The sequence below is a fragment of the Lolium perenne genome, chromosome 7 (genome assembly GCF_019359855.2).
Source record: "Lolium perenne isolate Kyuss_39 chromosome 7, Kyuss_2.0, whole genome shotgun sequence".
Lineage (NCBI taxonomy): Eukaryota > Viridiplantae > Streptophyta > Magnoliopsida > Poales > Poaceae > Lolium > Lolium perenne.
Window position 1 is genome coordinate 84,438,766 of NC_067250.2, and position 72,089 is coordinate 84,510,854.

The 72,089-nt window shown below is 39.8% G+C and overlaps 1 protein-coding gene and 1 long non-coding RNA gene across 2 annotated transcripts; both read right to left on the reverse strand.

Moving 5' to 3' along the window:
- Nucleotides 1–20,158: 20,158 nt before the first annotated feature.
- On the reverse strand, nucleotides 20,159–25,342 carry LOC127316807 (glycosyltransferase BC10). Its single transcript, XM_051347270.2, has 11 exons — nucleotides 24,944–25,342; nucleotides 23,899–24,376; nucleotides 23,129–23,227; nucleotides 22,628–22,728; nucleotides 22,467–22,538; nucleotides 22,185–22,275; nucleotides 21,905–21,985; nucleotides 21,302–21,358; nucleotides 21,091–21,213; nucleotides 20,949–20,987; nucleotides 20,159–20,706 (listed from the first exon to the last, which is right to left on the reverse strand). The coding sequence occupies exons 2-11, from the start codon at nucleotides 24,244–24,246 to the stop codon at nucleotides 20,578–20,580; spliced, it is 1,140 nt and encodes a 379-aa protein (XP_051203230.1). The 5' UTR covers nucleotides 24,247–24,376; nucleotides 24,944–25,342; the 3' UTR covers nucleotides 20,159–20,577.
- Nucleotides 25,343–29,991: 4,649 nt separating this feature from the next.
- Nucleotides 29,992–30,867, reverse strand: LOC127312889 (uncharacterized). Its single transcript, XR_011748358.1, has 3 exons — nucleotides 30,807–30,867; nucleotides 30,385–30,444; nucleotides 29,992–30,311 (listed from the first exon to the last, which is right to left on the reverse strand). It is a non-coding gene; the product is annotated as an uncharacterized lncRNA (long non-coding RNA).
- Between the last annotated feature and the right edge of the window lie 41,222 nt (nucleotides 30,868–72,089).

A 72,089-nucleotide genomic window follows, 5' to 3' on the forward strand; every position in this document is an offset into this window, starting at 1 on the left:
GCCATCTTCAATGGGGCGCCGCAAATAAATGTGGACCCACATGCAGTCGAAAAATGTGTCTGCATCCAGGCCCAGCGGTCCGATGCAGAGTGATCGGGATATCCACGGAGACGCAAACACGGCACAAAATGCTTATGTGTCTGACTATTCCGCGGTTTTCGCTTTCGCGTCTGCGTCGCAGCCTTTAACATCAATGACGTCACCTTGTCTTCTGCACGCGCATCAGGCCTGGCAGGCTGCGGTACCTGTCGCCGAACCTCCGCGACGATCCTGCCTTCGCCGTGGACTCGATCTATGGCACACCTGGCGCGAGATCAAGGAGGAAGGCAGGTTTCCTCGGCAACCGAGAATACCGTTTCGACCAACATCCAGCGCCTGCGCGCCCGCATCCTCGCCAAACATGGTAGCCGTCGGCTCCTCCTTCGCCTCCTCGGGACAACGATGATGACGTGTTGGCCTACCACCACGAGGAGGCCAAGGACAACTCAGACGACTTCGTCGCCTGCGTCTTCCACTACTGGCAGGCAGCCATGGCGGAGGGCCGAAAGTTCAACCTGCCGGTGACGATGACAAATGAGGAGATCGATAGGCTCGGCGTCCTCGTGTCGGAGGTGGACCGACCGATGCAGCTGCCGCTGCCCAAGTACGCCACCGACATCATGATGATATGCCTCATGGAGGAAGAGGCCCTAGAACGGGCGTTCAGAACTCGGCTACGCACCCGCGCCGCCTCCGCCTCCGTCGTTCAACCCGTGGGAAGCTCCACCTTCACCTCCACCACCGGCGGCACCGGCATATGTCACCGGAATTTGTCGTGCTTGATGACGACAAGGAGGGGGAGTAGAGCTAGGGTAGCAGGCGGTACATGCGCCCTTTAGCATTAGTTTTTTATTTTCATTTATCCACTATATAAATTATGTTTTATGTTGAAAGAATACAAACCCTAAAAAATGTGCGTAATGCCGCTGGAGGCACCCCGACACAAACGCACGCACGGTCGAATTCGACCATTTTGGCCGACGCAAATGGACGCGCGCGGCCACTTTGAGCGTCCAATTTGCGTCCCCCTATTGGAGAAGCCGAATACCGCCAAACCAGAGTAGGTACCAACCGTGTGTGTGCGTCAGCAAGTAGGGGCGCGTTTGGTTGCCTAGGCTGTATTCTTGCACCACTTCGCAAGGGAGAAGAATCCCCCTGTGCGTTTCAGACGGGCCACGAGCCAGCTTTGGCCCGTTGTTTGGTTGCCTGGGCCGACCATTTTTGCACCGGGTAGGGAAGCGAGGCTCCATTGTTTGGTTGTCTGCTTCCATCCCAACTTGCACACACGAAAACACGAATCAGCTGTTTGGTTGCACAAATCACACATCATTTTCAAGAACAAGATCCTCATGATCATGACAATGAGGAAGACGATGATGTAAATTTGGCCTGACTCTGACGTATCTCCGGTGGTGCTCCTTGTAGAGCATGCAGTTCCTCCAGCGGTAGATGTGCTAAAGGCACTGGCTGATCGATGACCTGATCTGCCATGAACTCATCTTCCAGGAAGCTGACATACTCTTGTTGTGCCTACTCCAATGTTTCATATCCTATGTAGTTGTTGTTGGAGTAGCCACTGACTTGATCTTGACAGATCCTTCATGAGCTGTAGATTCCTCGAACCCGTCCGCGGAGCACCACATACCATTCGCACGGCATAAGAAGAACAGGTAATCGATCACAACCATGAAATTTTTTATAACAGAGCAATAGAACTACACAAGTGTTGACAGAAAATGATAAACTAACAGGGGCATGCATAATCATTCCAAAAGTGGATCACAAGTTCATCCTATACTACTATGGTATCATCCTACCACCACAACAAAAGTGGGTGCCATCCTAACACCGCAAGTTCACCATCACCTGAGGGGTTAGTATATACCAAAAGGGAGCCGTCAAATGTCTTTCAACCCTAGCTACTACCAAAATGTACATCATCAGCATCATCATCAAGGTCATCACCTCCGTGCATGCATCCCCTAAACCACCCCCTCAAGGGCACCACCACAACTTGCAGTGGTACTTGGCAAGTGATGAGCGCAGATTGCACACCGTTGGGGAACCCCAAGAGGAAGTTATGATGAGCATAGTAGCAAGTTTTCTCTCTGTAAGAAACCAAGGTTTAATCGACCACTAGGAGAAAGGCGTGATTTCTGAAGGTGTTGCTAGCTGACTTGTGGCAGGGTGCACTACCAGCGTCAGCAACAACGTGGAACATATATGCACACAACACAACCAAAATAATTTGCCCCAACTTACAGTGAGGTTGTCAATCTCACTGGTTTTGCTGAACACAAAGGATTAAACGTATAGTGTGAAAAGATGATGTTTGTTTGCAGTGAAATTAAAGAGAACAGTTGTAATATCCCAGGTTTAGGGGCAATAAAATGAGAGAACACCAAAGTGTGCATTGCATTCATGCATAGAAAATCCGGGGAATTTTCGCGCTTTCAAATAAAACTTACCACAATAACTGAAGTTTCACTTGACTTGCTGGAACTGAAGTAGATCATCAAGTCAAGCGCTATAAACTTCTCTGTGATCTTTGCTAAAACCTTATTATGGGTAGAGATGCTTTGATCTATGGATTAGATCAAATGGGATTAGATTTACAACAACGGACAGGGTGTTTCTACACCCGGGTGCATATGCACCCTTTATTTGAAATGCATATTAAACATATTTTAAAATGTTAGAAAAATACAAATAAAAATTCCCCGTGTATACCTTGACATATTACATGCTTACAAAGTTGTTTCAGCAAAAACCGATATGTTTCGTGCCTTGTGCAAAAAAAGACAAATCTTTGGTGCTAAAATAGTCTATTTTTTGAGGCATTATTTGTCTTTTTTACACAGGGTAGAAAAATTGTTGGTTTTATGTGAAACTTTACGTGCACACATAGAACATGTCCCTCTATATGCTAAATTTTTTTACTAAATTTTTTATGTTTTAAAAATATGTTTTATACATACCGGGTGCATATGCACCCGAGATCAGATTTGGTTTTCCGTACAACAACACATTCTTTAAGAATCAAACTCTAACTTATTAACACTTGAAAGTAGCAACTACCTTTGTGTGTAATTTAATCCACTTATAAATAAGTTAAACCACAGGGTTTAAAATGCATAAAAGCCACACATTCTCATTTAAATCATAACTTATTAAGTATATGGAATATCATAAAACTAAATCCATTTACATTACGAATTATAGTTCAAACTATTTGAATAAAACTAACTATGAGTATTTTGAAACTCATATGATCATGCCTTGGTGAAATCAAACACCAACTATCCAAATTTGAGGAATAACCTTCAACCTTGATCTTTTGATCAATATTATAATATAAATCCAATCCAATATGATATAGTGACTCATCCAAAATAATAAAACCATCCACAAGATATTTAGTAGCAAATGCCACTTGGCTATTCAGAAATAAATCATAGGAGAGGATAATGATCTATGCCACATGGGATGAAAATATCTACATGACTTACTTTCCAAGCTTTGCCACCTCATGCTCAAAGGATTGCTATGGATAAGGGCATGACAACCAAGCACCTTAGTCATCTAACCAACACAAGAGTCACCACCTATGTGTCATGATGCTAGAGCTTGCCCAAGCCTATAAATAGAGCCACACCCTTCATCCATTTGCTCATCAAGTACCATGATACATGGGAACAAACACATAGAGCCACTCCATGTGAATTAGCTAGGGTCAAGATGAAGAAGCTAGGAGGTGGAGGCATACCACAAGATGCAGGTTTATCAGATTTCCTGAAGAACAAGCTACAGAATATTGCAAGGTAGAATCCCTAGGCAAACCATATATTTAGAGGATCATATCATCATATCTTGAGTAGGACCTTAGGCTATTACAAGACATTTAGAAGTGAGAGAGATTATAGATGCTAACCATAGCCATGTCTATCCTAAAGAATTTTAGAGTAGTATTACATCTTACTTGTTTAAACCAACCTTTAATCTTGTAGATAAGAGCCATGTTCCATTAGTGAAACATAACCAAAGCTTATGCTCATATTCTAATCCTAGTTATGTATCACATTGGTGATCACTACTTAAACCCTAAACTACATTTGAATTCCAACCCATGGATTAACTTGGATTATAATTAGAACCCTGCCATACCTCATGCCTATTTATACTTCAATTTAGTGAAGCTTATGCAAAACCCTAAACCTTTCAAGTAAAATTCACACCACATAGAATATTATGTCCTAACTTGTGTATCATGGATCACAAGTATAAACCAATCCATATACACTTATAAACTAAATGCCATTTGGTGAGTAGAGTGAAACAAACATTCAATTCTATTCGGCTTTCCAAGTACTTGCTTTGGGAACCAAATGAAATAGTATTTTATAAAATAGAATCACCACAAGAGCAATTGAATTAACTATGAGAATTGTAGGATTCATCCTAAATAATTTAAGTCAAAGCTTGATTGATGATTATAGAGGTTATATCACCACTCTTCTTAAACTCTTCTTAACCGCCGGTGAGGTCAAGGGTCCTGGTCAACTTTGACAGGTCCTCGCTTGCGTGGAAGCCGACGTGGAAACAAGCCCCACCAGTCAGTGTCTAGGGCTAGATCTGTCCCGGTACATTTAGTATTTGTTGTTTAATTTAAAAATCAGTAAATTGCTGAAACTTTGTAAAACCATATAAAATCCATTTCAACTCAGAAAATTATGAATAAGATATCAAAATGCTCACAAAAATAAACTCTATTCAAATAAAATATAAAACAAAAATGTGTGACAAAATAAAAATCCATTTATTTTTAACCTTATTAATTATGCCATTTCATTTATTTACAATACAATTTCAAGTCAATAATTAGTGAAGTTTCAAAATTAAATTTTAACTATTCAGTAACTAAGTAAAATGTTAAGATTAATTTTATTTATCATATTTGCATTAACTTAATTATTAGTGGTAATCCATAAACCCTAATTAACAAATTACCATTTACCATTTTCTTTAAATAGTAATAACTCAAGAAAATATTAAAAGTCAATATTATTTTGGTAGCCCAACAATTGTTTACTTAAACATATTTGAGTAACAAGTTAATTATTTTAAAACCTAATAACAATTATTAAACCCTGATTCTTAATTAAACCAAAATAGGAGCTACTCTAATTATTAAATCTTGTGAAAATTAATAAAATGTCAAACCATTACTAATGTTGTTTCAAAGTAATTAGTAACCATACCTATATTGATAATCAGCATTTTAGAAGTTGTACCACAATTTAGAAACCCTAGTTTTAATTTAAGTAAGACATTGATCTCATTGTTTCATGTGTTCATCCCTAGTAGTTGCAAACCTAAAACCCTAAGAATTTAACCCATGTGATCATTACACTTTAGTAGTAACTCTAAAACCCTAGTTATGTGTCACATATGATCATGTGAGATTTACTTGACATATAGAACCCTAATAAGCAACAATTGAATGCATGCTCATGATCCACTAGCATAAACCAAGTCACTTGAGATTATCATTTCATGTTTCCATATACTTAGCTTAAACCTATATGATTCACTAGTGCCATCTTGATGCAAACTCTAGCCTGTTAATTGGATTAGTACCATTGATCACCACTCCATTATACCACACCATTAGGATCAACCTTAATCATCATAATTTAGTAGAACTATAATTATGAACCCTAGTATCAACCTTGTGTAATAATTCACAACACATGTTCCTATCCCACTCAACCCTACTTAGTAAATGATAAACCACTTAGTTAGAAACCATTAGAGATTATTTAGTAAAGCAAATGTGAAGCCATAGTAAATCTAATAGCAAACCTATGGAACCATCTCAATAACCATCATTTGATATGATACCATAATCAACCATAGTAATAAACCTACCAATACTTGCTATATAGAAGCCCATTCAACTTAAGAACCCAACTAGTCCCTATTAGTGGAACTAAATGAATCCAATAATAAACCCTAGAAGCCATAGCACCTATATATAGTAGTTCATATTTTTATTTTAACCTATTCTTCAAAAGTTATTCTTTTGAAGTACAAATACCAATCGAACCTTAGAAGCCCTAATCCTTCTTTGAAATACTCAATATTTCTTAAACAACATGTTCTTCAAAAGTTATTCTTTTGAAGTATAGCATAAGTAATCATCAACCATGTCCTGTAGAACTTAAAATTGACAACTGTTCTTTATATATTGTTCCACCACTATTCTTTATGTGTATGATTGTTATGATGTCTTATATCACTTGGTTAAGATGCTAATATAACCAAACCCTAATAAGAACCTTGTTTGAGAACCATTCTAAAAGTGCAACAAACCCTAAAGAAATCTTTACAACTCATCCATCCTAAATCATCGAGGTTAGGTTACTCTCGGGACGATTGCATCTCATAATATGCATTATAGCATCTTTGCCAGTTCTTTAAACATTGTCCTTACCGGACGATGATGGTATTTCAGCATTTGGAGTTCTCACGTATCGAAGCTTTTGCCTGCATAATCTTGCAGCCAAGAAAGGCAAGTTCATCGCTTGCTCATGTCATTTGATTATTTGTATCAAACTATATGCAAAGTACTATACTTATCACTCATGCATTGAAAAGCAAATTATTATTTTACAATTATGAATATGACTATGTGGTGGGCAATGGAACCATGGTATGTGTTGATATGGTGGAGGTTCCATTGCATGGGTACTACTCATCTAGGACTAAGTACCAATGCCGTCCAGTGATTCTAGCGCCGTACATATCGCGTTATCCATAAGATCTATAATGGCTCTGGGGAAGTCAGCTGTATCTTTTCCCTTCTGCACGCCAACGGATTGGTAGAGCCGGTGGGGTGTTGGAGGCACTGCCGCAATAGGTTGGGATATCCTTTTAAATCCCCATCCATTAGTGATGATAAGCTCTACGATCTATGATGGATTGTCCGGAGTACACCGTGAGTAAAGCCGTATTATCGGGAGAAGTCTACTGGGGGTGTACGGTTGGACAAAAGGGTGGGTTTGCAGGGTCGCGGAGAAGGCAGTGATTGGCTTGGATCTTATACTGGGCCTCACACCAAAGGAAGTGTGGACGGGGACATACTCTCGGCCGGCAACATGGTTAAGATCTCTTGTGGGGTAAAGTAACGCACCTCTGCAGAGGGTACCAAGAATTGTGACTGTCACTCCCTGTTCCGGGAAGGGAACTGCGAACGCGGCAGGAAAGGAACTCCACAAAGTTCTAGTCAACCTGTGAAGACTGACGGGCATAGTTTTCAGAATAAAATAAACCTTTTGAAGAAATGTTTATGAAAACTTGCATTGGCCTATGACTTTCTGGTCTATGGCTGTAGCTAGTGCATGATACACCTATTTCCTAATATGAACTTGCTGAGTACGCTCGTACTCATTCTATCCCATTTGAACCCCTTCTTAGATCAAGGCACCGAAGGAGAAACAACCGTGGAACTCGAAGACAGAGGAGTCAACTGCAACAAGATGAAGAATCCAGTCAAAGAAGTTAATGGAGTCAACTTCTGCATCAGCTATTATGGAAACCTAGACTAGTAATAGAAGGGAACCTTTCCCTAATCCTAGCACCTAAATAGCTAGAATTCTATAGCAAGCCAAGTAGCTCTTAAACTTGAGTTAGCAATAAGATAGACTACGAGTCGTTCTTCTGGAGCTTTATTTGAAGTTTTACCTCACTGTAAAGTAGGAGGTTGTGTTGATCTTATGTAAACAGTTCGTGTGTACTTCTATAGACATACCTTGGACTCGCATATGTTTCTGTTGTACCACTCTGAGAGATGTAATATGAGTGGAACGGTGTTTCACTTGTGTTATGTCAACGACTTGTGTACTACACCATGCAGTGGTACGCTGGGTCACCACAGCTGGTATCAGAGCAAATGCTTTGACCCTAGGATTAAAACCCTTTAAAGGAGACCTATAGGTTTGGTAGTGTCTATAGGAAGTTATCTTAGCCAAACCAATTATTCTTTTGACTTGAGATGGGTATTCACTTGAGAATAATCCTGACACACTTGAGTCAATCTTTCTTATCTATCTTTCTTGAGTAAAGTTAGTTAGTTATATTGTTTCATTCCAAATAACTAGAACACCATTGAAGCTTAAAATAAATGGTGGTAGTAGACCACAGTTGGTGTACAATACATGGTAGTCCAAAGAGAGGATACAACCATAAGGAAGATATCCTATTGGAAGAAGTATACCAATGTAAGTTATAGTTAAGTAAGAGTCATTTAAAATGTCAAATGACTGATGTTAAGTAATGTAGATAAGTAATATGAGGTAGTATATACTTATGATGAGTCAATCATAGGAGGTAAGGAAGAGTGATAGGAGTCATATAAGTCTACTTTTCATGGTAAAGTTGATATTCATATATGATTCACTTGAGAATCATGATGTGATGGAGTAGAACATCATAAGTACGATAACAAAAGTATGATGAGGAGTAGGATTTAGGGAATAGTTCGAAAGCTTAGGCCTTAAAATCCTAATAACTGTACCAAGTATGTTAGAACCATAGTCCTTAATTTAAAAGAAGGCTTATTTAGAGCATATCACATAGAGAAATCCTAGAGTTATAGGTGGTATATTCTAAACAATCATGTGTTTAGAGTAGACATGTTAGAACTAATTGTATTACAGGAAGTAGTCATCAATAGCACATACATATGGTATACTGTTTTGTTAGCACTTCCAAAGAAAACTAGGTTAACTCCAACCATCCCAGGCCATTTTGTTTCAAGTTTGTCTCATTGCAAATGTGCAATTAAGATAAATGTTGAGACCACTAGTAGAAATTAACGTATTGTGCTAAGTATCACAACCTAAACCTATCTTATGTGGTGTTATATACTACACATCTGATCCTGATGTTTAGGGATGTCTTGCCCAATTATTATATTCAGGCATATAAGGATGTGTATTATAAGCACAAAGCTGGATCTTCTTGGATTTTCTTGAATCTTCATTGATTGACTAGATCCATACATGAAGTTTGACTTTGATATGCAAATGCATGTTGCAATATCAAGCTCTTACTTGATGTTATAGGTCTAGAGGGTAAAGGTATTCGTGTAAGGAAGTGACGAATCCTGAAGATTTTGAAGATAAGATGAAGGTTCACTTGAAGAAGGAAGTAAAATTGTGGGAAGCAACCACAATACTCTAAAGGAAGGACTAATCAAAACTCACTTCTATCCTTAATCAAGGAGTACTTCAATATGGAAGTATCATGAAAGTGAGAAAGATAGTGAATATGGAGTAGTAGAAGTGGAGTCATATTCATTATGGAAGAAGTGAATGCAAGTGAAGTCACTTACAATACTATTTTCATAGTATCAACAAGTGGTTATCTCGCAAAACAAACCCTAGAAGAAGGAAAATAGACAAGTGAAGTCGCAGCTGGCATCATAAGACCGCAGCTGATATAGGATAACCATGAAGAGAAAGAATGTAAAGTGAGGTATATCTTAACCAAAACTATGTAAGTAGCCACAGCTGGTAGGTAGATATTGCCTAAAACCATAACATAGTCACAACTGGTATCCAATAAGCCAATCTAGTGCTAGATAGTCTACAGCTGGTAACAGATAGTCCACAGCTTAATCGTTCTGTCACTCTAAAGGAAAGGGGGATTCCACAGCTGGTATCCCATAGCTGGTAAATATTTAGTCGGAGGATTCATAATGGATACCCACACTATGTGGGTACACCGCAAAGAATTCTTCGTGAGACTTTAGAAAGGTACAAAATATAAACCAGACTTAAACCAACTACCTAACCTTGGAGTTTAATGATTAGAAGAAAGGAAGTTTGAAGATCATTAGTAAACTCCAAGGGGGAGAGGAAGGCTAAAGGAGAAGTATTAAAATATGATATTCGGAGTATGATGGACCAAGAAGAAGGTCTGAACTGAGAGGAAGTTCGATCTTATTTTTATAAGGTTGTTGGGAAGTACCCATATAATAGTACTCTCAGGAGGATGTCAGACCAGAAGCCGAGGTTCATATCTCGAGGAAGTAAAAGTTAGACCTTAACTTGAGTGGGTAGTTGTAATTACTCGAAACCAAGAGAACTTAAGTAAGCTTAAGATAATGAAGTTGGATGAAGAAGATGTCGGAGGACAATCCAAGCTTAAGAAGATGCTATACGAAGAAGTTTGGCCATACTAAAACATAAGCCTAGTAGAAAGATTCCTTTCATGGAACCTAAAGAAACCAAAAAGGAGATAACTAGCAGAAACTAGAAGCCATGATTGGATGGACTAAATAAGTCTAATCCATTCGTAGGAAGAAACCACTAGGACCATGCCTATTGTAAATGCCTTACTAAGTACCATTACTTTCGTTATGGTAGTAAGGGACAACAATACCTTACCTTAGATAAATCTTTTAGAATTAAGGTTTGGACACCGCAGCTGGTACACCATAGTGCCATATTACATCGCAGCTGGATTACCGCAGCTGGTAGAACTAAGTTTTAAGTACCCAAATAGGTAGATGTCACCACAACCATTAGTAAAGTCCATTAGCATAAGAAGATGTCCTAAACCAAGGATCTTTGAAGAGTAAGACTAGAAGATTAGAGTGTTGGAAGAAATCATAGAATAGAAGAAAGTATCCGTGCCAGACATCAGAAGACTCCAGGAAGGATCTGGACAAGGGATATATTCAACTATATCTAGTGTGATCACCATGGAGTTGAAGGATGGTGATCTGCTCAAGACATTTCAACATTCCGAATCATGAGACCGTTCGAACTTCGGGACGAAGTTCAGTTTAAGGGGGAGAGGCTGTAATATCCGAGGTTTAGGGGCAATAAAATGAGAGAACACCAAAGTGTGCATTGCATTCATGCATAGAAAATCCGGGGAATTTTCGCGCTTTCAAATAAAACTTACCACAGTAACTGAAGTTTCACTTGACTTGCTGGAACTGAAGTAGATCATCAAGTCAAGCGCTATAAACTTCTCTGTGATCTTTGCTAAAACCTTATTATGGGTAGAGATGCTTTGATCTATGGATTAGATCAAATGGGATTAGATTTACAACAACACATTCTTTAAGAATCAAACTCTAACTTATTAACACTTGAAAGTAGCAACTACCTTTGTGTGTAATTTAATCCACTTATAAATAAGTTAAACCACAGGGTTTAAAATGCATAAAAGCCACACATTCTCATTTAAATCATAACTTATTAAGTATATGGAATATCATAAAACTAAATCCATTTACATTACGAATTATAGTTCAAACTATTTGAATAAAACTAACTATGAGTATTTTGAAACTCATATGATCATGCCTTGGTGAAATCAAACACCAACTATCCAAATTTGAGGAATAACCTTCAACCTTGATCTTTTGATCAATATTATAATATAAATCCAATCCAATATGATATAGTGACTCATCCACAATAATAAAACCATCCACAAGATATTTAGTAGCAAATGCCACTTGGCTATTCAGAAATAAATCATAGGAGAGGATAATGATCTATGCCACATGGGATGAAAATATCTACATGACTTACTTTCCAAGCTTTGCCACCTCATGCTCAAAGGATTGCTATGGATAAGGGCATGACAACCAAGCACCTTAGTCATCTAACCAACACAAGAGTCACCACCTATGTGTCATGATGCTAGAGCTTGCCCAAGCCTATAAATAGAGCCACACCCTTCATCCATTTGCTCATCAAGTACCATGATACATGGGAACAAACACATAGAGCCACTCCATGTGAATTAGCTAGGGTCAAGATGAAGAAGCTAGGAGGTGGAGGCATACCACAAGATGCAGGTTTATCAGATTTCCTGAAGAACAAGCTACAGAATATTGCAAGGTAGAATCCCTAGGCAAACCATATATTTAGAGGATCATATCATCATATCTTGAGTAGGACCTTAGGCTATTACAAGAAATTTAGAAGTGAGAGAGATTATAGATGCTAACCATAGCCATGTCTATCCTAGAGAATTTTAGAGTAGTATTACATCTTACTTGTTTAAACCAACCTTTAATCTTGTAGATAAGAGCCATGTTCCATTAGTGAAACATAACCAAAGCTTATGCTCATATTCTAATCCTAGTTGTGTATCACATTGGTGATCACTACTTAAACCCTAAACTACATTTGAATTCCAACCCATGGATTAACTTGGATTATAATTAGAACCCTGCCATACCTCATGCCTATTTATACTTCAATTTAGTGAAGCTTATGCAAAACCCTAAACCTTTCAAGTAAAATTCACACCACATAGAATATTATGTCCTAACTTGTGTATCATGGATCACAAGTATAAACCAATCCATATACACTTATAAACTAAATGCCATTTGGTGAGTAGAGTGAAACAAACATTCAATTCTATTTGGCTTTCCAAGTACTTGCTTTGGGAACCAAATGAAATAGTATTTTATAAAATAGAATCACCACAAGAGCAATTGAATTAACTATGAGAATTATAGGATTCATCCTAAATAATTTAAGTCAAAGCTTGATTGATGATTATAGAGGTTATATCACCACTCTTCTTAAACTCTAAGAACCATCATTCACATAAAATCATGATCCAATCCACCCCTATTACCATCTACTTTAAACTCTAGCCATAATAAAAATTATATGAGAACAATCCATATTGTTAAGTACACTAGTTAAACCTAATAACATTTTCACTATGCACATGTTCTAAGTTTCAAACCATTTAAATAGATCTGATTCCTAAATTAAAAAGGGAATTGAAATAACTAACTAAACCATTTCTATTTTTACTTAAGCCTCACAAGATATCAATTAAATACTAAACTAAATATTTGTTTAAACAACAAGATTATACAGTGAGCATTGTTATCAAGTTATATTGATATTCAAATGTTTTAGAACCTGCAAAACAAAACAAAATTCAAATTTGAATTCAAATATCAAAACAGAAAATAAAAACAGAAAATAGAAAGTTTGAAAAGAGAAAGAGAGGGAAAGTTTACCTTACCTGGCCGTGCAGCCCAACAGCTGAGCCCAAGACCAACCCACACCACGGCCCAGGAGCAGTCCAGCCCAAACCAAATACCGTTTCGGTCGCTTTAATATTCGTGCGAAGAGATAATACTCGTCGTCGTCGTCTCCGAGCACGACAGCGCGGCGAAGCCAGTAGGCCACGACCTCGTCGACGATAAGGACGCCGCCGGACGTTGCCAGACACTCAGAACCACGCCCAATCTCTCTCGTATCCGAGCTTATCCGCGGACGAGGAGATCCTTGCCAGCTAGAAGCTTCCAGAGACCGCCACCTCTCCGACCATGGCCGTCACCGTGTCGAGGCCACAGGGCTTCCCTTGGCCTATAAATAGGAGGAAGACATCGCCGTGCACTCCTTGTTCACCTCCACCACTCCATTGCTGCTCAGACACTCTCTATCTCTCACAACCATCCGTTCTTTGTCGCCGGAGTTGAAGACGAAGCCGACGGAGGAGGCCACCCCAGCCTCCGGCGTGTGGTCCAGAAGAAGCGCCTGGACTCCAGGAGCACACTGGAGGAGCAGAGCATCAAGGGGAGCAAGGAATCGGCTCAATTTCGGCGTTCCCTTCTGCAGCACATCGCCGGGAAATCTCCAATCGCCGTCGTCTCCGTCAACCATCGTCGGAGCCGACCACACCTTGAGCTTCAGGGTGAGGATACGCATCTATAGCACCTAATCTCGCTTCATAGCATCGCCTGTAGCCTCCGATTCAATTCTTGCCGGAGTAGCACCGCCGCAGTACCCATCGCCGGCGACGCTCCGGTGATCCCCTCGCTAAACCATCACCACCATTCGATTCGTCTAGTTGTGCTCGTTCAGAATCACCTAGCCGCGCATCCCGGGAGGCCGTAAATCGGCGGCGCCACCATCTGCTGACCGCCGGCGTTTAACCGCTGGTGAGGTCAAGGGTCCTGGTCAACTTTGACCGGTCCTCGCTTGCGTGGCAGCCGACGTGGAAACAAGCCCCACCAGTCAGTGTCTAGGGCTAGATCTGTCCCGGTACATTTAGTATTTGTTGTTTAATTTAAAAATCAGTAAATTGCTGAAACTTTGTAAAACCATATAAAATCCATTTCAACTCAGAAAATTATGAATAAGATATCAAAATGCTCACAAAAATAAACTCTATTCAAATAAAATATAAAACAAAAATGTGTGACAAAATAAAAATCCATTTATTTTTAACCTTATTAATTATGCCATTCATTTATTTACAATACAATTTCAAGTCAATAATTAGTGAAGTTTCAAAATTAAATTTTAACTATTCAGTAACTAAGTAAAATGTTAAGATTAATTTTATTTATCATATTTGCATTAACTTAATTATTAGTGGTAATCCATAAACCCTAATTAACAAATTACCATTTACCATTTTCTTTAAATAGTAATAACTCAAGAAAATATTAAAAGTCAATATTATTTTGGTAGCCCAACAATTGTTTACTTAAACATATTTGAGTAACAAGTTAATTATTTTAAAACCTAATAACAATTATTAAACCCTGATTCTTAATTAAACCAAAATAGGAGCTACTCTAATTATTAAATCTTGTGAAATTAATAAAATGTCAAACCATTACTAATGTTGTTTCAAAGTAATTAGTAACCATACCTATATTGATAATCAGCATTTTAGAAGTTGTACCATAATTTAGAAACCCTAGTTTTAATTTAAGTAAGACATTGATCTCATTGTTTCATGTGTTCATCCCTAGTAGTTGCAAACCTAAAACCCTAAGGATTTAACCCATGTGATCATTACACTTTAGTAGTAACTCTAAAACCCTAGTTATGTGTCACATATGATCATGTGAGATTTACTTGACATATAGAACCCTAATAAGCAACAATTGAATGCATGCTCATGATCCACTAGCATAAACCAAGTCACTTGAGATTATCATTTCATGTTTCCATATACTTAGCTTAAACCTATATGATTCACTAGTGCCATCTTGATGCAAACTCTAGCCTGTTAATTGGATTAGTACCATTGATCACCACTCCATTATACCACACAATTAGGATCAACCTTAATCATCATAATTTAGTAGAACTATAATTATGAACCCTAGTATCAACCTTGTGTAATAATTCACAACACATGTTCCTATCCCACTCAACCCTACTTAGTAAATGATAAACCACTTAGTTAGAAACCATTAGAGATTATTTAGTAAAGCAAATGTGAAGCCATAGTAAATCTAATAGCAAACCTATGGAACCATCTCAATAACCATCCTTTGATATGATACCATAATCAACCATAGTAATAAACCTACCAATACTTGCTATATAGAAGCCCATTCAACTTAAGAACCCAACTAGTCCCTATTAGTGGAACTAAATGAATCCAATAGTAAACCCTAGAAGCCATAGCACCTATATATAGTAGTTCATATTCTTATTTTAACCTGTTCTTCAAAAGTTATTCTTTTGAAGTACAAATACCAATCGAACCTTAGAAGCCCTAATCCTTCTTTGAAATACTCAATATTTCTTAAACAACATGTTCTTCAAAAGTTATTCTTTTGAAGTATAGCATAAGTAATCATCAACCATGTCCTGTAGAACTTAAAATTGACAACTGTTCTTTATATATTGTTCCACCACTATTCTTTATGTGTATGATTGTTATGATGTCTTATATCACTTGGTTAAGATGCTAATATAACCAAACCCTAATAAGAACCTTGTTTGAGAACCATTCTAAAAGTGCAACAAACCCTAAAGAAATCTTTACAACTCATCCATCCTAAATCATCGAGGTTAGGTTACTCTCGGGACGATTGCATCTCATACTATGCATTATAGCATCTTTGCCAGTTCTTTAAACATTGTCCTTACCGGACGATGATGGTATTTCAGCATTTGGAGTTATCACGTATCGAAGCTTTTGCCTGCATAATCTTGCAGTCAAGAAAGGCAAGTTCATCGCTTTCTCATGTCATTTGATTATTTGTATCAAACTATATGAAAAGTACTATACTTATCACTCATGCATTGAAAAGCAAAGTATTATTTTACAATTATGAATATGACTATGTGGTGGGCAATGGAACCATGGTATGTGTTGATATGGTGGAGGTTCCATTGCATGGGTACTACTCATCTAGGACTAAGTACCAATGCCGTCCAGTGATTCTAGCGCCGTACATATCGCGTTATCCATAAGATCTATAATGGCTCTGGGGAAGTCAGCTGTATCTTTTCCCTTCTGCACGCCAACGGATTGGTAGAGCCGGTGGGGTGTTGGAGGCACTGCCGCAATAGGTTGGGATATCCTTTTAAATCCCCATCCATTAGTGATGATAAGCTCTACGATCTATGATGGATTGTCCGGAGTACACCGTGAGTAAAGCCGTATTATCGGGAGAAGTCTACTGGGGGTGTACGGTTGGACAAAAGGGTGGGTTTGCAGGGTCGCGGAGAAGGCAGTGATTGGCTTGGATCTTATACTGGGCCTCACACCAAAGGAAGTGTGGACGGGGACATACTCTCGGCCGGCAACATGGTTAAGATCTCTTGTGGGGTAAAGTAACGCACCTCTGCAGAGGGTACCAAGAATTGTGACTGTCACTCCCTGTTCCGGGAAGGGAACTGCGAACGCGGTAGGAAAGGAACTCCACGAAGTTCTAGTCAACCTGTGAAGACTGACGGGCATAGTTTTCAGAATAAAATAAACCTTTTGAAGAAATGTTTATGAAAACTTGCAATGGCCTATGACTTTCTGGTCTATGGCTGTAGCTAGTGCATGATACACCTATTTCCTAATATGAACTTGCTGAGTACGCTCGTACTCATTCTATCCCATTTGAACCCCTTCTTAGATCAAGGCACCGAAGGAGAAACTACCGTGGAACTCGAAGACAGAGGAGTCAACTGCAACAAGATGAAGAATCCAGTCAAAGAAGTTAATGGAGTCAACTTCTGCATCAGCTATTATGGAAACCTAGACTAGTAATAGAAGGGAACCTTTCCCTAATCCTAGCACCTAAATAGCTAGAATTCTATAGCAAGCCAAGTAGCTCTTAAACTTGAGTTAGCAATAAGATAGACTACGAGTCGTTCTTCTGGAGCTTTATTTGAAGTTTTACCTCACTGTAAAGTAGGAGGTTGTGTTGATCTTATGTAAACAGTTCGTGTGTACTTCTATAGACATACCTTGGACTCGCATATGTTTCTGTTGTACCACTCTGAGAGATGTAATATGAGTGGAACGGTGTTTCACTTGTGTTATGTCAACGACTTGTGTACTACACCATGCAGTGGTACGCTAGATCACCACAACAGTGTTTACAGTAAGTAAACAGAACAAGATGATTTTATCAGTGTAAAGGAAAGAACCGAGGTCCACAGTTCACTAAAGGTGTCTCTCCATAAATATAAATAACATGCTAGGTGAACAAATTACAATTGGGTGACAGAATACCAACCATACATGTGAAGATGATTACTATGAGATTTGTTTGGGCATTACAACATAATACATAGACCGTAATCCAACTGCGTCTATGACTAATAATCCACCTTCTGGTTATCGTCCGAACCCCTTCCAGTATTAAGTTGCAAACAACATATTATTGCATTAAGCAATGTGTGTAAAGTAAACAATACAATTACCCTTAGATAAAACATTATTGTTTTCTCCCTAGTAGCAATAGGACATCTACAATCTTAGAAGTTAATGCCACTCTTCCAGAAAAATAGAGGCATGAACCCACTATGGGCATAAATACTCCCTCTTGGAGTCACAAGCATTTACTTGGCCAGAGCAACTACTAGCAACGGAGAGCATGCAAGATCACAAATAACATATCACAAGTATATAATCGATCTCAACATAGTATTCAATATTCATCGGATCCCAGCAAACACAACATGTAGCATTACATAAAGATGATCTTGATCATGATAAGCAACTCACAAGATATAAAGTTGTTTATAAGCAACTCACAAGATATAAGAATGACAACTATGCTCTCTTAATTGGTGCATAAAGTAAGAAGATGAAGACTCAACATAAAAGTAAAAGCAATGCTCTTTGCATAGGGAAGTAAGATTAACAAGTTTTATATAGCTTCCAAAAACTATAGTACTTATTAGCTTTGAGCTCTCATTACCCCTATCATTAGCATCTTGAATGGTTATAGTTAATGTGAGGGTAAATATGAGTTATATGCTTGACAAATCACAAGTTGAAAATCTCGTGCCCCTTGAATACGAGTACCTAAACCTCATGCTACTCAACTTAGGTCCCAAATAAGTTCTTGTCATTGTAACTATACATGTATCATTGAGAACGTCAACGGGGTACTTCCTGCCCCATGATATAGGAGCATTCACATACCAAAATGACAAGACAAGCAGACGATGAGCATCTCCGCAATCATTTTATTTACTATGGTCATAACTTTTTATTGAAGATGCTTCACAAAATGCTCACCATGGTTAACTGTAAATTTCCACCATGAATGATGCATGGCTTGAGTTGGTCGCCCAGGCGTTTCTCTAACATATATACAAACTTCATGGACTTACAAGTTTTCATTTTATTTCGCACCGCTAGGCATCCATAAACAAAAAACATGATATCAACTAAATAGGAATAAGTGCAATGTTGAAAGCGTGCTCCATGAAAACATGGTTGTGCTAACTCCCAACTCGTAATTTGCAAGCATATAATCTTCATAAGATAGTCACAATGGTTCAAGTTTATTAAGTGCAAGAAAGTAAATGTGCCATCAAGTTCATGAGAGCTTTACTAACTAATTTTCTCATGACTAAATTTAATTTGGAAGATAGATAAAAACATGATGAATATACTTGGAATAGCAATAATGCTAGTAGGTAGATACTGTGGACACAATTGGCAAACTTTGGTTTTTGGTAGTTGGATGCACGAGTAGAGCTCATACTCAGTACATGCGAAGGCTAGCAAAAGACTGGAAGCGACCAACTAAGAGAGGAATAATGACCATAATCATGCATAGCGACAAAACATTATGAATCAAAGCATAAAGTGATATTACAAGTTAAAAAATAAATGATCATAGAGGCTTTGGTTGACTGGTTTGTAGTCATAACATGGTATAAGCATGTGCCAAGCCAACCCAATAAAGCATCAAAGGAGAATACCACAATATTATGCTTTTTATGATGGAAACAACACATAATTCTTTCAATGGCACATTAAGCACTCTCAGCTATTTGAGACAAGTCATGCTACAACAATAACTACTAAGCATATAATAAGAATAACATCCAACATGACATGCCAAAGTCTATGCCACAGTCTAGACAAAATTCCTTTGCACCACTGTAAGCATGAAACATTTTACTCGTCTCCAACACCAATCAACTTATTTGAAGCAACTCTCATAGATAAAAATAAATAAGGACCAAAGAGCTAATCATACTTAAATAAAGAAAACTAACAAGCTCGGAATAAAATAAGAATGGAAAACCAAGAGTTAAACGCAGTACTAGCAAACTGGAACACCCGCAGCACAATAAGAGCAAAACGTAGAGTGTTCTATGAAATTAAAACAGAGTGTGTCATTCTCCAAAATAAATATGCTAGGATCCAACCATATGGTACAGCAAACAAAAAAAACTAAACTAAAAACAAAAATAAAGACGCTCCAAGAACAACACATAGCATATGAAACAATAAAAATATAACATATAGAAAGATGACCTGATGCTTTATTGATGAAGAGGGGATGCTCAAGGTATCCCAAGCGCTTTGACGCTTGTACTGGTTGTTATAGATATGAACTGGGCCCATGTTTTTCAAATTTCCCACATGGTGAGTTGTCATGTCAGGCATTTAGGAAATATTATCTGCTTATACAATCCACTAACTTTGCTAATAAAGTTTGCCATCCTGAGAAGATCAAAACATATGCACACCATCATGAAAAAAACGAACATTTAGTAGACCCAAAGAAACAGAGATGCACCGTTCACCCAGTAAGCAAAAACAATTACACGATTATAAAGAGATCTGGTAGTCCAAAAACAATTAGAAGGCTATAAAGATATGTGGTACTTTCAGTTATCTCTTTGTGTCTACAAAAGAATGGATCATATAATAACAACATATTGACAAAAAAAATGATCTCAAGGTGCCAGGAACTAATGAGGCTAAGATAGAGTAAAAGGGCGTGAAGGGGACTGATAAGAACATACAGAAAGCACAATAGATTACAACCGAGGGCAGTATCATTGCTATCAATATCGCCACATCCCTACCCATGGAGTGAACACTACAGGTTTGTCGCAGTCGCTGCAGCAGTAACCTGCTTCTCAAGGCCCAAATCCGCGTTGCGAGGCTTCAGTATTGATTGACTTCACAATTTTTACATGGAGGGAGAGAGCGTGCCCATGTAGTTGAACCATGTGTTGAGGGCAAAGAATCAGGTTGAAGTCAAACAGACGTATAACTGGTGAATATCTTCAATAAGCTGTCGAGAGTTTCAGGGTAAAATTTTCTAGCAAAAAGGTAGCATGGACTCTTTGATCCGTTCCACAAACAAGGCTTCTGTGTCATAAGTTTCTGAAAATAGGACAAAACTAGAAATAAGTATATCAAATAGTTGAGAGGGCATGATAGGATCATATGTACAAGTCGTGGTGACGATTACGATTTTTGTTAAACCGAAAGTACCACAAAAGAAATCATTTTAAATGTGTAAAGTGGCAGATAACCCACAAAAAAGTAAACATGTAAGATGTAGAATGTAAAATTTATTTGTTGTTCTTTGATAATTCAAATATTGATCAGAGTGTTGGCCATACCTTGTCATCACTTGTTACATGGAAGTTCTCATCAACAGACTGCATAATACATCAGAATACATCAATGTAAGGATTATGCAACTAAACAGAAAAACATGTAAAGATTATCTCAGGAAAAATGTCAAGCAAGGCAAAAACATACTGTTATATTCTTCAAGAGATCATAGCTGACATCAGCAGCTGCATATGACCTTGGATGCCATTTCCCCTCAGACCAATCCACATGTGTAACCGACCAATTAGCTATTCCACCTGGATCTACCATCTGATGTTTCATAAAAGGACTTAGCAGTTAGCAATTAACTCGGAGAAAAAAAATGTAAGTGCAACTTCTATAGGTTGTAAATACTGACATTGAATAGGGTTGGCAAATAATGCTCGTCAGCAATACAGTTGCGCCCATCAGCTGGCTGCAAATCACACGATATAGATGCATTACTTCCCAAAAATCGACTTGCCAGAAAAATGTCAGATAAAACTAGATAAGTGAGAGTTCGTTCAGACTTGATAACTAGAGCAGTTACAGTTGCTCAAATGCATCTCAGTAGGTAATGTATTCCACAGAAGGACTATATGAAGTCCCGATATTAAGCTTATTAGAATATGTTACCTTTTGCTAAGGGACAAAAGACTACTTTGCAACGGGGTTTGCACATAATTTGTTTATGTTTATGATAGTGGTTATAAAAACCATACTTCAGTTCATTAAGGCCTATTTGCGAGGCAGTTGGAGGGGCATGAAAGAACATTTTGCCAATTAGAGAAAATTACTGAAATCTATACAACAGTTTTATTATAACAACTCTGGACTTTATATTAAAAAGATATATACAGATTTCACAGTCAACCTTACAGTGCAACAAAGTACAAATACAGTTAACATCATGTGCAAATTTCCTATTGAAATACCTGGTATATGTCCACAAAAGATTGCAACTCTAGAAAAGAATACACACCTTGCAATATAGCTTGAACTTCTTGTAGTAAAGATTGTCGGCCAGAATCATTAAAGCATGCCTCCGCGTGATTGCAAACCACTATAATAAGAGCAACAATTACACAAGAAAGCATATGAGATAAGAGTCTAATACTCAATAATCAACTTCTGAACATGTCAGGTTTGTATCATGAAAAAACTGATAACTAGTATACAACTGAAATGACAGAAGTTGGGCCCGCATTATATATAATACTAATCCCTAGCAATAAAAAGAACTACTTCAGAAAACTCTGTACCTGAGCACCCTTTCTGAAGTCTCTCTCCTCAATTTCAGGAAGCATCTCAAGAGAATACCTTCCATTTCCATGTGGACCAGGATCCTGGAAGCTACAAATGATAATAAAGACAGAAAAAAAAAATCAAAACACTCAGACATGGACATCTGCATGCGATAACACGGGGGTAAAAACTAATCAACGACGCCCTGGTGGTACTGGCCAACACCACTTGTTTCACTCATTCCCCTTTACTTCCTATATTCCAAAACGGTAAAGGAATACAAGTTTTGGTGTTCTTACCAATCAACAAAACTAATGTTTGTTCCCATCAGGTAATTAAAGACATAGTCAAATGAATGCAGCGGAACACAGCTGTGACACAAAGAAAAGAGTGGCTTCAGTATGGTGAAATAATTGGTTAAAATCCAAAAAGGAAGTAATCCATAATCAGGAATACAAACCTATCAGAAAGCAGGACAAAAAATTGATTATCAGCGTCTTCCAGTGCATTTGCTAATAATCTCTTCTCTGCATCTATCATTGAAATCTTTCCCCATACAACCTGCATACCAATTACATACTCTATTCAAATTCAACAGCGAACATGCAACATAGTATGATAATCATTAGAAGAGAAACCTGAAAAGATACATGCATTGTAAGAAGCCCTTTGATTTATAAACTTAGTACATTCAGAATTTTAGGCATCTCAATCCAAACAGCTAATAGTGGTCTTTAAGTGTGAAGAACTGTACCTCATGATACTGTACTGGCCTCGAGGATACAAGTAATGCAACACAAAAGTTACAGAAAGAACTATATGTTACAGAAATAACTTTCTTCTAGGCATAAACTTTGAAAACATAGAGGACAGATTTTACTTCACAATCTCTTCGAGACAAGAAAGTTTAGACAAAACAACCATGACAACCTCTGAAAGATTAAAGTGTGAGAATTATTACCGCGTCACTATGAATATCTCGGCCGGCAAAGAGAGAACTGGAATGCACAGGCTTCTGACGCGACGCGTGCACATAGATGGAGTATCTCCCCTCATGACCCTGTGTAAAGTCAAGGTGATTTGGTTTAAGTTCAAATGCCACATAAACAATAAAGAATATCACATTATGTAGACATGCAGAGAGGTTAGTAGCAAGGAGGGAGGAGATTATAGTTGACAAGTGCATGCTAGCAAGATAGTATTATAGGCTTGGTCAAGAGGATCGGTTTAATTCATCTATGCAGACAAGGAATCCCTCAACGTTCCACTGCTCAAAGATAAATGCTTACACTAAGCTAATATTGTGAGCAGCATGCATTCATTATTGAAATAATGGTAAGTATCAACTGCTATCTTGTTATTAAAAACATAAAAACATTGATGATGCATTGGCAATAATGAAAACCCAAAGAAACCTTAAATGATCTATACTCCTAAAACTGCACGATGACAACAGGTGAAATCAGGCAAGAGGATCGGTTTAATTTATCTATGCAGAAAAGGAATCCCTCAACGTTCCACTGCTCAAAGATAAATGCTTACAGTAAGCTAATACTGTCAATAAATGGGAAGTATCAACTGCTATATTGAGCAGAATAAATGATAAGTATCAACTGCTATCTTGTTATTAAAAACATGAAAACATTGATGATGCATTGGCAATAATGAAAACCCAATAAATGATCTATACTTGTTAAATTGCACAATGACAGCAGGTGAAATCAGGCAAACCTGCAAAAACTTCTCCCACAATTTCTCAAAGGGCAATGAACCGGGCGTCAAGAACATAAGAGCGATCTTGGGACTCTTGGACACAGGCATGGGCATTGCGAGGATATCCCTGATAACCGCGGCGGAAATGATCTCCTCATCAGTTTTCTCCCGACGGCCGTACGAAGGGAGCCAGTCCTTGAAAGGTGTGCAGACACTAGAAGAGGAGAGGTAGCACTGCGAGTAGTGGTGCGGCGGGTAGACGTACGCCCCGATCAACACAACGCAGACGAGGCAGAGGAGAACGATGATCCACATGGGCTTCTTGGCCGCAGCCCGCTGGCGAGATACAGGCGGCATGACAGTCATGTCCTTGCTGCTGCCCCACCGAGACACTGCTGGCGCTTTCAGGTCCTCACCATCTCGGGATCATCAAGCTCCGGTAAATTTGATGCGAAGGCTACCACACCAGGGTTCAACTGGCAGCACCTTCCTTCCCCTGCATTTGCGATAGTGCAAGGTTAAGCACAGCATTTTTAGATCAAAAGGTAACCACGGCATTAGTTCGAGGGATCGTGACAAAGCAGCAATCAAGCAAGCAAGCTCCCAATTAGTATTAGCTTCTCAAGTAAGCTGGCATTCTATGGCGATCTACCAAGATTTGGTCCTGCAGAGTACAGACCAGCAGCGACCCAGCCAACTGGCGGCTGTTCTAGCGCAGATTCCGATGCGATTCAGATATGGAAAGTCGTAAAACAAGCCAGTTAGACTAAAGCAAAACACAAGCCTACCCAACTTCTCGGAATAAGCTGGTCGTGGAACCTGGTTCGCGGTAGGTGATCTACACGTCCCAATCAGGCGAATTCCTCCAAAAAGAAAGAAAGGCAGCTCGGAAAGAGTCCACGGCGGCGGCTCGAAAAAAAGTCAAACTCTGACCAAATCGCCACCTGGTTCCGCTCGCCGCATTCCGAGCTGGATCCAATCCCGAGCACCCGCGCGCACCAAGGGAACCCGAAACCAGCAGAATTCAGTTGGAAGTCCAAGCTAAAGCTACGTAGGTACGCACCTGGAGTCCCGGAGCAGCAGGTGAAACGAACGCGCCGAATCGCGCGCAGGGAAACCGCCCAGCTGCTAACCCGGCCCAATGCGAGGAGCAGCGGAGCAGGGGAGGCGGCCTCCGAACTGGGTTCGAATGGAAGAGCTAGGGGTCCGGAGAGCGGGGGTTACCGTGCTGGAGCTCGGCGGCGGGCTGCGGTGGTGGATCTGGAGCTCGGTGGCGGCGATGGGATGAGGTTGAGGTGGATCTGGAGCTCGGTGGCGGCGATGGGATCGGATTGGCCCGCAGGCAGGCAGCGGAGGTGGAGGTGGGAGATGAGGAGGGAGGAGAGAGAGAGAGCAGAGAGATATAAACAAACAAAAGGGATTAACTATACTAAGCTAGAAGCGGCACTAATTGGGACTTAAAACCAGGAGCTTCCACCTGCTTTCCAAATGGACGCAACGCAGGGGGAAGAGAAGAGGAATGATATTTGGGCCGACTGTGTCTTCTTACACTTTCGTCCCTTGCATTTTTGGGTTTTCTCCACGTTTGGTTAGAGTTTGACTCTTTCTGAGCCGCCGCCATGGACTCTATCCGACCTGCCTTTCTTTTCTTTGGAGGAACTAGATGACCTGTTGCGCTATCGCGCAAATGGCAGAATCAGAGCAAAATTTAAATTATAAGTTTTACCTTATTTAGTATTAAATATTAGCTTGAAATTTAATAAATATTTTAGTATAATTGTAGACACAACATTCTATCAAGGTGTTGCAATTAGATACGACAATTTCAGCGCAAAGGCAAAAGCGAAATAGTAACACATATAAGTATTTTCCAAGGAAAACCCCAGGGCCATAATATTGAAGTTATAATACATAGGATGGCAATTCTGCCATTTATTCATTTCATGTGTAAATTTGTAATCTGGAAAAAAAAAACGGGATAGACTTTCTGAAGCTGGGAGGAAACAATAATATAAGTACATAACAAAAATGCTCAATATATCACACACACACACACATGCAATAAGAGATTCATCTCTATGCGCACTGTGTCCGAAGAACAAATATATACCAGAACAAGCATTATACAACAACATATGTGTGTGCCATTCAATGATCAAAGACAAAGTCATAAAGTAATACAAGAAAATCTTTCCCTCATGGGTTGATACTTGCATATGAATGGCTCCAATAATTAAGGATTTTATAACCTAACTGAAGGGTCTCCCTGTTGCACAAGAACCATAGATCAGCAAGCTCCATGGACACAATTACATCATGTAGTAGTTTCCAATGATCAAAAGCGGTTGGAGAAAAAGAAATATATTTGAAGGACAAAAGTTTGAAAGCAACATCTATAACCTGGAATGGAGACATTGCACATTACCAAACATGTTCTAAATATATCTTGGGCATCTACTTTATGCCTAACTAACATAGAGAGCACTTTACAAGGCAGGAGAATGAAAATGTGGAAAAAAATCGGTACCAGTTGTAGATACAGACCTATCAAAAATAGCATGACTAATCTTCGAAAAAAAAGTACGGCATTAACCTATGTTTTAATCACACTATGCCAGAAGCATGTGTAGTACATATGTCATTGCTTAGTTTAATAGCCAACACATCAGAAGATACAGAATGCATTAATATGGAGTGCTTTGAATTTTCAAACAGCGGAATGGACAAACCACCAAGAAGTTTGCATTGAAAATGTAAGCAGGGAACATAATTTTTTCAATTAACACAGGAAGATAATTTAAGGTAACATGGTTACATGCATCACCCTTGCTCTAAACAAAAGGAATTATTTAGAGCAGTACCATTATCTGTCTGTGTGGATGTTGGATGTAGATACAGAGCATGTCTGCTCTTTTTCTTGCTCTCATAGCACCACATCAGAGGAAGGGTTGGGGCCAGCTGTGGATGGGAGACGAAGGAGGATGGCGGCGAGTCTGCAACGCTAGCGCCATGGTCGGCCCGAGCTGTGCTTCCCTCATTGGCATCCACAGATCCCCGCCTTCTCTGTCGATGACGCACATTACAATAGTCAGAAGTTAATACATGCAAAGTTGTCCTTTTCCAGCATATATGTTGACCTCACTCTCAACTAAATCATAATAGATGACAAAAAGAGTAGTTGCTAGTGTACTGAATCCAGTATTGTGTGGGTATCACAATCCATAACAAAGATGTTGTACAATCTAACAGCTAGAAATAATGTCGTCAAATCCTAAGACTTGAGTGATAGTGCTGAAAACAATATAAGAAAAAAGAAGTCTTGAACAAGTCAGAGCATATGCATGAAACTACACGGTAGGTAGCAATAGCCTCAAATCAATAGACTAAAAAGGAGGCCACTGGGAAGGCTCACAACACTATATGCAGCCCTTGAAAGTGTAATGGGTACACATGGGGTGTAATGGATCTCACGCTGCACAACATATCAAGTAATTCCACAGGGAGGTGTAATGTGTCCTTGAAAGTGCCAACAATTATCTAATAAAAGATGAGAAAGTATAGCACATCGCACAAGCTTGATGGAAAGAGACAAAGATAGAAAGAAAGAGGATTTGGGAAAAGCTCAGCTTGTTGTGCCGGAATCAGACGCTGTCGCTTGACAGGCGCACCACTCCCCAAGACGTGTTGTCTTGACCACCATTTCTAAAGCATGTCCAGTTTGCTGCACTGTCTGCTGTGGTCGCCGCTGCTCGTCACCATCCCGTATCGCTTGAGCCACCTCTCGTTGATCCCTAAGATGGATCGTGCCTGAGCAAAATCAACATTAAACAACTCAGGGACCTGAAAAGGAGAAGAGGACATTAAATTTCAAAACCCTACCTATCATCATGGAACCAAAATCCTAATGATACGAGGGTCAATTTTATGGTACTAAATATGGTACACCCTCTGATCCACTATAAATGGTTTAAAGCTACTTATGGAACTACACTTTTCACCAAGACCGCTTTTAGAACCTATTTATAACATACAAAGGAATCGTTCTTTATCAGAAGATTCAAATTTACTCAACAAGTTTTCTTTTTTATAATCATTTATCCATAAACCATGAAGCAACTTCAGTAGCTTCAATCAAACATACATGAACACCAGATAATATTAATGTACCAAATACTGCATCTACTTCCCATTTGTTAATTGGCTTATGCCCAAATAAAAAATATCCATTTGTTTATCGACATGAGAAATAACCACGAGGAAGTGTGATTATTATTTAATTAGAATACTTCCTTTAGGGTAAGAAACAGCCAACTACCATAGAGTTGACACGCTCTTTGCATATCAGTGATATCACTGAAAACACTTCAGTTTTTGCTCCCTAGAAATCTCCTAACTCAAGGTTCAAATTAATAAATATATGTTATTTCTCCAGACAGAACAAATGCTACATATTCAAAATTTAGTCCAAACGGTCTAAGTAATCATTCAGCTACAAAGGCAAGAAAAACCGTGGCATGAACAATTCAACTAAAAATCTAGAACATGAATGCTTCTAGCGCCAAAAACTCTACAATACCTGGACATCAATATCTGAATATTGGCCTAGCTCCATATATATTCCTGCCATGGACGAGAGCATTTGTACTGCAGTTCAAAAGGCAGCAATATCAGAATCTTAGCCTAGCTCCACATATATATATTCTTGCTACAGGCCAGAGCATGAGGGTTGCACTTCAAAAAAAATGGATGATTGATAACCACTACATTCAACCAGTATAGGCATATGCAGTCTTCTTCACCCAATATGCAGTACCATTCTCTTCTAGCTTCTCATATATTCTCTTTTGTCCTGAATATTCGCAGTACCATTCTCTTCTAGCTTCTCACCCAATGTTCAGAAAAGATGATCTTAAGAAACCAAGAAAATAAACAAGATGTCAGGATAAACACCATCGAAGAATCAGGTCAGCTTCCATTCTTTCTACATAAAGCCCTAAAGAAGCACCACTTTAATGGAATCAACAACAAAAACCATGAGTTGTTTAATCATTCACCATTAATTCAGACATCATGCTACAAAAACCATGAACCCTACGAAGAACAATTTGGCTAAAACATCTATTTTAATCCAACTACAATTAGTTCATACATAATCATCACTGAATAGATTCAAACTAATGAATAAATTTGGAATGGTACATACACAAAAGCCACTTCCTTGTGGTCTCATAGTTAAAAAGCCTTCCAAAATAAAGTATCAACACAAAAAACTTTAACAACCTATTTTCAAGGCATGGTTAGTTTCCCTGAAATTACTCAGGCATAAAAACGGCGGCGAATGGATGAGTCCGGATCTCGAGGCAGTTGAGAGGCCCGTCGATGACAATGACACCCGAGCAGAGAAACACTACCTATTGTAGTCCATATATCCATAAAAAATGGCCTGCATTATGTATTGTGGGTCATCACGAGCAAAATCAAAGAAGAGAGGGGAGGGAGCTGGTATACCTAGTGAATGGACTGGAATGTTTGGTAAATCAACGCCGTTTTCAACACCAAACTTGTTACCTACAGCAGCTCACTGGGTACAAAAACCAGAGATTTGATAGCGCTATACTGTAAGCATTCAAGATTCAGAGCTAATCGGAACTGACACCATTGCACAAACATGTCACAAAATCAAATCTAATAAACAAAGCTATGGGCATAGGGTTGCATCTCGTATGTGAACACATACTTTTTGAAGTACCTCACAAGGAAGATCTTAAATCACCTTCTTGAGCTGCATAATATACGGTAGGTTTCTGGAAAACAAAATAGGGCCATATAAAGTAAAATATACAACTGAAATGAACTTTCAATTATATACACCCCTCTCTAGTAAGAACTCCATGAACAAAGATACGTCATAAACTGGAAAATGTAGCAATTGACAGCTGATTTACACCATAGTTTAATTCTACTCTATCAGGTTTTCGATGAACATCATCTTAAATTAGGGCCACAAGCAAATGTGGGAAGCAAACATATCAATTATACATACTGAACAATCTGGTATACACAACACGATATCAGGTTTTTCTCTTAAGGAGATAAGGAGCACATGCACTGTAATCTGAATAGTGTTTTTCTCTTAAATCTTATATCTCCGAAATTGAACAACATACTCCAAAGCAAGCCTATCGAATCAGTATTTGTACAAAATCAAAGAGTGTTGTGAGCACAGTTATATCATAACTGGCTGGGGAAAAAACAGGTTTGAATGCACCGGCATGCTGGAATAGGTACCGAAACATTCAGGCATGGATACAAGTCAACGTAAACAGATACAATGCTAAAAGGTAAAAAAATAAATAATGCAAGAAGTGAAATACCTCCGTCTATCCTTCTAGCACAGTAACGCGGCAGTGGCTATCACAAGCCCATGGACGCTAGAGATGAAAGTGGGTCAAGATTAGGGTACTCTCTACCCTATTTGGTCAAAAAATGAACTAACAATTTTACCTAATGTTGCCCCACTTGCATCTATAATGGACGCGTCATGCGATGGACAAGAGGGCAGTCCTGCAAGCAGAAGAATACCCTCATGTACTTGCAACAATAAGCAACTCATATGCATGTATTAATAACTTGGCCCAGTCACCTCATTGAACAGAAAATACACAATCATTGTAAATTATTTCTCATTGTAATACCTTTCAGCTAACTGAAGCCTGAAATTGTACCAAAAAAAACAGACAAATAATAGTTATATCTATTTTCCATTGGACAAAGAACTTATCTCCACATTATTCTTTTAGCACATAAAATCTTTTACTAAAGCAGAGAGGAAAATCAACTATTAGGAATTCTTAGGTACATGCTACTGGAGAAGTAATAAGGATACCATGTTTCATAAAACAGACGCATGGCTCGCTGGACCATACCTTGATTTGGAACCCTGAATTCAGAGCTAGAGAAATGGAAAATGAGTTCTTTCCTGCTGCATAGCACAACAAAAGATTAAACCTTAAACAATAGAGAGAACGGGAAGAACAACAAAATCTGAACCAGATGAAATGAGAACAGATGGTCCACAAACTCACGTCCACGACCATCGGCTGCCTAAAATCAGTTCCTGGTTCCCCCGAGGTTGTGGTTTGAGCAGACGAAGCATTGCAGTCTTCATTGGCCTTAAAAAGAAAAACCACATGGTATTATTAATTTGGCTCAGTCACTTCATTGGCCTTGAAAAGCAAAATTGCTCATTGAATTATCTTTTTGAGCTAACCGAAGCCTGAAATGGTACTGACAACACAAGCAAAAAGTAGCTATACCTATTTTTTCCCATCGGACATATGACTTCTCTACATATTATTCTTTAGCACATCAAATGGTTTATTGAAATAGCGATCGCAAATAGGGAAAACCAATGATTAAGAGTTTTTAGCTTAAAAACATATATGCAAGATATCCAAAAACACAAACCGCAATAGAACAACAATAACCCAATCCGACAACAGTTATTTTGGGCTCTACCACCGCCAACACCAAAAAATAACCAGCCGAGCCCCTCCGTCCATTGAAAGTACATGGAACCATCAGCAGATTAAGCAAACTTGAGAGATGAATTTCATCAAGGTCTACGATTCTAAGCGAGAGATAGTTCAACACAAGAAAACTAAATCGGTGCACATATAAAAGATTATAGAACTGGTTAGCAACTTCAAATCCCAAACCCATAGCTAGAAAGCAAAGGTTATGGAATATGTAGACCTCACCTCAGTTTTCAAATACGTGTAGTGCATCCTGGATAGAGATCACCGGAATCCTAAGAGATGATATATTGTGTGTCCTATGTCTAAATCTTTGACCAGCAGACCATGGTCTTGTTAGTCGTTCGTTACCTTGAGATTGCACAACAATTTTCATCTACATAAACAATAAGAACCTAAAGTCAAGATGGCAAAAGGAGAAATCACGGAAACTGATTCATCTACATAAACAATAAGTGCCTTCTTCGATATCTGTATATCAAATCTACATCCCTAAATCCAGAGGGCAGAATCCCCGGATAAAAAAAGGAGAGATCCATACTTTCATATTTTGTTTCTTACATTCAGAACACATGACCATATTAAGAAAATGCTACATTAGGGGACCTGCTCCTAGACGTGGAACGCAGAAGCTACCGGCTTGCCTAATGCAAGCATAACAACTCAATCTATCAGAGGTGACCAAACTATCTCACTCGTATGTCGTTTACCAGGAACTAAACAGGAACCAACAATGCTATACTAATCTAACGTTAACAGCAAATGTAAGGATTCGCTAGTTCATTTTGATTCTACGGAGTGATGAATGATCAAAATGGGAGGAAATTTATAGTTTCAGTAACTCCATCTCAGCCCATTTGTCCCGCTTTATCCATACTTGAGGTAGTATTATCATTCTCATGCCCCATAACATAAAAATGTTCCAAAATGCTTCTTAACTACATTCTATTTATACAAAAAAAAAATACAAAGATAAACAGAGACCGGGATGGGGTAGAGGTTGCCTTGAAACGCACGTAAGGTGTTTTTTGAATTTAGGTCGTAAAGGAAAACGGAGAAGCAAGAAGGTTGACCGCAACACACTACATGAAAACCAAATCATAATAGATGCATCTACTTTGGGATGACAATACTTGGCATATCAGCCTTTTACGATCGGTCTACAAGCAAACAAGTTCACAGCATGTCAATATCCTGGTTGGCAAGAAGCCTAGATAAAAGTATTAAAGTTCATAGTATAGTTCACATAGTGAGGTGCCGTTTGCCCTTCGTTATCCTGAATATGGAAGAAAAACAAGGTTTGGTCCACGGAGCTCAACATAACAACGCAGGTCTAAGGTGCGTCGGCGCTCTGCAGGATATCAAGTTATGAACTGACGACTTGACAAATTACCTAGTATGTCAATTCACCAACCTGGCAAACTAATAACTTGCCTAAAGTGTTCTAGTTAGTATGGATGTATCCAACGTTTTGCCCATTTGATGCAATTTATTATGGGAACCCACTGAAATACTTGGTTGGAGATACAACCAGTTTCATATGCTCAAATACACTAACCAAACTTAAGATCCAAGTAAAAATACACATTTTTTTCCCCGAGCAGTGGCGACAACCGTAATATACACACCAAAATCAAAGAAACTTTGAAGGGAAATCTTACTCTCCTCCATGGAGAAAAACTAATATGTATAGTACCACTTGTTCAAATTTATTTGTAGACCAGTACTATGATTCGGTTTGACCAAATACCAAATCAAATTTAATGACGTGTCAAAATACTGCAACAACTCAACTTAAAAGAGGAAATAACGAAGTGCGGTATCATTTTTCAGAAGAGTGAGTTATATAAAATTTCGATGCATATTTGGTTCTCGGTGGCATTGAAATGAGACAACCTGACAGTTAATCCTACTGTTCCTTATAGAGCGAAGTGGTAAACCATAGATCTGTCATCGGAAACACCAATAGGAAAATCACAAATCAATCTCTAATTCCCTAGCCCTAGAGAGAGGAATTCCAAAAACTATGCGTAGTGGTGTGGCTAACAAAATAAAATTAATGAATCGATCTAGATAAAGCAAGCTAGCTTTGCGGCCACGTCCAGGTGCAGCACTGCAACGCGCTTTGCAGCCTTCCGCCGCCGCACGCCCACCACACCCAGATGTCACCGGCGCTACAACCTTAGATTCCGCCGTCCACACGCCCAGACACGCCGCCGCTCGCCGCTCGCCACTCGCCGAGATGTCGCCGCCGCACGCCATCGAGTTTGCACTGCCGTGTGGTCAGCGCACAGCAAGAGAGAGAGAGAGAGAGAGAGGATAGGGGAGGGAATAGACTTGCCTGGTACTGTTAGACGATGGAGGATGGAGTCAGAGAGGCGACCGCCCGTTCCTGCCCAGCTCGCCGCCGCCACGTTCCATTCCGGCCGCCACCACCGTCGGAGCTCCCGCAGCGGCCTCCTCATGTGGCGCCCGTCCCCGTCTGCACCAATCCCAGGGGAGAGGCGGTCCGAGATGCGCTCCCCGGCGTACTGGAAGTACCCTTTCTAGCCTCACGTGGGGCTGGAGCGAAGGAGCCCCTCCTCCTTCCACCAAGGCACGCCCCTGCCTCATTCGCGACCCAATTTCTAGATCGAGGCGGAGAATGGAGACGATAAGGGGATCGACCTTGGTGTGGTCGGATGCGAGCTGCGAGGCCGGATGTTGACGTCAAGGACGGAGGAAGATGAGAGGACGGGGAAGAGGAGAGGACGAGGCGTCGCCGACCCCCTCCTCCTCCTCTATGTGCGCTCCTACAGCACCTCATCCTGCCCACGACCGGCTCGATCTCGGGGGAGAGGCGGCGCGCCGCTGGCCTCCTCCACTTATAGTGCCCTCTGCAACATTATGTGGGGATGGAGCGGAGGAGAGAAGTCGGCCGGCGATTGGGGAGAAGGTGAGACGAGGATTGGTGAGGAGGGTGGGCGGGGATTGGGGGCGGATTGGGATGCCCCGATCTAGGTTTTCACCGTCTCGCGGATGGAGACGGAAGGCGACCCGAACGATTGTCTGTGGCTGTCTCTGATCGTTGGCCCCCGCACCTAGCTGGTCCCAGGCGTCATCGACTCAGTATGAAGCTCAGTAAGTGAGAAAAAAGTTCACCGATCGGACGGCTGCAGTGAAAAGCGGGATTGTGAAGAGTGGAACGAACGAACCAGATGTTTTTGCCCCTTTTAGGTGCTCTGGATGGCCGGGTAGTCTAGGGACATTTATAGAAGTAATTCGCCTGATTGGAACGTGTAGAATGCCAGTTACTAGTACTTGAGAAGCTAATAGTTTGGAGCTTGCTTGATTTCTCGAATTAATGTTGTGGTTACATATCATAGTGCTGCAATTTTATTGCCCACAAAAATATTCCTTAGTGTTGTAATATTATACTTCCTCCGGTCTGATTAAATTGACGTGAAGTTGTGAAGGATCGTGAGTATGTAGTACGTGTAACCGCGTCGATTAAAATAGACAATAGGTAGTAGGCCACTGAATTGCAAAGAATGACCGGGGGAAATGCAAAGAATGAGCGGGATATACTACTACCTTGATAGAGAGGGAGCTCGTGCAGATCTGACTGAAGACGTGCAAGCCGGAGCTGGTTCAGTTGGGAGGAATATTGCTGCTATGGGCTGATGAAGCCACATGCGGCAGAGAGGGAGGTGACGGCCGTTGGAGGAGGAGGCCGGTGCACCTGCGGGGTAGAGTGAGGGCCGGCTCAACCTTCACAGACAAGTGGATCAATCTGGATCTCGAGAGCGACCAAAGACGAGCAACATGAGGTAGAGAGGAGTTCGCGACCAAGCATAGGCGTCCACGAGGTCTCGAGGGAGGCGGTGAGCTTCGCGGCGCTGGAGTGGGGGCGATGCGGGAGGAAGAGAGATGGTGGTCTCTGTGGGCTCGTGTGGACGAGGTGGGGTGTCAGTGTCACTATCCCGATCTCCCTTAAGTAACTAGCTACTCGCAATTAATTCAAGAGGAATACACGAGATTCAGAGAGATTGGATATGATCGGTCCGTTGCAAAGGAAATAAAATAATTCTTACGGTTGCAACAAAAAAACACCAAGATCATATTTAGGAGATACTAGTAACGGTTAAACAGCAATGTAGATAAACTCACCATCGAAGACACAAAGCGTTAACGAGAACAATTCTCATGGTTAATATAGATGATCGCTCGCCGATCTCAAGATCGTGAAGAAGACAAGCGCCACAAGGGACAACGCTTCCGTACTTTGTCACATGTATGACTCGACGATGACGTCTGGTCCCTCGTTCGGAACTCTGATGTAACATCCCAGGTTTAGAGGCTACAAAAAGAGAGGACACATATGTGTGCATTGCATTCATGCATAGAAAATCCGGGGAATTTTCACGATTTTAAATAAAACTTGTCACAATAACTGAAGTTTTACTTGAGTTGATGGAATTGAAGTATCCCATCAAGTCAAGCGCTATAAACATTAATGTGACCTTTGCTAAAACCTTGTTTTGGTAGACATAATTTGATCTATAGGATAGCTCAAATGGAAATAGAACTATTACATAATACCCTAAGTGAGGATCAAATACCATATCTTATAAAGGATCATAACATGGTATTCCATAAAACAACACATTATTTAAGAATCAAACTCTAACTTATTAACACATAAATTAGCAACTACATTTGTGTGTAATTTAATTCACTTTAAAACTTATAACCAAATATGGTAAAACGCAAGGTCTTAAGTGCATAAAAGCCACACATTCTTATTTGAATCTTAATAAATATATGGAATATCATAAAAGTAAATCCGTTTACATTACAGATTATAGTTCAAACTATTTGAATAAAACTAACTATATATGAGTATTTTGAAACTCATATGATCATGCCTTGGTGAAATCGAACACAACTATCCAAATTTAGGAATAACCTTCAATTTTCACTTTTGGACCAATATTATAATATAAATCCAATCATATATGATATAGTGCATTATTCATAAGTACAAAAGCATTCACAAGACATATAGTTACAAATGCCACTTGGTTATCCAAAAACAAATCATATGAGAGGATAATATCCATGCAACATAGGATGAAAATATCTACATGACTTGCATCCCAAGCTATGCCACCTCATGCTCAAAGGATTGCTATGGATGAGGGCATGACAATCAAGCACCTTACTCATCAAACCAAAAAGAGTCACTCACCTATGTGTTATGATACTAGAGCTTGCTCAAGCCTATAAAAGTAACCCCATATGTTAGCATTTGACCATCTAGTACCATGGTACAAGGGAACCAACACATTGAGACATTCAATACCTTAGTTATGACCAAGATGAAGCAACTAGGAGGTGGAGGCATACCACAAGATGCAGGTTTATCATAATTCCTGAAGAACGAGCTACAGAAGATAGCAAGGTAGAATTCGTAGGCAGACCATATATTTACAAGATCATATCATCATCTTTTGAGTAGAGCCTTAGGATGTGTAAAAGTATTGAGAAGTGAGAGAAGTTATAAATACTAACCGTAGCCATGTCCATATAAGAATACAAGAGAAGTACTAATCCTAGTTGTTCAAGTCAACATTTGATCTTGGAGGTGAGAACCCTATTCCAATATCAATACCTTAGGAAACCAATTCCATGATCACCCCAACTTGGTAATGATCATAAACCCTTAGAGCCTAGAATGCGTGTGATGAAAGGAGGATAATAAAGAGAGGTTAGTGAGGGATAAGTTGATCATGTCCAATGCATGATCATGCTTTGGAGCTATATATATAAGTATAAGATGATACTTTATAAGATAAGCAGATATCATCCATCACTAAAAATTAGAGGGAGATTACTAGCAACCTAATACATTTCCAATATCTTTAAGTAGGTAAAATATTGAAGGACAGTAATACTTTGCCTAGCCAAGCCCTTGTGACAACCTTAGAAATATTCTGATGTAAGCATCCTATCAATGGTGAGGAAGAGCAAACCCTAAACTATCCTCAACATATCTAGCAAATCACATGTCCTTTAATACTTGAAAACCTTGGACCGCATTCCTATTTCATTGTTGCCTCAGTTTATAAGTATAAGGAAAACCTTGTATCATACCCCATCGAACCCTATGACCATAATACAAACCTAACTTATGTATCACATGGTGATCACAAGGAAGCTTAAGTATAAGTGAGGTGGTTATATGGTCAAACCTAATACTAAGCCCTATCTTTCAACCCATGAGATTTAACCAAACCGTCACTATTGGAATGTAACCCAAGTTTGTGAAACAAGTAAATAAACCCTAAAGTGTATTGAAATTTTAATATGATAGAAATAGTAGAAACCTATAAGAACCAAGACCACACTTTTGCATATATTTCTAATATCTCTTTATTATTATAAAGAAGTCACAAGTTATTGGAAAGTTTGAGCACATGAAATAATACCCATGGAATCACCTTATCAAATAGGCACCAAATAATAAGCCTTATTTGTGAAATATTTAATGGCAAGGTAATACAAAAGAAAACTCCACATCCCTTAAGTAATTATTTAAGCCTCTCAAAAATATTCTAAACTCTCCAAAGTGGATATTTAAAATCACGTGTATTGCAATACTAAATCCATATTACAATATTAAGTAACAAACCAACATATTAAACCATTCCATATAATATCACCATAGTATTTGAAACTATTTGATGAGATCCATTATGAATAAATTCAGCTAAAAATCTGCAAGACAGAATCAAATCCAAATTAGAATTAAAATAGGAATTCAAAACAGAAAATACAAAATACAAAAAGAAAAAGGAAAGGAAGAGAAGGCTTACCAGACCTGGCCATAGCAGTCAACAACGCAGCCCAGAAACAGCCCGCAACAGCCTAGGAAAAGCCCACCGAACCAGTCCACCGTACCTATTTGTCTTACATGCACACGAGGAATAAAAGCGCCTTCTTCCTCTCGTCCGAGCTCGACATGCCGGCACCGACACCTCCTCGTCAACGATAAGGACACTTCGGACGCCAGAGATAAGCTTAGAGCCTCGCTCAATCTTCCTCGCGTCCGTCTGGTCCAACATCATCAAGATTCGCGCCCAAACTAACCTCACAGACACCGTCGCATTGGCGCCATGTCCGACGCCGTGCCGTCGATGGAGAGCTCCTCCATACCTATAAATATACGAGCAGCTGCAACACAGAACCCTAGTGGCTAGAAGATTATCCAGAACCTCTCTAAATCCCTCTAGCTTTCTGTATCGGACATAGTCATCACAACCACCGTCGCTGCAATCTCCGGCTAGCCGGCGTTTGAGGCCACCCCTTGAACCATGGATCGGTCTAGGAGCTGCGCCTAGTCTCGTAGATCATCGAAGAAGAAGGAATCATGTCGAGGCATCCCCAATCAACACAATCGTTGGGTTCCCTTTCGATGGTGATCATCAGAAAACGCAACTGTTTGCTCATCTCCGACCACCCTTGACACCGTCAAGCATATCATCTTGTTCAGGGTGAGCATATGAGACTTTAGAGCCCTTAATCGCATCCTTTAGCCATCTATAGCATGAACCCGTAGTTTGCCGGAGTTGTGCCGCCGTAGTACTCATTGATGTTGTCGTTCTCGGTGACCCCTTGGTCACCTAGGTAGCTCGTTTGATGCGCCATACTGGGACATCGAACGCACCAAGTCGCTCGCCTCCAGGAGCCTTAAATCAGCATCGCTATCATGCGTTGTCCGTCGATGTTGAGCCGCCGGTGAAGTCTATGTGTCGGGTGGATCCCACTGACAGGTTTGACTTGGTCATTGCCCTCATGGCAGCTGACCTGACATAGGTCCCACTAGCTAGTCAGTCTCAAGGGGTAGGCCTAACCGTGTACACTTAGTATATTTTGTTAATTCAAATTCTAGAAAATTGCTCACACTTTGCAAATTCATAGAAAATTCATTTCAACTCAGAAAAATATATATGAGATACCAAAATTTTCAAAAAAACTATATTCATTAATAATATAATATAATTTTTTTTATTAAAATGAAGATTAAATCATTTAGGATTTATTATTTAAAGTATTTTATTTTATCGTAAGTTCCAAGAAAATTCAATAATTAGTAAAACTTCTAAAACAAGTAATAATTTTTTTAAAGAAATAAATAAAACGCACAAATTAATTTTATTTTATCATATTAGTATTAACTTAAAAAATTACTGATATTATAAAAACCCTATATTGCATTTACCTATTTATCATTTTCTTAAAATGGTAAAAATAAGAAAAATGTTAAACAAATTAATAAATTGTATTTAAAAGATATTTCTTAAATTCAACTTTACTTACCAAGTTGTTTCTTTAAAATGAGGAGACATAAAATGAAACCCTAATTACCTCATGTATGAAACATAGCCCTATTTAATGTTAAACCCTAGTTTTCTTTGAACTCTAAAACCCTAGGAGCTTATGAAATGTGATCATATGAACTAAACCACTACTCATAGATCTATACTAAGAAAATAAAATCATGCTCACTTTCTACTAAAATAGTACAAACCCAAATGCAAATAAAGTTATCATTTCATGTCTTCATTTTGGATAGACCTTATATGATCAATTAATGGTAAACCCTAACTTGTTAATTTCATGTCCTCAACCTTAACCTCCATCACTTAGTAGAACCATGGCGATCAACCACAATACCAACCTTGTATAGTAATTCACCTCATATGCTCCTACTCAACTAAACCCTACTTGAGGATAATGAACCACCTAGTTTAGGAACCTATTATTGATTATTTAGTGAAGAAAATGAGAAGGCATAGTGAACCCTAATGGTTAACTCATGGCACCACCTTGATAACCATCCTTTTATATAATACCCTATGGTCAACCATAGTAGTAACCATGCATAGTAATTTAATTTGTTGTTCATGTTTAGCTAAACATGCCAATACTTGCTGCATATGAACCCATCCTACTTAGTAACCAACCAGTCCCTAATTAGTGGATCAAATGAACCTAATAGTAATCCTAGAAACCAAGAGACCTTTTTTGAAAGTACTTCTTGTTCATTAAGATACATGTTCTTCAAAGGTTATTCTTTTGATGAATATAACAAGTAATAATTAACCATGTCCTATAGTACTGAAACTAACAATTGTTCTTTACATATTAACTTTATATATACCAACTACTATTCCTTGTGTGTTATTATGATTGTTATGCTTTGAATACAATTTGCATGTGATACCAAGTTAACCACACCCTAATAAGAACCTTGTTTGTGAAACCATCTTGAAAAGTGCAACACACTCTAAAGAAATCATGACAACTCACCAATCCTAAATCATTGGGGTTAGGTTACGCTTAAAGCGATTGCATCTCATACTTATGCATTATAGCATCTTTGCCAGTTCTTTAAACATTGTCCTTACCGGACAATGATGGTATTTCAGAATTTGGAGTTATATCATCTTGAAGCTCTTGCCTGCATAATCTTGCAGGCAAGAAAGGCAAGTTCGTCTCTTGCTCATGCCATTTCATTATTTTTATCAAATTATGTGCAAAGTACTATACATATCACTCCTGCATTGAAAAGCAATAGATTACTTTCACAATTATGAATATGATTATGTGATGGGCAATGGAACCATGCTTTGAAATGATGGTGGAGGTTCCATTGCAACTGGGAAAGTATTCACATAGGATTAACAACAAATGTAATCCAGTGATTCTAGCGCCGTATATTACGTGTTAACCATAAGATATATAATGGCTTTGGGGAAGTAAGGTGTATCTTCTTCCTTCCGCATATCAACGGACTTGATAGAGACTGGTTGTGTGTTTGTGAACACTAAGTAGTTTGGGGTGGACTTAATCTCCCCATCCGTGTGGATGAGGGGCCCTCTATCGTCTATGATGGGTTGTCCATAGCATATCGTGGGTAAAGCCGTATGAACGGAAGATGTATATTGTGGATATGTGAGCGGACAAAAGGGTGGGTATGTGGGGTCACGGAGAAGGCAGTGATTGGCTTGGATCTTATACTAGGCATCACATCAAGGAAGTGTGGACGGGAATAAGCTGTCTGGTTGGCAACAAGGATAAGTTCTCTTATGGGTAAAGTAACACACCTTTGCAAAGTGTATTGAATTGTGACTTGTCACACCCTGTTTTGGGAAGGAACTACGAACGCGGCAGGAAAGGAACTCCATGAAGTTCTGGTCCACCTGTGAAGACCGATGGACATAGTTTTTCAGAATAAAATAAACCATTTGAAGAATTGATTATGAAAACTTGCATTTGCCTATGACCTTCTGGTCTATGGTTGTAGCTAGTGCATGATACACATATTTCTATTATTGAACTTGTTGAGTACGCTCGTACTTATTCCTTCCCTCTTGAACCCCCTTCTTAGATTTAAACTCACCGAAGGAGAAACTACCGTGGAACTCGAAGACAAAGGAGTCAACAACAATTGGATGGAGAACCCAATCAATGATGTCAATGGAGTCAACTTCTACATCAACTAGAGTGGAAACCTAGACTAGTAATAGAAGGGAATCATTTCTCTAATCCTAGCACCTAAGTAGCTAGAGTTCTATCAGATTTCTTTACCAAGCCAAGTATCTCTAGAGCTAGAGTTAGCAATAAGTTAGTCTACAAGTTGTTCTTTTGAGGATTTATTTGCACTTTTACCTTACTTTAAAGTAGGATGCTGTGTTGAACTTATGTAAACAATTCGTGTGTACTTATATAGACATGCCTTGGACTCACATATGTTTTTGGTGCACCACCGAGGGATGTAATACTAGTGGAATGGTGTTTCATTGGTGTTATGTCAACAACTTGCATACTACACCATGCAGTGGTATGCTAGGTCACCGCAGCTGGTATCAGAGCAAATGTTTTGACCCTAGGATTAAAACTCTTTAAAGGAGACCTATAGGTTTGGTAGTGTCTATAGGAAGTTGTTTAGCTAAACCAAATATTCTTATGACTTGAGATGGATCTTCACTTGATAATAATCGTGACACACTTGAGTCAACTTTTTCTTTTCTTAAGTAAAATTAGCTAACTATCTTGTACCATTACTAATAGGTAGCACACTATTGAAGACTTAAAATAATATATGATAGTAGACCACAGGTGGTATACAATACATGGTAGTCCAAAGAGGATACAACCATAAGGAAGATATCCTATTGGAAGATGTATACCAAGACAAGTTATGGCTAAGTAAGTGTCATCCAAACTTGTAAAATGAATAATATTAAGTGAGGAAGATAAGTTATATGAGGTAGTATACACCATGATGAGTCAATAATGGGAGGTAAGGAAGAGTGATAAGAATAAAATATGTCTACTTACATGGTAAAATTGGTAATTCATATATCATTCACCGGAGAGTCATTATGTGATGGAGTAGAGCATCATAAATATTTAGGAGGAGTATGATGAGAAGTAAGGTGTTAAATGATATACATGAATTCATATCCAAATCCATGACAACTATGCAAAGTATACCAGAACCATAGTCTGTAGAGGAGCTATTGAAGCCTAGTATTGCATCGAACTCATGAAAGTTAAGGAAGTGTTTAAGCCATAATATACTAGATAGGCTTTGGCAGAGGAAATTAGTCATTTGGAGACATAATGTGAGGTTAATCTTCCATATTATGGAAGGTAAGTTAGTACTTTCCAAGAAAATTAGGTCAATGATGTCTACGCCCCCTCCTTTTCCTGTAGACAGTGTTGGGCCTCCAAGAGCAGAGGTTTGTAGAACAGCAGCAAGTTTTCCCTTAAGTGGATCACCCAAGGTTTATCGAACTCAGGGAGGAAGAGGTCAAAGATATCCCTCTCATGCAACCCTGCAACCACAAAGCAAGAAGTCTCTTGTGTCCCCAACACACCTAATAGGTGTACTAGTTCGGCGAAGAGATAGTGAAATACAGGTGGTATGAATAAGTATGAGCAGTAGCAACGGTACCAGAAAATAGCTTGCTGGCGTGTAGTTGATGGTGGTAGTATTGCGGCAAAGAGTAACGCAAAGAAAAACAAGAAACAAGCGACGATAGCGATATTTAGGAACAAGGCCTAGGGATTAGACTTTCACTAGTGGACACTCTCAACATTGATCACATAACAGAATAGATAAATGCATACTCTACACTCTTGTTGGATGATGAACACATTGCGTAGGATTACACGAACCCTCAATGCCGGAGTTAACAAGCTCCACAATTCAATGTTCATATTTAAATAACCTTAGAGTGCATGAAAGATCAATTCGACTAAACCAAGTACTAGCATAGCATGCACACTGTCACCTTCATGCTATGTAGGAGGAATAATACACATCAATACTATCATAGCAATAGTTAACTTCATAATCTACAAGAGATCATAATCATAGCATAAACCAAGTACTAACACGGATGCACACACTGTCACCATTACACCGTGCAGGAGGAATAAAACTACTTTAATAACATTGCTAGAGTAGCACATAGATAAATTGTGATACAAAACACATTGCAATCATAAAGAGATATAAATAAGCACTTCACTATGCCATTCATAACAGTGAATAAGTATTCTGTGAAATATAGCCTAAGAGACCCACACGGTGCACACACTGTCACCTTTACACACGTGGGACAAGGAGTCTCCGGAGATCACATGAGTAAAATTCACTTGACTAGCATAATGACATCTAGATTACAAGCATCATCATATGAATCTCAATCATGTAAGGCAGCTCATGAGATTATTGTATTGAAGTACATAGGAGAGAGATGAACCACATAGCTACCGGTACAGCCCCGAGCCTCGATGGAGAACTACTCCCTCCTCATGGGAGCAGCAGCGGTGATGAAGATGGCGGTGGAGATGGCAGCGGTGTCGATGGAGAAGCCTTCCGGGGGCACTTCCCCGTTCCGGCGGCGTGCCGGAACAGAGACTCCTATCCCCCAGATCTTGGCTTCGCGATGGCGGCGGCTCTGGAAGGTTTCTGTGGGTTTCGTCCAACGTATCAGGGTTTTCGCGACGGAGGCTTTAAATAGGCGGAAGGGCAAGTCAGGAGGGGGCACGAGGGCCCCACACCACAGGTCGGCGCGGCCAAGGCCTGGGCCGCGCCGCCCTAGGGTTTGGGCGCCTCGTGGCCCCACTTCGTCTCCTCTTCGGTCTTCTGGAAGCTTCGTGGCAAAATAGGACCCTGGGCGTTGATTTCGTCCAATTCCGAGAATATTTCGTTACTAGGATTTCTGAAACCAAAAACAGCAGAAAACAGCAACTGGCACTTCGGCATCTTGTTAATAGGTTAGTTCCAGAAAATGCACGAATATGACATAAAGTGTGCATAAAACATGTAGATAACACCAATAATGTGGCATGGAACATAAGAAATTATCGATACGTCGGAGACGTATCAGCATCCCCAAGCTTAGTTCTGCTCGTCCCGAGCAGGTAAAACGATAACAAAGATAATTTCTGGAGTGACATGCCATCATAACCTTGATCATACTATTTGTAAAGCATATGTAGTGAATGCAGCGATCAAAACAATGTATATGACATGAGTAAACAAGTGAATCATATAGCAAAGACTTTTCATGAATAGCACTTCAAGACAAGCATCAATAACTCTTGCATAAGAGTTGACTCATAAAGCAATAATTCAAAGTAAAGGCATTGAAGCAACACAAAGGAAGATTAAGTTTCAGCGGTTGCTTTCAACTTATAACATGTATATCTCATGGATATTGTCAACATAGAGTAATATAATAAGTGCAATATGCAAGTATGTAGGAATCAATGCACAGTTCACACAAGTGTTTGCTTCTTGAGGTAGAGAGAAATAGGTGAACTGACTCAACATAAAAGTAAAAGAATGGTCCTCCATAGAGGAAAAGCATCGATTGCTATATTTGTGCTAGAGCTTTGATTTTGAAAACATAAAACAATTTTGTCAACGGTAGTAATAAAGCATATGTATCATGTAAATTATATCTTACAAGTTGCAAGCCTCATGCATAGTATACTAATAGTGCCCGCACCTTGTCCTAATTAGCTTGGACTACCGGATCATCACAATGCACATGTTTTAACCAAGTGTCACAAAGGGGTACCTCTATGCCGCCTGTACAAAGGTCTAAGGAGAAAGCTCGCATTGGATTTCTCGCTATTGATTATTCTCAACTTAGACATCCATACCGGGACAACATAGACAACAGATAATGGACTCCTCTTTTATGCATAAGCATGTAACAACAATTAATAATTTTCTCATATGAGATTGAGAATTTTGTCCAAAACTGAAACTTCCACCATGGATCATGGCTTTAGTTAGCGGCCCAATGTTCTTCTCTAACAATATGCATGCTTAACCATAAGGTGGTAGATCGCTCTTGCTTCAGACAAGACGAACATGCATAGCAACTCACATGATATTCAACAAAGAATAGTTGATGGCGTCCCCAGAAACATGGTTATCGCACAACAAGCAACTTAATAAGAGATAAAGTGCATAAGTACATATTCAATACCACAATAGTTTTTAAGCTATTTGTCCCATGAGCTATATATTGTAAGGTGAATGATGGAATTTTAAAGGTAGCACTCAAGCAATTTACTTTGGAATGGCGGAGAAATACCATGTAATAGGTAGGTATGGTGGACACAAATGGCATAGTGGTTGGCTCAAGTATTTTGGATGCATGAGAAGTATTCCCTCTCGATACAAGGTTTAGGCTAGCAAGGCTTATTTGAAACAAACACAAGGATGAACCGGTGCAGCAAAACTCACATAAAAGACATATTGTAAACATTATAAGACTCTACACCATCTTCCTTGTTGTTCAAACTCAATACTAGAAATTATCTAGACCTTAGAGAGACCAAATATGCAAACCAAATTTTAGCATGCTCTATGTATTTCTTCATTAATGGGTGCAAAGCATATGATGCAAGAGCTTAAACATGAGCACAACAATTGCCAAGTATCACATTACCCAAGACATTATAGCAATTACTACATGTATTATTTTCCAATTCCAACCATATAACAATTTAACGAAGAAGAAACTTCGCCATGAATACTATGAGTAGAGCCTAAGGACATACTTGTCCATATGCTACAGCGGAGCGTGTCTCTCTCCCATAAAGTGAATGCTAGGATCCATTTTATTCAAACAAAACAAAAACAAAAACAAACCGACGCTCCAAGCAAAGCACATAAGATGTGATGGAATAAAAATATAGTTTCAGGGGAGGAACCTGATAATGTTGTCGATGAAGAAGGGGATGCCCAAGGCATCCCCAAGCTTAGACGCTTGAGTCTTCTTGAAATATGCAGGGGTGAACCACCGGGGCATCCCCAAGCTTAGACTTTTCACTCTTCTTGATCATAGTATATCATCCTCCTCTCTTGACCCTTGAAAACTTCCTCCACACCAAACTTAGAACAACTCATTAGAGGGTTAGTGCACAATAAAAATTAACATGTTCAGAGGTGACACAATCATTCTTAACACTTCTGGACATTGCATAAAGCTACTGGACATTAATGGATCAAAGAAACTCATCCAACATAGCAAAAGAGGCAATGCGAAATAAAAGGCAGAATCTGTCAAAACAGAACAGTTCGTAAAGACGAATTTTAAAATGGCACCAGACTTGCTCAAATGAAAATGTCCAAATTGAATGAAAGTTGCGTACATATCTGAGGATCACGCACGTAAATTGGCATATTTTTCTGAACTACCTACAGGGAGGCAGGTTGGAATTCGTGACAGCAAAGAAATCTGAAACTGCGCAGTAATCCAAATCTAGTATGAACTTTACTATCAAAGACTTTACTTGGCAAAACAAAACACAAAACTAAGATAAGGAGAGGTTGCTACAGTAGTAAACAACTTCCAAGACACAGATATAAAACAAAGTACTGTAGTAAAATAACACATGGGTTATCTCCCAAGAAGTTCTTTCTTTATAGCCATTAAGATGGGCTCAGCAGTTTTAATGATGCACTTGCAAGAAATAGTATTTGAAGCAAAAGAGAGCATCAAGAAGCAAATCCAAAACACATTTAAGTCTAACATGCTTCCTATGAAAAGGAATCTTGTAAATAAACAAGTTCATGAAGAGCAAAGTAACAAGCATAGGAAGATAGAACAAGTGTAGCTTCAAAAATTTCAGCTCATAGAGAGGTGTTTTAGTAACATGAAAATTTCTACAACCATATTTTCCTCTCTCATAATAACTTTCAGTAGCATCATGAGCAAACTCAACAATATAACTATCACATAAAGCATTCTTATCATGAGTCTCATGCATAAAATTATTACTCTCCACATAAGCATAATCAATTTTATTAGTTGTAGTGGGAGCAAATTCAACAAAGTAGCTATCATTATTATTCTCAACATCAAATGTAGGAGGCATAGTATCATCAAAGAAAATTTTCTCCTCAATGCTTGGGGGACTAAAAAGATCATGAAAACCAGCTTCCCCAAGCTTAGAACTTTCTATATTATTATCAACAATGGTGTTCAAAGCGTTCATACTAATATTACTACCAGCATGCAAATAAGATTCCATAGGTTTTTTAATTTTCGCATCAAACAATCCATGTTTTAAATCAGGAAATAGAAATAGAAGCTCATTCTTGTCCATTATGCCAAACTAGTGTAAACAAGAAACAAAAAGATGCAATTGCAGGATCTAAAGGAAATAGCTTCGAGTACTTACAACGGCGAAAATAGCTTAGTAGCCGAGATCCGGAGTGTGAGTACCTTTTACCTTTCCTCCCCGGAAACGGCGCCAGAAAATAGCTTGATGTCTACGCCCCCTCCTTTTCCTGTAGACAGTGTTGGGCCTCCAAGAGCAGAGGTTTGTAGAACAGCAGCAAGTTTTCCCTTAAGTGGATCACCCAAGGTTTATCGAACTCAGGGAGGAAGAGGTCAAAGATATCCCTCTCATGCAACCCTGCAACCACAAAGCAAGAAGTCTCTTGTGTCCCCAACACACCTAATAGGTGTACTAGTTCGGCGAAGAGATAGTGAAATACAGGTGGTATGAATAAGTATGAGCAGTAGCAACGGTACCAGAAAATAGCTTGCTGGCGTGTAGTTGATGGTGGTAGTATTGCGGCAGTAGTAACGCAGTAAAATAGTAAACAAGCAGCGATAGCAGTATTTAGGAACAAGGCCTAGGGATTAGACTTTCACTAGTGGACACTCTCAACATTGATCACATAACAGAATAGATAAATGCATACTCTACACTCTTGTTGGATGATGAACACATTGCGTAGGATTACACGAACCCTCAATGCCGGAGTTAACAAGCTCCACAATTCAATGTTCATATTTAAATAACCTTAGAGTGCATGAAAGATCAATTCGACTAAACCAAGTACTAGCATAGCATGCACACTGTCACCTTCATGCTATGTAGGAGGAATAATACACATCAATACTATCATAGCAATAGTTAACTTCATAATTGATACGTCTCCGACGTATCGATAATTTCTTATGTTCCATGCCACATTATTGATGTTATCTACATGTTTTATGCACACTTTATGTCATATTCGTGCATTTTCTGGAACTAACCTATTAACAAGATGCCGAAGTGCCGATTCTTTGTTGCTGTTTTTGGTTTCAGAAATCCTAGTAAGGAAATATTCTCGGAATTGGACGAAATCAAAGCCTGTGGGCCTATTTTCTCACGAAGCTTCCCGGAAGTCCGAAGGAGAGACGAAGAGGGGCCACGGAGGGGCCACACCATAGGGCAGCGCGCCCCCCTTGGCCGCGCCGGCACAGTAGTGTGGGGCCCCGTGCCGCCGCTTGACCGGCCCGTCCGCCTATAAAAAGTCTCCGTGACGAAACCCCCAGTACCGAGAGCCACGATACGGAAAACCTTCCAGAGACGCCGCCGCCGCCGATCCCATCTCGGGGGATCCAGGAGATCGCCTCCGGCACCCTACCGGAGAGGGGAATCATCTCCCGGAGGACTCTACGCCGCCATGGTCGCCTCCGGAGTGATGTGTGAGTAGTCTACCCCTGGACTATGGGTCCATAGCAGTAGCTAGATGGTTGTCTTCTCCCCATTGTGCTATCATTGTCGGATCTTGTGAGCTGCCTAACATGATCAAGATCATCTATCTGTAATTCTATATGTTGCGTTTGTTGGGATCCGATGAATAGAGAATACTTGTTATGTTGATTATCAAAGTTATGTCTATGTGTTGTTTATGATCTTGCATGCTCTCCGTTATTAGTAGATGCTCTGGCCAAGTTGATGCTAGTAACTCCAAGAGGGAGTATTTATGCTCGATAGTGGGTTCATGTCTCTGTGAATCTGGAGGAGTGACAAGAACCACTAAGGTTACGGATGTCTTTGTTGCCACTAGGGATAAAACATTGGTGCTATGTTCAAGGATGTAGTCACTGATTACATTACGCGTAATACTTAATGCAATTGTCTCGTTGTTAGCAACTAAATACTGGAGGGGGTTCGGATGATAACCAGAAGCTGGACTTTTTAGGCATAGATGCTGTTGGATGACGGTCTATGTACTTTGTCGTAATGCCCAATTAAATCTCACTATACTCATCATGATATGTATGTGCATGGTCATGCTCTCTTTATTTGTCAATTACCCAACTGTAATTTGTTCACCCAACATGCTGTTCGTCTTATGGGAGAGACGCCTCTAGTGAATGTGGACCCGGTCCAATTCTCTTTATCAAATACAATCTCGTAATACTGTTTCTACTGTTTTCTGCAAACAATCATCTTCCACACAATACGGTTAACTCTTTGTTACAGCAAGCTGGTGAGATTGACAACCTCACTGCTTCGTTGGGGCAAAGTACTTTGGTTGTGTTGTGCAGTTCCACGTTGGCGCCGAATCCCCGGTGTTGCGCCGCACTACATCCCGCTGCCATCAACCTTCAACGTGCTTCTTGGCTCCTCCTGGTTCGATAAACCTTGGTTTCTTCTCGAGGGAAAACTTGCTGCTGCGCATCATACCTTCCTCTTGGGGTTGCCCAACGAACGTGTGAAATACACGCCATCAAGCTAAATTTACGGCGCCGTTGTCGGGAGATCAAGACACGCTGCAAGGGGAGTCTCCACTTCTCAATCTCTTTACTTTGTTTTTGTCTTGCTTAGTTTTATTTACTACTTTGTTTGCTGCACTAAATCAAAATACAAAAAAATTAGTTGCTAGTTTTACTTTATTTGCTATCTTGTTTGCTATATCTAAAACACAAAAAAATTAGTTTACTTGCATTTACTTTATCTAGTTTGCTTTATTTACTGTTGCTAAAATGGCCAACGCTGAAAATACTAAGTTGTGTGACTTCACAACCACAAATAATAATGATTTCTTATGCACACCTATTGCTCCACCTGCTACTACAAAGAATTCTTTGAAATTAAACCTGCTTTCTTGAATCTTGTTATGCGAGAGCAATTTTCTCGGTGTTAGTTCGATGATCTTGCTGCCCATCTTAATAATTTTGTTGAATTATGTGAAATGCAAAAATATAAAGATGTAGATGGTGATATTATTAAACTAAAATTGTTCCCTTTCTCATTAAGAGGAAGAGCTAAAGATTGGTTGCTATCTCTGCTTAAGAATAGTATTGATTCATGGACTAAATGGAAGGATGCTTTTATTGGTAGATATTATCCCCCTGCTAAAATTATATCTTTGAGGAGTAGCATAATGAATTTTAAACAATTAGATACTGAACATGTTGCTCAAGCTTGGGAAAGAATGAAATCTCTGGTTAAAAATTGCCCAACCCATGGACCGACTACTTGGATGATCATCCAAACCTTCTATGCAGGGACTAAATTTTTCTTCGCGGAATTTATTGGATTCAGCTGCTGGAGGTACCTTTATGTCCATCACTCTTGGTGAAGCAACAAAGCTTCTTGATAATATGATGATCAACTACTCTGAATGGCACACGGAAAGGGCTCCACAAGGTAAGAAGGTAAATTCTGTCGAAGAAACCTCTTCCTTGAGTGATAAGATTGATGCTATTATGTCTATGCTTGTGAATGATAGGACTAATATTGATCCTAATAATGTTCCGTTAGCTTCATTGGTTGCACAAGAAGAACATGTTGATGTAAACTTCATTAAAAATAATAATTTCAACAACAATGCTTACCTAACAATTCTAGTAACAACTATAGACCATATCCTTATAATAATGGCAACGGCTATGGTAATTCTTATGGTAATTCTTACAACAATAATAGGAATTCACCCCCTGGACTTGAAGCCATGCTTAAAGAATTTATTAGTACACAAACTGCTTTTAACAAATCTGTTGAAGAAAAGCTTGGGAAAATTGATATACTTGCTTCTAAAGTCGATAGTCTTACTTGATGTTGATCTTTTGAAATCAAAAGTTTTGCCTAATGAGAATCATCATAATAAAATTACTACTACAGCAAATGCCATTCAAGTTAGAATTAATGAGAATATAAGATTAATGGCTGAACTGCGTGCTAGGTGGGATAGAGAAGAAAATGAAAAACTAGCTAAAGAAAAGAATATAGCTAAAGTTTGGACTATTACCACCAGTAGTAATGCTAATGCTACACATGTTGCTGCACCTCCTACTCATACTAATAAAAGAATTGGTGTTAGCAATGTTTCCACTTCTAATGCAAAGCGCGAAAAACTCGCTCAAATCGCTAAAATCATTAAATCGCTGTGATAAAGCTGCTGAAATTTTTTCCAACATTGGGGATGATGATCCCATTGCTTTAGATTATAATGGTTTGAATTTTGATGATTGCCACATCTCTGAAGTTATAAAGTTCTTGCAAAAACTTGCTAAAAGTCCTAATGCTAGTGCTATAAATTTGGCTTTTACACATCATATTACAAATGCTCTTATAAAAGCTAGAGAAGAGAAACTAGAGCGTGAAGCCTCTATTCCTAAAAAGTTAGAGGATGGTTGGGAGCCCATCATTAAGATGAAGATTAAAGATTTTGATTGTAATGCTTTATGTGATCTTGGTGCAAGTATTTCTGTTATGCCTAAGAAAATTTATAATATGCTTGACTTGCCACCATTGAAAAATTGTTATTTGGATGTTAATCTTGCTGATCATTCTACAAAGAAACCTTTGGGGAAAGTTGATAATGTTCGCATTACCGTTAACAATAACCTTGTTCCCGTTGATTTTGTTGTCTTGGATATTGAATGCAATGCATCTTGTCCCATTATATTGGGAAGACCTTTTCTTCGAACTGTTGGTGTTGTTATTGATATGAAGGAAGGTAATATAAAATATCAATTTCCTCTCAAGAAAGGTATGGAACACTTCCCTAGAAAGAGAATGAAGGTACCTTTTGACTTTATTATGAGAACAAATTATGATGTTGACACTTCGTCTCTTGATAATACTTGATACACACTTTCTGCGCCTAGCTGAAAGGCGTTAAAGAAAAGCGCTTATGGGAGACAACCCATGTTTTTACCTACAGTACTTTGTTTTTATTTTGTGTCTTGGAAGTTGTTTACTACTGTAGCAACCTCTCCTTATCTTAGTTTAGTGTTTTATTGTGCCAAGTTAAGCCGTTGATAGAAAAGTAAGTACTAGATTTGGATTACTGCACAGTTCCAGATTTCTTTGCTGTCACGAATCTGGGTCCACCTCCCTGTAGGTAGCTCAGAAAATTAAGCCAATTTACGTGCATGATCCTCAGATATGTACGCAACTTTCATTCAATTTGAGCATTTTCATTTGAGCAAGTCTGGTGCCATTTTAAAATTCGTCAATACGAACTGTTCTGTTTTGACAGATTCTGCCTTTTATTTCGCATTGCCTCTTTCGCTATGTTGGATGAATTTCTTTGATCCACTAATGTCCAGTAGCATTATGCAATGTCCAGAAGTGTTAAGAATGATTGTGTCACCTCTGAATATGTCAATTTATATTGTGCACTAACCCTCTAATGAGTTGTTTCGAGTTTGGTGTGGAGGAAGTTTTCAAGGATCAAGAGAGGAGTATGATGCAACATGATCAAGGAGAGTGAAAACTCTAAGCTTGGGGATGCACCCGGTGGTTCACCCCTGCATATATCAAGAAGACTCAAGCGTCTAAGCTTGGGGATGCCCAAGGCATCCCCTTCTTCATCGACAACATTATCAGGTTCCTCCCCTGAAACTATATTTTTATTCCATCACATCTTATGTGCTTTTTCTTGGAGCGTCGGTTTGTTTTTGTTTTTTGTTTTGTTTGAATAAAATGGATCCTAGCATTCACTTTATGGGAGAGAGACACGCTCCGCTGTAGCATATGGACAAGTATGTCCTTGGTTTCTACTCATAGTATTCATGGCGAAGTTTCTCCTTCGTTAAATTGTTATATGGTTGGAATTGGAAAATGATACATGTAGTAATTGCTATAAATGTCTTGGGTAATGTGATACTTGGCAATTATTGTGCTCATGATTAAGCTCTTGCATCATATGCTTTGCGCCCATTAATGAAGAAATACATAGAGCATGCTAAAATTTGGTTTGCATATTTGGTTTCTCTAAGGTCTAGATAATTTCTAGTATTGAGTTTGAACAACAAGGAAGACGGTGTAGAGTCTTATAATGTTTTCAATATGTCTTTTATGTGAGTTTTGCTGCACCGGTTCATCCTTGTGTTTGTTTCAAATAAGCCTTGCTAGCCTAAACCTTGTATCGAGAGGGAATACTTCTCATGCATCCAAAATACTTGAGCCAACCACTATGCCATTTGTGTCCACCATACCTACCTATACTACATGGTATTTTCCGCCATTCCAAAGTAAATTGCTTGAGTGCTACCTTTAAAATTCCATCATTCACCTTTGCAATATATAGCTCATGGGACAAATAGCTTAAAAACTATTGTGGTATTGAATATGTAATTATGCACTTTATCTCTTATTATGTTGCTTGTTGTGCGATAACCATGTTCACTGGGGACGCCATCAACTTTTCATTGTTGAATTTCATGTGAGTTGCTATGCATGTCCGTCTTGTCTGAAGTAAGAGAGATCTACCACCATATGGTTAAGCATGCATATGTTAGAGAAGAACATTGGGCCGCTAACTAAAGCCATGCTCCATGGTGGAAGTTTCAGTTTTGGACAACAATCCTCAAATCTCAAATGAGAAAATTATTAATTGTTGTTATATGCTTATGCATAAAAGAGGAGTCCATTATCTGTTGTCTATGTTGTCCCGGTATGGATGTCTAAGTTGAAGAATAATCAATAGCGAGAAATCCAATGCGAGCTTTCTCCTTAGACCTTTGTACGGGCGGCATAGAGGTACCCCTTTGTGACACTTGGTAAAAACAATGCATTGTGATGACCCGGTAGTCCAAGCTAATTAGGACAAGGTGCGGGCACTATTAGTACACTATGCATGAGGCTTGCAACTTATAAGATATAATTTACATGATGCATATGCTTTATTACTACCGTTGACAAAATTGTTTCATGTTTTCAAAATCAAAGCTCTAGCACAAATATAGCAATCGATGCTTTTCCTCTATGGAGGACTATTCTTTTACTTTCAATGTTGAGTCAGTTCACCTATCTCTCCCACCTCAAGAAGCAAACACTTGTGTGAACTGTGCATTGATTCCTACATACTTGCTTATTGCACTTATTATATTACTCTATGTTGACAATATCCATGAGATATACATGTTACAAGTTGAAAGCAACCGCTGAAACTTAATCTTCTTTTGTGTTGCTTCAATATCTCTACTTTGAATTATTGCTTTATGAGTTAACTCTTATGCAAGACTTATTGATGCTTGTCTTGAAGTGCTATTCATGAAAAGTCTTTGCTATATGATTCACTTGTTTACTCATGTCATATACATTGTTTCGATCGCTGCATTCACTACATATGCTTTACAAATAGTATGATCAAGATTATGATGGCATGTCACTCCAGAAATTATCTCGTGTTATCGTTTTACCCGCTCGGGACGAGCAGAACTAAGCTTGGGGATGCTGATACGTCTCGACGTATCGATAATTTCTTATGTTCCATGCCACATTATTGATGTTATCTACATGTTTTATGCACACTTTATGTCATATTCGTGCATTTTCCGGAACTAACCTATTAACAAGATGCCGAAGTGCCGATTCTGTTTTCTGCTGTTTTTGGTTTCAGAAATCCTAGTAAGGAAATATTCTCGGAATTGGACGAAATCAAAGCCCAGGGGCCTATTTTCTCACGAAGCTTCCGTAAGTCCGAAGGAGAGACGAAGAGGGGCCACGGAGGGGCCACACCATAGGGCGGCGCGGCCCCCTTGGCCGCGCCGACCAGTAGTGTGGGGCCCCGTGCCGCCTCTTGACCTGCCCTTCCGCCTATAAAAGTCTCCGTGACGAAACCCCCGCACCGAGAGCCACGATACGGAAAACCTTCCAGAGACGCCGCCGCCGATCCCATCTCGGGGATCCAGGAGAACGCCTCCGGCACCCTGCCGGAGAGGGGAATCATCTCCCGGAGGACTCTACGCCGCCATGGTCGCCTCCGGAGTGATGTGTGAGTAGTCTACCCCTGGACTATGGGTCCATAGCAGTAGCTAGATGGTTGTCTTCTCCCCATTGTGCTATCATTGTCGGATCTTGTGAGCTGCCTAACATGATCAAGATCATCTATCTGTAATTCTATATGTTGCGTTTGTTGGGATCCGATGAATAGAGAATACTTGTTATGTTGATTATCAAAGTTATGTCTATGTGTTGTTTATGATCTTGCATGCTCTCCGTTATTAGTAGATGCTCTGGCCAAGTTGATGCTAGTAACTCCAAGAGGGAGTATTTATGCTCGATAGTGGGTTCATGTCTCTGTGAATCTGGAGGAGTGACAAGAACCACTAAGGTTACGGATGTGCTGTTGCCACTAGGGATAAAACATTGGTGCTATGTTCAAGGATGTAGTCACTGATTACATTACGCGCAATACTTAATGCAATTGTCTGTTGTTAGCAACTTAATACTGGAGGGGGTTCGGATGATAACCTGAAGGTGGACTTTTTAGGCATAGATGCAGTTGGATGACGGTCTATGTACTTTGTCGTAATGCCCAATTAAATCTCACTATACTCATCATGATATGTATGTGCATGGTCATGCTCTCTTTATTTGTAAATTGCCCAACTGTAATTTGTTCACCCAACATGCTGTTCGTCTTATGGGAGAGACGCCTCTAGTGAACTGTGGACCCCGGTCCAATTCTCTTTACTGAAATACAATCTACTGCAATACTGTTCTACTGTTTTCTGCAAACAATCATCTTCCACACAATACGGTTAACTCTTTGTTACAGCAAGCCGGTGAGATTGACAACCTCACTGTTTCGCTGGGGCAAAGTACTTTGGTTGTGTTGTGTAGGTTCCACGTTGGCGCCGGAATCCCTGGTGTTGCGCCGCACTACATCCCGCTGCCATCAACCTTCAACGTGCTTCTTGGCTCCTCCTAGTTCGATAAACCTTGGTTTCTTTCTGAGGGAAAACTTGCTGCTGTGCGCATCATACCTTCCTCTTGGGGTTGCCCAACGAACGTGTGAAATACACGCCATCAATAATCTACAAGAGATCATAATCATAGCATAAACCAAGTACTAACACGGATACACACACTGTCACCATTACACCGTGCAGGAGGAATAAAACTACTTTAATAACATTGCTAGAGTAGCACATAGATAAATTGTGATACAAAACACATTGCAATCATAAAGAGATATAAATAAGCACTTCACTATGCCATTCATAACAGTGAATAAGTATTCTGTGAAATATAGCCTAAGAGACCCACACGGTGCACACACTGTCACCTTTACACACGTGGGACAAGGAGTCTCCGGAGATCACATGAGTAAAATTCACTTGACTAGCATAACGACATCTAGATTACAAGCATCATCATATGAATCTCAATCATGTAAGGCAGCTCATGAGATTATTGTATTGAAGTACATAGGAGAGAGATGAACCACATAGCTACCGGTACAGCCCCGAGCCTCGATGGAGAACTACTCTCTCCTCATGGGAGCAGCAGCGGTGATGAAGATGGCGGTGGAGATGGCAGCGGTGTCGATGGAGAAGCCTTCCGGGGGCACTTCCCCGTTCCGGCGGCGTGCCGGAACAGAGACTCTGTCCCCGCATCTTGGCTTCGCGATGGCGGCGGCTCTGGAAGGTTTCTGTGGGTTTCGTCCAACGTATCAGGGTTTTCGCGACGGAGGCTTTAAATAGGCGGAAGGGCAAGTCAGGAGGGGGCACGAGGGCCCCACACCACAGGTCGACGCGGCCAAGGCCTGGGCCGCGCCGCCCTAGGGTTTGGGCGCCTCGTGGCCCCACTTCGTCTCCTCTTCGGTCTTCTGGAAGTTTCGTGGCAAAATAGGACCCTGGGCGTTGATTTCGTCCAATTCCGAGAATATTTCGTTACTAGGATTTCTGAAACCAAAAACAGCAGGAAATAAAGAATCGGCACTTCGGCATCTTGTTAATAGGTTAGTTCCAGAAAATGCACGAATATGACATAAAGTGTGCATAAAACATGTAGATAACATCAATAATGTGGCATGGAACATAAGAAATTATCGATACGTCGGAGACGTATCAGTCAACCATAACAAATTTAGACCAATTCGCTCAAGTTTATCCGATTGCAAGTGAGCAATTGGGGTAAAGGTTGAGAAAAATCGTAGTATGTCATATATAAGTGCTAAGTATCACGATATAAACCTATATTGTGTGGTGTTATATACTACACTTCTGAACCTGATGTTTAGGGATGTCTTACCCAACTACTCTATTCAGGCATATAACGATGTGTATTATAAGCATAAAGCTGAATCTTCTTGGATTTTATTGAATTTTCATTGTTTGACTAGATCCATATATGAAGTTTGACTTTGATATGCAAGTGCATGTTGAAATATCAAGTTCTTACTTGATGTTATATATTTAGAGGGTAATGGGATTCGTGTGAGGGAAAGACGAATTCCGAATATTGTGAAGACAAGATGAAGGTTCACCAGAACAAGGAAGCAAAGTTGTGGGAAGCAACCACAATAGTCTAAAGGAAAGACCAATCAAAACTCATTTTTATCCTCCATCAAGGAGTACTTTAGTATGGAAGGACCATGAAAGTGAGAAAATTGGTGAATATGGAGAAGTAGAAGTGGAGCCATATTCATTATGGAGGAGGGAATGCAAGTGAAGTCACTTACGATACTACCTTTATAGTGTCAACGAGTGGTTTTCTTGCAAAATAAAACCTGGAAGAAGGAAATGGACAAGTAAAGTCGTGGCCGATATAATAAGACCGCAGTTGATATAGGATAATTATGAAGAAAGTATCAAAGTCACGTACCCTAAACTTGAACTATAAAAGAGTTCACATCTGGTATCGAATAAGCCACAACTGGTATTAGATAGTCCGCAACTAGTATGTTGGTAACAATAAAGTGGTAAACAAATAAAACCCTACCACCAAAAATAATCGTGATATATAAACATTTAATCCGAGGATTCACATCAAATACCCACAATTGTGTGGATACACCGCAAAGGTTCTTCGTGAGACTCTAGAAAAGTACAAACTATAAGCCAGACCAAGACCAATTCTCCAACCATGGAGTGTAATGATTAGAAGACAAGGAGCTTGAAAACCATTATTAGAAAACTCCAAGGGGGAGAGGAAGGCTGAATGAGAAGTATTGAGATATGATATTTGGAGTGTGATGAACGAAGAACAAGATCTAAACTGAGAGGAAGTCCGATCTTATTTTCATAAGGTTGTTGGGAAGTACCCATATAACACTACTCTTAGAAGGATGGCAGGCCAGAAGCCGAGTTTCATACTTCAAGGAAGTAAGAGTTAGACTTCAACTTGAGCATATGCGTATTGATTACTTGGGATTGAAATAACTCAAGTAAGTTTAAGATAATGAAGTTGGATGAAAAGTATGTCGGAGACCAGCCAAAGCCCAGGCAGGCTAAAGTCCAAAGGAGTTATAATAGTTTGACCTTGCCTCAACGAAAAAGATCATTTCATGGAACCTAAAGAAACCAAAAGGAGGTTAGTTAGTATAAGTTAGAAGCCATGATTGGATGGACTAAATGAGTCTAATCCATTCGTAGGGGAATAAATTACCAAGACTATTCTTACTGAAAATGCGTTGCTAAGTACAATTACTATAGTTATGGTAGTGGGGGAATACTAAGCCTACCTTAACCTAACCTTTTAGAACCAAGTTTTTGATCCCCAAATAGGAAATTGTCACCACAACCATCAGTAAAGCCCGTAAGCACAAGAAGATGTCATATTCAGTGGATCGTTGAAGAGAAAGGAATAAGCTTAGAGTATGGGTAGAAATCATAGAATTGGACCAAGTAACAATTGTTCAGTGTCAGCCACCAGAAGACTCCAAGAAGAATATGGACAAGAGATATATCCAATTATATCTCGTAAGATTACTATAGAGTTCTAGAAGGACCGTGATCTGCAAAAGCCAGTTCTATATTCCGAAACATGAGAGTGTTCGAACTTCGGGGCGAAGTTCGGTTTAAGGGAGAGAGGCTGTAACATCCCAGGTTTAGAGGCTACAAAAATAGAGAACACATATGTGTGCATTGCATTCACGCATAGAAAATCCGGGGAATTTTCGCGCTTTCAAATAAAACTTGTCATAGTAACTGAAGTTTCACTTGAATTGATGGAATTGAAGTAGCTCATCAAGTCAAGCGCTATAAACATTAATGTGACCTTTGCTAAAACCTTGTTTTGGGTAGACATAATTTGATCTATAGGATAGATCAAATGGAAATAGAACTATTACACAATACCCTAAGTGAGGATCAAATACCAGATCTTATAAAGAATCATGAAATGGTATTCCTTACAACAACACATTATTTAAGAATCAAACTCTAACTTATTAACACATAAAAGTTAGCAACTACCTTTGTGTGTAATTTAATTAACTTTAAAACTTATTACCAAATATGGTAAAACACAAGGTCTTAAGTGCATAAAAGCCACACATTCTTATTTAAATCATAACTTATTAAATATATGGAATATCATAAAAGTAAATCCGTTTACATTATGAATTATAGTTCAAACTATTTGAATAAAACTAACTATGAGTATTTTGAAACTCAGATGATCATGCCTTGGTGAAATCAAACACAACTATCCAAAATTTAGGAATAACCTTCAATTTTGACTTTTGGACCAATATTATAATATAAATCCAATCATATATGATATGGTGCATTATTCACAAGTATAAAAGCATTCACAAGACAGCTAGTAACAAATACCACTTGGCTATCCAAAAAAAAATCATATGAGAGGGTAATATCCATGCCACATAGGATGCAAATATCTACATGATTTGTATCCCAAGCTATGCCACCTCATGCTCAAAGGATTGCTATGGATGAGGGCATGCCAACCAAGCACCTTACTCATCAAACCAAAACAAGAGTCACCCACCTATGTGTCATGATACTAGAGCTTGCTCAAGCCTATAAAAGGAACCCCATATGTTAGCCATTTGACCATCTAGTACCATGGTATAGGGGAACCAACACATTGAGACATTCCATACCTTAGTTATGACCAACATGAAGCAACTAGGAGGTGGAGGCATACCACAAGATGCAGCTTTATTAGATTTTCTGAAGAACAAGCTAGAGAAGATAGCAAGGTATAATTCCTAGGTGAAAGGATGAGATGTCGCCTAGAGGGGGTGAATAGGCATTTAAAAAAGGGATTTCTATTTTCGTGCCCTCGGGTCGTTAGTTGTACCCAGTTTTCCCCAGCTCCTTAGTCTTTCCTCAGTTTTCCCCCAAACCCTTGTCTGAAACCCTCACAAGGAGCTCGGACGGAAGGAATCCCGTTAAGTTGACCGTTTCGTGCTGACGAGTGGGGCCGCGTCGTGTCGGGCTGGTAGAAAGGGACCGCGTGGGACAGGACGAGACCGTGTTTGGTCATACGAGCGGAGCGGTGGCCGTAGCATGTGGGACCGTAGCGTGTGGAGCCGTGTGGGTCCGAGACGTGGGCACGAGTGATTTCTGTCTCTTTCGCCCAGATTAGCAGTTTTCAATGCATATTTTTCCTCTCTCTCGCTCGATCTCATTCATTCTTGATAGCCCAAATTGGTAGCAAATCTATAGCAGCTTCTCCTTCTGTTTTTTAACGCCATTCATTTCTTTATGCCTTCATTTTTACCCAATCAGGTAGGAAATCTAGGGCATAAATGCAGAGAAAATATAGGATAAGCTGCATATAGCAGCCAACATAGCATATATATATTCACGACAAATCCAACATTACTATCGACAGATCCAATATAAGCTACATTTTACATGAATTTAAGCTGCTCTACAGATAGAGCAGTCACATACAGAGAGTGCAGTAGGCACGTTCAACGCCTCAAGGTAGCGCCTGTGACTCGCTCGGAGGCTGCGCAGGTGAATCCAAGTGCTTTGTGTTGGGCCATGAACGAATGCACGTTCACGGTCGTTCCAACTCTAGCGCCGCATCTGCCAATGGATTCGGCATGGTTCACCAGGCAGTTGAAGTCGGTGACGTGGAGCTTCCTGTTGCAGAAGGGGCATCTGTAAACGCCTCGAGCAAAGTGGCCATCGTAATGGCCGGACTGCAGCCTCCTGAAGACGTGACGAGTCTTGGTGTGGAAGGACTCATCGTCGCTGTCGACGTCGCTGCTCTGCACCTGTCACGTAGCACCAAAGATCGTGCAAAAAACACGGAGTCAATTGCAAGGATGATGGAACAGAGAGTGAATAAAAGATCATACATGATAATATGGGCACGAAAAAAAGAGGTAGCCTCAGTTACATTGGACACACTTATATCCAGGATTTGAGTCAGTGAACCAAAGATCATGCACATCAAATTTAAACACACCAATTGTTCACTGACCAAACCCTGAATCAATTTGTGCCCAAATATTCATCATCATCGGCACAAATTAACCGGATGGGATTGATTACTCACATAAGTTAACCGACTCTTAAACAAAAGCAAATCACAAACACTAATAACGCAAGATCTAGAACTAGGAACAGACGAACCCTAATAACGCAAGATCTAACACAAAAGGACTGAACTAGGAACAGATGAACCCTAATAATGCAAGGTCTAACACAAAAGGACTGAACTAGGAAAATACGAACTCTAATAACGCTAGATCTAACACAAAAGGATTAAAATGAGATAAGAACAAGGGAACAAAGGGTTACCTCTGGCTCATCGTCGACGATGCTGGTGTCGTAGGGGTTCTCCGGCGCGACGTACGACATTGGTTTGTACGGGTCCAAGCGACGGGGGCCTAGACGGTGGCGGCGGCCGATGCGCCTGCGGCTGATGCACCAGCGGCTACGTTGGAAGCAGCGACAGGGTCCTAGACGGGGGCGGCGGCCGATGCACCGGCGTCTGATGCGCCGACAATGGGAATCTCATTCTTCTCCATCGCCGGCGGTTTTCTTTGGGGTTTTTTATTCGGTTGTGGGGAAGATGATGGGACAGGAGAGGCGGTTGCAGTGAGAATGAGAGAGTGGGCGAGCATCGAGGGAGAGAAAGAGGGGCTCTATAAAGACGAAGGTGGCGTGTACCGCAACACGCGCCGCTATGCACGGCTGCAGCATGCACCACGACACGAGTCTAACCCTGGGACTTTTGATGTACTCAGTTATAACCTCGGGCCTTATATAGAAATTTTATCTGTACTCAGTTTCCCCTCGAGTACTTAGACTGACAAGTGCAATATAATCAGTTTTACCCTCAAGTAGCTGGTCAACAGAGAGTCAACAAATGAGATTAACATAGCTAATTGAGTCATTTCATGCAAAAAAATTCAAAAAAATAAAAACATAGTGGCACCTACTCATGGAGTCTTCCTACGCAACATGCCACCTAGGAAACCTTAATGAACATAGATGAATCAAGTTTTACCACAAATTGCCACTTCTGAGAATCACTAGTAGCTATGAAGATGCATGGTTTTCCACTCAAACCCCTTTGCAAAACATCTTTCCCAAAAACATAGTTTGTCTAAATGAGGCCATATTTGTCACACTCATGTATATTTGAATTGCAAATAAATTAATGTAGCCCAATATGAATTTTATTGTACAAAACACGCATTTTTAATTTTGTAATTCTCTTGTTTGAATCCCTTAGTCTATTTACTATTTACGTGCCCTTGGTTTCTTAGTACTACTCAGTTTTGCCCTCAAGTACTGTCACAAATGCTCACAGAAGCCCAAACTTATCCTGATTGGTTGAGCCGTTATCACACTGATCAACTCCATGAACCGTTGATCCACTGATCTAACGGGCAGTATACCCCTCTCCATCTCTTCGTGGCCACCCCTCTCTCTCTCTCTCTTCGTGGCCACCCCTCTCTGCCGGTGGAGAGTGCCACCCCTCTATTTATGTGCAATAACGAGTTTGCCACGTAACTATATTCCCTCTATTATGCATTATGTTCCACGATCTAAACATGTTAAACTAAAAAGTGGTAGAATTTTCGTGTAAACAAGAGACATACACATTTGCGGATTTCGGTGAATGCATTATTTGTCACCCCTCTAACAATTATCAACTCTCTTTAGCATTCCTTTTCTTTTACAGAATATAGTTTGGGATATAGTTTTGGTAATTTGAAACGGCCCAAAAGTGGTATAATTTTGGTATAAACATGAGGCATACATATTTGAGGGATTTCGGTGAATGGATTATTTATCACCCCTCAACAATTATCAACTATCTTTAGCATTCCTTTTCTTTTAGGGAATATAGTTTTGGTAATTTTGGTAGAAACATGAGACATACATATTTGGCATATTTGGGGGATTTCGGTGAATGGATTATTTGTCACCCCTCTAACAATTATCAAATTTATTTAGCATTCCTTTTCTTTTAGGGAATATAGTTTGGGATATAGTTTTGGTTATTTGAAACGTCCCAAAAGTGGTATAATTTTGGTATAAACATGAGACATACATAGTTGGCATATATGGGGGATTTCGGTGAATGGATTATTTATCACCCCTCTAACAATTATCAACTTTCTTTAGCATTCCTTTTCTTTTAGGGAATATAGTTTGGGATATAGTTTTGGTTATTTGAAACGTCCCAAAAGTGGTATAATTTTCGTATAAACATGACACATACATATTTGTGGGATTTCGGTGAATGCATTATTTGTCACCCCTCTAACAATTATCAACTATCTTTAGCATTCCTACATTCCCTAACACTTAATTTTTTTGGTAATTTCGGTGAATGCACACACTAACTTTGAAAACAACTACAAGTACATGTAACTGAATTATGGATTTGCAACAAGGGTTCCCTTGTAACAACTTCTAGCGCCTGATGAGCAATGATAAGAATCCGATCGCAATTATACAACAAAAAAACAACCATCCATTAGATTAGCTTGCTTCTTCAACTCGATCAGCTGCCTTAACTGCTTTTTCATTTTCTTCAGTTCTCCCTTCACTTCCACCAGTTCTGTATTGGGAGCATTAGGCATAATCGGAATGACTCCTCTCTCTGCCTCATTCTCTACAGCAAGTCCCCCCTCCCAAATTGCGCTCCCCAATAGCTCCAATTGATTCCTGCAATTGAAGCCTCTGAACGTACACATCGATCCACTCGAAATGCCTGCATTTCTTCAGGATCTGAAAACAACAACGTGAGCCCTAAATCCCAAATTCGAGGGAATAACAAGAAAATCGAGAGAAAACATAGCAATTGGAGCGAGATCTAACCTTATCCCCCTCTCTATATGGCAAGCTCTCGCATGCAAGGAAATCACATCCACGGTTGCCGTTGTCGTCCGTCTTACAGATCGACCGCTTCAAAGGCTCCTGGCGTGGGTAGTCAGGGCATCTTGTCAAAGGCACGGGTCCATACTGCGGCCGTGAAGAACGGGAGGTCGAAGAGAAACTAGACATCACCCGCCTGCTGGAGAAGGGCTGCCGCTGGCGGAGAAGAAGAACAATGGGGCGCGAGGAAAGAAAGGGGAAGCAATGGCACGGGCGCGGGGCTGGCTCGGGCTCCCATTTTGCAACGGTCACCTGGGTAAGCTGTGGGTTCGGCGCGCTAACGTGGACAAGTTGTGGGTCCCACGATGATCTGGATAAGTGGAGACGTGTCCACTGCGGGGCACCAACAGCGGCCCCACTTGCCAGCACCAACCAACAGTCAACTAAACGGGATTCCTCCCGTCCGAGCTCCTTGTGAGGGTTTCAGACAAGGGCTTGGGAAAAACTGAGGAAAAACTAAGCGGCTGGGGAAAACTGAGCACAACTAAGTACCCGAGGGCACGAAAATAGAAATATCTTAAAAAACTCCTACGGATTTGGCTTGTAAGAATGCGGAATTAAACTAAGGTTTATTTTACAAGCACAAACCCTAAATATGCTACGCTCAACTAAGTGCAACAACCACAACTAGAGTTAAGCAAGATAGGCACAATATATATATATGAACAACAAGTGATAGCAAGATATAGTAAATACTTCAAGCTCGATGGCTATCACAAAGGAAAGTAAACTCGGGTATAGAAATAACCGAGGCACGCAGAGACCAAGATGTATTCCCGTGTTCCCTTCCTTTGCAAGAAAGTACGTCACGTTTGGAGAGGTGGGGATCCCACGAAGGATTTCCCAACGCCACGAAGGCTCGCCTTCTTCTCCGAGTCAATTCCACGAAGGATAATGACCCTTTCCTTATGGCTAGCTTTTCCTCCACTCCGGAGATGGCAAGCTCCACAACCACTTCACAAGCTCCACGAAGGAGAAGCCCGGGTCCCTTCACAACCTTGCACGAAGAGGTCACCGGGACACCAACCAAGCCAACTAGGAGGTCACCCTCCAAGAGTAACAAGCTCACGGTCTCTCACTCGAACTAATCGTGGTGGAGAGCTCAACACTATGCAATGATGCAAAGCAAGAACACCAAAGGTGTTCAAATCCTTCACACTCAAATCCCACCAAAGCAACAAATGCTAGGATGAGATTAGAGAGGAAGAACAATGGAGGAAATCAACAAATGACTCCAAGATCTAGATCCAAAGAGTTTCCCTCACTTAGAGGAGGAATGGATTGGAGGAGGTTGTAGATCTAGATCTCCTCTTTCAAATCCCCAAAAAATATGCAAGAATCATAGGAGGGAAGGGAGAGGAAGCAAGCTCAAGAGGTTCAACAATGGTGGTCAAAAACATGCTTAAGAACACTCTAAAACCGTTGGGGAAGAAGCCTCTTTTATATCCAAAAGAAATATGACCATTTGGGGGAAAATCTAAGAGTTTTCGGGCAGCCTGGTGGGAGGGCCAGTCACGCAGGGCGTGGCAGCGGGCCAGCCAGGCAGAAACCGGGCTAGACACCGGGCGGGCACTAAGTGCCCCTGGATTGCGTCCGGTGTGCAGCAGTGTGGGAGCCAGTCTGTGCCGGGCCGTCCGGTGAGGCAGCTGGCGCCACCGGGCATGGTGCCGGGTGGGCCGGTGAGGCGGCCGGTCGACCAGGGGCCTCGCCAACAGGAACACATGTTTACAAAAATGGTGATAACTTTTGCATCTGGACTCCGATTTCGATGATCTTGGGCTTGTTGGAATCAGAACAACAAGCCCTACAAATTTATGCATAGAAAATTATTGTCCACCCAAGGAGAAAAAACCACAAGATGAATGTTTTGACCTGTCTGTAAAAGATACACCGGTAAAACCTCCAAACTTGAAAACGCAGTAGAAGATGCATATGGATTCCGTTTTCGATGAACTTGGGCTTGTTGTAAAGCTAGCAACGAGCTCAAGAACCTCACAGAGGAAATACCAAGAAGCACCAAGAATATAGGGATGCCAGATATGCAAAGGATTGAGCTCCCTAAGACGATGCGATCAAGTTACTCAACCGAAGCCCCTCTTGATAGTGCGGCTATCTATCCTATAACCCGGTCTCCCAACAACCACCTTGAGACCGGTAAAAAGGAAACCTAGAAAGGCCATACCTTTGCCTTGCGCATCCCGCTTGATCATGATGATAACTCTTCAACCTCCACTCAGGCCGGAATGCCTCACTTGATCATTGTTGCTTTGTGAAGACTCACAAATGCTCCCCCATACACCATGATGGGAAAGCTCCACTGATGCACATCTTCACATGTACATTATCACCAAATGGACGGCAATCTTCAAGCATATGATCTTCTTGAGGTGTCCATCTTGAACTTTCCCAACTCAACCTTGATGACGATCACCACTTGATGTCATCCTCTTATGGGCTATATGAGATCTCACTTTTTATGCATGCCCATGGAAAGATACCTAACCCACATAGAAACCACAAGGGCACATATATGATGGGTTAGTTCATAAAGCATAATTGACAAAGCTTACCATACCGCATGGCTTTATGTGGCACATTCTTTATGCTTCATGTGTTGACCAAACTTGAATATATTTCTCACTCTTTGTATTGGTCAACCTTGTATCTTATCATGCTCTAACATATTATCTTGAGATGTATAAAGAGCTCTTCATTTGTTTGAATGCTCTAAATCTTAGTCAACCATAGCTCAACTTATGAGACTATAATGACACCGACTTGGAGCCATATCTTGAATTCTTCACTTGGAATCAAGCACTCAAGATCATAATCATTCATTGCTTAACACATAAGCTAGAGCATGGCTAATATTGAGTTCCACATAAGAACTCCATCTTCATTTCTTCTTCTTGATCATATCACATATATGTATTCAAATCGATGATCTTGATGCCAACACTCAAGTTATATCTTTATCTTCATGGATTCAATACTTGAATCCAACACATGGACTACAAGTAGTACCTATGGAATATTACTTCATATAAACTCAATGAAAAAATTAGTCCATAGGGGTTGTCATTAATTACCAAAACCACACAAAGGGGCAATGTACCCTACACTAGGCAGACCATATATTTACAAGATCATATCATCATCTTTTGAGTAGAGCCCTAGGATGTGTCAAAGTATTGAGAAGTGAGAGAAGTTATAAATACTAACCGTAGCCAAGTCCATACAAGAATACAAGAGAAGTACTGATCCTAGTTGTTCAAGTCAACATTTGATCTTGGAGGTGAGAACCCTATTCCAATAGCAATACCTTAGGTAACCAATTCCATGATCATCACAACTTGGTAATGATCATAAAACCTTCGAGCCTAGAATGAGTGTGATGAAAGGAGGATAATAAAGAGAGGTTAGTGAGGAATAAGTTGATCATGTCTAATGCATGATCATGATTTGGAGCTATATAAGTATAAGATAATACTTTATATGATAAGCAGATATCATCCATCACTGAAAATTAGAGGGGGATTACTAGCAACCTAATCCATTTACAATATCTTTAAGTAGGTAAACAATTGAAGGACAATAATACTTTGCCTAGCCATGCCCTTGTGACAACCCTAGTAATATTCTGATGTAAGCATCCTATCAATGGTGAGGAAGAGCAAACCCTAAACTATCCTCAACATATCTAGCAAATCCCATGTCCTTTAATACTTGGAAACCCTGGACCGCATTCCTATTTCCTTATTGCCTCATTTTATAAGTATAAGGAAAACCTTATATCATACCCCATAGAACCCTATGAAAATAATACAAACCTAACTTGTGTATCACATGGTGATCACAAGTAAACCCTAAGACCATGCCCTAAGCTTAAGTACAAGTGAGATGGTTATATGGTCAACCCTAATACTAAACCCTATCTTTCAACCCATGAGATTTAACCAAACCATCACTATTGGAATGTAACCTAATTTGTGAAACAAGTAAATAAACCCTGAAGTGTATTCAATTTTTAATATGATAGAAATTGTAGACACCTATAAGAACCAAAACCACACTTTTGCATATATTCCTAATATCTCTTTATTATTATGAAGAATTCACAAGTTATTAGAAAGTTTGAGCACATGAAATAATACCCATGGAATCACCTTGTCAAATAGGCACCAAATAATAAGCCTTACTTTGTGAAATATTTAATGGCAAGGTAATACAAAAGAAAACTCTACAAGCCCCTAAGTAATTATTTAAGCCTCTTAAAAACATTCTAAACTGTCCAAAGTTGATATTTAAAATCACGCATATTGCAATAATAAATCCAATTTACTATATTAAGTAACAAACCAACATATTAAACCATTCCATATAATATCACCATAGTATTTGAAACTATTTGATGACATTCATTATGAATAAATTCAGCCAAAAATCTGCAAGACAAAATCAAATCCAAATTAGAATTCAAATAGGAAGTCAAAACAAAAAAATTAGAAAAATAAAAAGGAAAGGAAGAGAAGAGAAGGCTTACCAGACCCGTCCATAGCAGCCAACAACGTAGCCCAACAGCAGCCCGCACCCGCCCAGGAAAAGCCAACCGAACCAACCCACCGTACCGATTCGTCTTACACACACAAGGAAGAAAAGCGTCTTCTTCCTCTCGTTCGAGCTCGACACGCCGGCACCGACACCTCCTCATCGATGATAAGGACACTCCGGACGCCAGAAACAAGCTCAGAGCCTCGCCCAATCTTCCTTGGGTTCGTCTAGTCCAACATCATCAAGATTCATGCCCAAACTAACCTCAAAGTCACCATCGCATCTGTGTCGTGTCCGACGCCGTGCCGTCGATGGAGAGCTCCTCCATACCTATAAATATACGAGCAGCTCCACCATGGAACCCTAGAGGCTAGAAGATTATCTAGAACCTCTCTAAATCCCTCTAGCTCTCTCTATCGGTCACAGTCATCACAAACACCGTCGCAGCAATCTTCGGCTAGCCGGCGATTGAGGCCACCCCTTGAACCATGGATCGGTCTAGGAGTTGCGCCTAGTCTCGTAGATCATCGAGGAAGAAGGAATCGTGTCGGGGCATCCCCAATCAACACAATCGCTAGGTTCCCTTTCGGCGGTGCTCTTCAGAAATCGCAACTGTGTGCTCATTTCCGACAACCCTCGACACCGTCAAGCATATCATCGTGTTTAGGGTGAGTATGCGAGACTTTAGATCCCTTAATCGCATCCTTTATCCATCTATAGCATGAACCTGTAGTTCGCCAGAGTTGTGCCACCGTAGTACTCATTTCCGCCATTGTTCTCGGTGACCCCTTGGTCACCTAGGTAGCTCGTTTGATGCGCCATACTGGGGCGCATCAAACGCACCAAGTCGCTCGCCTCCAGGAGCCTTAAATCAGCATCGTCGTCGTGCGCAGTCCGTCGGCGTTGAGCCGCAGGTGAGGTCTACGTGTTGGGTGGGATCCCACGGCAGGTTTGACTTGGTCATAGCCCTCGTGATAGCTGACCTGGCATAACTGTGTACACTTAGTATATTCTGTTTAATTCAAATTCCAGAAAATTGCTCACACTTTGCAAATTCATTGCAAATTCATTTCAACTCAGAAAAATATATAAGAGATACCAAAATATTCAGAGAAATAAACTCCATTCACTAAAAATATAATATAAATTTTTTAATAAAAATGAAGATCTAATCATTTAGGTTTTGTTATTTAAAGTATTTTCTTTTATCCTAAGTTCCAAGAAAATTCAATAATTAGTAAAACTTCTAAAATAAGTAATAATTTTTAAGAAATAAATAAAACACAAAAATTAATTTTATTTTATCATATTAGTATTAACTTAAAACATTATTGATATTATAAAAACCCTATATTGCATTTACTTATTTATCATTTTCTTAAAAAAGTAAAAATATGAAAAATGTTAAAAAAATTATTAAATTGTATTTCAAAGTTGTTTCTTAAATTAAACTTTACTTATCAAGCTGTTTCTTTAAAATGAGGAGACATAAAATGAAACCCTAATTACCTCATGTATGAAACCTAGCCCTATTTCATGTTAAACCCTAGTTTTATTTGAACTCTAAAACCCTAGGAGCTTATGAAATGTGATCATATGAACTAATACACTACTCATAGATCTATACTAATAAAATAAAAGCATGCTCACATTCTACTAAAATAGTACAAAACCAAATGCAACTAAGTTATCATTTCATGTCTTCATTTTGAATAGACCTTATATGATCAATTAATGGTAAACCCTAACTTGTTAATTTCATGTCCTCAACCTTAATCACCATTACTTAGTAGAACCATGGTGATCAACCACAATACCAAACTTGTATAGTAATTCACCTCATATGCTCCTACTCAACTAAACCCTACATGAGGATAATGAACCACCTAGTTTAGGAACCCATTATTGATTACGTAGTGAAGCAAATGAGAGGGCATAGTGAAACCTAATGGTTAACTCGTGCCACCACCTTGATAACCATCCTTTGATATGATACCCTATGGTCAACCATAGTCGTAACCATGCATAGTAATTTAATTTGTTGATCATGTTTAGCTAAACATGCCAATATTGTTGCATATGAAACCATGTACCGAGTAACCAACTAGTCCCTAATTAGTGGATTAAATGAACCTAATAGTAACCCTAGAAACCAAAAGACCTTGTTTGAAAGTACTTCTTGTTC

What these genes read in the sequence shown, in the direction of transcription:
- LOC127316807 (XM_051347270.2), bottom strand. Translation starts at nt 24,246, where the DNA reads ATGACTGTCATGCCGCCTGTATCTCGCCAGCGGGCTGCGGCCAAGAAG. An exon ending in GAGATATTCATAGTGACGCG is followed by an intron (nt 22,729 to 23,128) that starts GTAATAATTCTC and finishes ATTGGTATGCAG; the next exon opens with GTTGTATGGGGAAAGATTTC. An exon ending in AGTTCAAGCTATATTGCAAG is followed by an intron (nt 21,359 to 21,904) that starts GTGTGTATTCTT and finishes TGTGATTTGCAG; the next exon opens with CCAGCTGATGGGCGCAACTG.